Below are 66,184 nucleotides of genomic sequence, written 5' to 3'. Positions count from 1 at the left end.
AAAATATTATTATTATTATTATTATTATAGGAAGAAGCTCATTGTAACGAAATTAGAAAAGATACATTTGGTTATACGTATATTATAATGACTACGCGTGAATATCACGGTTATCGACTATTATCAATATTATTGTTATTATTATTGAGGTATGACTTAATCGTGGTGACATATCAACGAATACGAACGTACGCACAAGATTTTTAATACGGTTTTGAATACACGACGATGCGGTTTAACATGCCGAAATTTATCGTGGAATGGATTAGCATATGCAGGATTACTGAAGTTATAGAAAATATCTGGCGGTTATAATACCGAACGAAACAAAACGAGAATCCTTTCTAAAAGGATCGAATTTTTCTTTTACTTGTTTCTTTCGATAATTTCCAATTCAGCAGCAAACGTAAGTGATTTTGAAAAGATTTAATCAAAATGAACAATTTTCATTTCGTTTTTTTTTTTTTTTTCTTTCTTGATACGTGATTTTCAGTCGTGTTCATTCACGAGGTTTTGAAAACCAGGCAAAAATTTAGCGAATGCCATTTAAAAAGTATACAAATCTTAGTTTGACTACGTCAAATTTTTAAGTTTTGTTGGTTGAAGACAGAGTGAAAAAAAAACTGCACAATTAATTTACCCGTGTTCTTTATCATGCCTTCTAATTCTCTGATCACAAATGTTCTCAATTCGAAGCGCGAATACGAAAACAGCATCGAAGCGGTGTAAAATCCTTCAAGGAATTTTGTGCGTATTCGTTTTAGTTATTATCCATTAATTAATGTTGAAATTCCATCGAACTTCTACGTCCACGATAAGCTGATTACTCGTTATCGTTATTATCATTCAATGTTTTTTTTTTTTTTTCTTTTACGTTCGTCATGTCTCTTTTTTTCTCCCAAGTAAACTTGAGCGAATACTGTTCAGTCTTGATTTGATTAAACGGTTTGAAACGTCTAACATACGCGTGAAAAAGTCGAAACTATCGACGGGCTTTATCGTTTGATTGGTTTTATTATCGCATTTATTTCCATTTATCACAATCGACGTGAGAATGCGATTTATGCTTTGTTATATAACGGATTAAATCTAAACGAGGGATTGATTTCAGTCGCTTTTTCACCCACCATTTTCCCCCCTCCTCCCCGCCCCTCTTTCATAAATTATGTATTTTTCTAATAATTTAGTGTTTGTAAAAAAGTAAGAAAAATTAAAAAAACTATAAAAAAAATGAGAGTAAGCAGGAAAACTTATCCGTATATATACACGTACATACATATACATTGTAAGTATATAAGAATGCGTATGTATGCGTACGTACATATATGTATGTATATGTATATCTCGAACAACGTTGCACGGAGATCTATCTGAACCTCTGTATAATTATATCTATGACAATATACATATAGATATATACGTATACAATATATTTAATTTTAGGAAATCGATGTAATATCAGTTACCAAATAAATCGCATCTAACGGTTAGGTAGATATATAAATATTATAAAATCACACTTTTTTATTATTCAGTTGATCAATTTAACGAAATTCGATCGGCCCTCTTTACGTGTTTATATGTACATACGGTACATGTAATTATAGGAGAAGAAGAAATGAGCGTGAAAAAAGGAGAACGGAGCCTTTTATGCTTATGTCAGGTACGTACGAAAATTAATTTCCAGCGTAATAATACATATGCGTTAAATAAAATACCCGACAGGCGAGTATAATTGTATGTGCTTACGCGAAAAAACTAGGCTGAGGAATTTTCGTTCCAAGAAATATGTCAGAAGCAAAATTCACTCCGCCTCTGCGTACTCTCGGAATTTCTGTATAGGGGAATATATTCCTCTGATATTCATTTTTCCTACTTTCATCAAATTCAGAGTCACAATTTATAGCTGCGCATTATGTACAGTGTATATATATATATACGTCTATGCATACATGGGTACTTTTTTCATTCAATACACGCTGTTCAAAAGGCAAGAAACTTTTCCAGCTTTCTAAACATCGATGCCGACTGATCTTTGCACAGATGGTATATATATGTGTATTGGTATGTAACCTTGTGTATAACATATATTCGCGAAAGGTCCGAGATATATCGTTGCTTCAATTTATTCTTCCAGGCAATATATCTCACGGTTCGGTTCCCTATTTTCGGCACGCGAAAAGGATCCGAATCGCGTAAACACTCCACTCGAATCGATGCACTCATGCTAATAGAATAGTAAACCTCTCCACGCCGCGTGTCTTACACCTCCGTTTTCAGTTTAAGGATGCGTTTCGAACGTAGAGTCCGGTCCGAAAAGTTATCCGGTCAACAACCTTGCGATAATGAAACTTCAATGGTACAATCCGAAGGTTTCGATTTAGTCTTAAACCTGACTCAAAATGAATTCTAAAATTGCGAAGTTCGATTAATGTAACGCAAAAACGGATCACGTTATCGAATATTTTTACTTGAGACTGAAAAGCTATTTGATCAAAAATCCGAGGAAAATGAAATTTCAAAGGTACAGTCCGAAGTCTTGGACTCGGTTTTAAACCTGACCTAAAATGAATTCTAAAATCGCGAAGTTCGATTAATATAACGCAAAAAAGGATCACATTATCAAATCCTTTTATTTTGTATCAACGAAGCGCGTTGCTTTCCCGATTTTTGTTAATCATCGGATTCATTTCACCGCGTTCCTAAACGATTTATACCAGTTGTTTTCGGTGAAACTCCCCGCTTGGCACCAGCAAATAGAAAACCGATCTTGTATTCGGTATTCTTACATATATTCAAAATGTATGTTCGGTCGTTTATCTGCAGGTATTGACCGAAGATATTCACCGAACACGGTTAGACAAATCTGCATGATCAGATTTTTTACGAATTTCTGACGAAGGCGTTAGTTTACTATCCTCGATCGATCCTGAATCTGAAAATTTTGCCTTTTTGATGATACGAGAAGCATATAGACTGAAGTTGTAATCCGTAGATGGGATTCATTTACGATAAATTCAATTCAATATCCCATTTTTGAATATCATTCCTTTCGACCCGTTAAAAAACGGCTAAAAACAAATTAAAAACCAAGATAATAAAAGAAAAAAAATGAAAAATCCCAAGTTACAGAATCAGCGATTTCGAGCTGTGATAGAGAAAAGTCTGAGTCGCGGTCGTGTCACGTACGACACGTTTCTGGCTCGCGGCTCATGGACGTCACGTATTTAGCGATAAAAGCTTCTTTAGGGATAGTTATACCGCCATTTTACGACCCGTGTATCCGTATACCGTACACCAGGCGGACGTATACGCGTCGGTGAATGATGACAGGTAACGTTAAAAGCGATTTTACGGCTTTTTTATAAGACAGACTGAATTCAAACCGCCCACCCATCTCTTTTGTTGGGTAGAGATTTAATAGCGTTCAAGTTTCGCGGGCGTAAAGTGAATTCATTGGCCGGGAGAGGGCCCGCTCATCATTTTCAATTTCACGTTCTTTCGAAATTTACTTTTTTCGCATTTAGACTTCCCGCTCCTTCTTTATTTCGCACAATATCAAACGACACGCGTGGCAACTATAATAATAATAATAATAATGATAATAATAATAATAATAATAATAATAATAATATTGATATCGATACCGGAGCGGAGAAAAGTCGATGAGAGAGAGCGAGTGGAGTTTCGGTAAAAAAAAAGTTTTCGACTTTGTCATTTTTATCGGCGGTCTGATCCCGGCATCGTGATTGGCTCGCGAAACTTTTCTGATCTGTCTTTCGCAAGAGTTTGGATCTGCAAGCTTACCGAACGTAAATCACCACCACGTTCTAGACACACCCGTTATAGAACTTTCTTACTTTCGTTCGTACCGTCTCCGCTACGCTATTTTTACTTCTTTTATTCTTCTATAGATGCCGCGCTATTCTGTACAGAACTCTTTTACCTATGTACAAATATATGACGCGTCATACCCGTTATCGGATTTTCTTCCGCGCTACAGTTTGTCTGGCTCGACGACATTATGATAAATCGTTGACGATTATCCGCAATCGAAGTTATAGATGATGTCACGTTCTTTTTTTTTTTGCACTCACTCAATTCATTCGAATTTCTGTCTTGTTCCCTCTTTGCACTGTAAAAAAAACGCTTTCACATTATGGTCGTAGAATTTTTCTATTACTTGACTTGTAGATTGGAAATTCATTCGCATTTTTGGGAGTGTGATTTTAGAAAATAACAAATACTTACACGTTTCCCCGTTCGATTAAAATTGTATGAAGAAATCAACATGGCCGCCGTTTGACACACTTGGTAATTTATTTCGTCTCTAAGATTTTTTTCACCCCTCGATAATTATCGAACGATATTCTAGATTGAAGATAATGACGGCAAGAATAGTTTGCCCGTTATTTAAACTAATCTGCAATTTTCCGTTCTGCGCAAAAGCTGCGATAAAAACGTTCGAAATCTGTAAAGCTTTTAAAATGTCGGGCATATTTTCACGTAAAAATTTGGAACGCGATGAACAGTTAGCAAACGAGCTTTCTTGAATTGAGAACGTTTATCACCCGTAGTAATGAATAAAACCGGAATTTCGGGGTATGTATTTACGCATACGACCCTGTGGCGAATTTCCACAGTCCATTGGAAGGAATATTAATAGTTGAGGGTCGCCACGCGGGCACATTGCGGAAGTAAATTCGGGGTGAAATATAAGTGAGGAAATGACGTGTCCTCTTTCACAATTACGCCCGAGAAATATATCCGTCGGTAGGAACCTTGCCCCTCAACCCCCGCGGCAGGCTAACCCCGTTTCTCGGTGTTCTCTCGGCGCCGGGATGCCGGAATGGCACCGCGAGGGTTGCGGGAAGCTTAATCATGAAGTAGCGTCTACTCGCTCGTGAGGAGCTGCTCTACGGGCAGATTTATTAAATTAAAATTAGCGCCAGCAGCAGCGCCGCCCTGACGCGAAAGCTCAAGAACCTCTGGAGGAAAGGAAAGGGAGGCACCGGGATCGGGAGCGATTACGTGACGCGGTAAATAAGACAGAGACACGTGCCCGGCCGAAGAGGGTGCAACGAAATCCCGAGGATATAAAAAATTCTTACCCTTCGATGCACTATTTTCATTTTTATATTTCGTAAGAGCCTTGCCATTTCTTTTTCTCCCTTTTTACTGTTCGTTTTCTCAGTAAATTACGCCACGTATCGTTAATCAACGATTTTCAACGTACTAAATTTTGTACAGTGATTGTAATTTCCTCGGGGCACAATTGTTATGATTCTATTATTTTTGTTGCAGTCTAATTTATTCTTTTTCCGGAACAACCGTTGTATATTTTCCTGAATAGAGCCGTCAAATATCTCAAAACTGTCCAGAATTTCCTACAAATAGTGGATACGCCATGTATCCACCCTTGAAATCGAACGCGAGCTGCATTCATACCGTGTAGTAGAAGGTTCGTATGTAAAATCAAGCACTAATTGAAATTTCGAACGAAAATTCAGTGCTATCTGCACACTCCCGTGATCGATACAGCGTACAGCATAAAATGAATGGCAATGAGAAGCGAAAATGATGATTTATACTCATATTTTATATGAATTGTAAGATACGGAAAGCAATAATAATAAATAAAACTTTGGTAAAAGTAAGAAAATATTCTATTCTTCGACACTGATTAGCCGATACAATAATTAATTGAATACTTGAAAGAGAAGTGTGTCTCGATTATAAGAAAAGTTCAACTTACTCAAGTAATTAATTAGCCCGCTTACGAATAAGTAATTTTCCGTGCATACTGCGTACAAACATTGTACAATTTCTCGTCCATCCGGTAAAATATAAAAATCCAGATTGACGTCGCTTTTGCAACACGTGTATCTCCCAAATAACATCGAATCCACTGATGCGCAGATAAAAACAAAGAGAGAAGATCATGTTCCCTGACATCCTTTTATATCGTAAGGACGAGAAAGGAAGGACTGGAAGAATTTCTATTCCCCAGAATCCCGAATCTCTGACGTGGTTGGGGTGTTGCGAATGAACGAGCCGAAGAAGCAAATTGCTATTCGCTCTTGCGTGCAAGATACGCGCGTATCAATTGCTCCTGCAGGTTGTATACAATGTACAAGGTACGTTATAGAGCATGCAGGTGAATCGATTCACTCGGTATTCAATAGGTGGCTTCGTGTCGCCTCCGAAACCCGGCAGAGAACCTTCGCATCGAACCCAAACCCCTTCCTCCGACCACGCAGAGTAAAGCAGAGACGGTCGGCGGGTCGGGTTTCTATACATCCTCTGAATTGCCCACGCACCTAGATCCTACCTGAACCGTTAGACACCCGCAATCGGGCAACATCAGACATTAGACGATAAGCGGCTCACGACCGGCCGAGTCGTAGTCGTCATCGTGATCCAATCCCCTCGTTATTACTGTTATTATTACCGTAGTTATTATTACTGTATGTATAGTCATCGGACTCGCGATAGGATTCTGTGCTTTACCCAGAAACGCACCCCGTGGAGTTGAAGCTTGTCGAGAGATGGAAATGCGTGTTTGCGAACCCTGTACACAGGGTACACTGTACGTGTCTATGTATTGTATTGTAAGTGATCCGGTCCGTGGTTGAGAATTTACGGATCAGGGTATTATTATCTGCTGAATGATCCTCCGGTAGGATGATGATTAACGCCCGCGCGAGTCTTCCAGGAAATGAGAGGTTTTTACCTAAAATTAGAGCTTCCGGATTGTTATCAGAAATAATTTGGACTGTGGGTGTACAATTTTAGACGCGATCAGGAAATAAAGTGATTCCAAATTTGTGTTTTGTAATATATCTACACGTGAGAATTTTATAATGTATAATTGCGTATGAAGAACAAGAACAATGAGATGATGAAATAATTTTAGCTATCGGTGAGTTGAGAGTATATAATTTTTAATAATTTGATTACGATTTAGTCATAGATTGACAATTAGTATTCATTAAATGTACGTGTTCGAAGCTTCATGATGATTTTCTGAAGAAGGAATTAATCACTCATTGCAGCTTCCAATTGTTGAGACGATTTTATTGAAAACCTGATGCGCGGCTGGTTCACAATAGAATTAGGGAAAAAATATCGATTTTCGCTTCACCAGCTCATTCAGCTTTACATATCTGGAACCGTCGATGTCAAGAGCCAATCAAGGAAAGGAATTAAGAAGCGTTCATGCGCTCGGTTACACCGTGCTATCAAGTTATACAGACAACCGCTTCGAATTCTTACCGCAACGCTGTGTTGTTCTATTTTCAAAACAAAGTATTTCTGGGAGGGGGGAGCCGAATTTGTCAGAGAGTAAATTCTCTGTCAACATCGGAAACTTGTCAGTATGTCGAGAGCGGCCGACGAGTTCGTTAGGCTCCGTGTGAATAATCGTGCTTGTTGGGAAAATCGGTAACTGACTAACTGGTTCTACTCGAATTACCTAGGCTTTTATAGGCCTTTTTTTTCCATTTTACATGGAGAAAATAAAATGCAGATTTCACTCGAAACTGCAGGAAAAGAGTGACGCATCAGGTTTTTTCATAAAATTTACTTTGTAATACGCAGAATTTAATTTAGAAACAGTGAAAAGCAGTATTAGTGTGTGTGAAATCTGATACATTTATCTTTAAAGTTATAGTCGACACGGGTATTTTTTACCAAGAACCTTGAGGTGTCCTTTTTTCTTGCAATTTTGAGTAAAATCTACCATTTTCCTTGGCTCTGTGTTGAATCAATTTTTATGTCAACCCTCCACCCCGCCACGAAAATGTCCTGCAAGCGTCAAATAACTGTCTAACGAAACGATGATCTTCGAGATTTCTCGCATTTGCGTAAAAATGAGCTTAAGCAAGCATTCGCTAACGAATAATCATTTTGAGAGTATCAAGTTGTCGGTATGAATATGAATTTTTTCTTTCTCATTGTTATCGCGAAAGCTAGAAACTGCTAAATCCGGAAACCCATTGAGCCTACAATTACAAACTCTGCGATATTCGTGCAGTAAGAATTTTTACTTCGACGGTAAAAATTTCTGCTGCCTCTGTATCAAGGCAAAAATTTTCTGGGCACTTGAACTATTTTTTTCCGTCGATCGTATCCTTGTTTGACTTGAGAATAACTTGAACATGAACGTTAGAAGCGTCTGTAACGTATCAGCGAATTAAAATTGCGACAGACGGTTAACGATAAGTGCTACGGTAGTGAGTTGGTGCTTATTTAAACGATTTTAACGACGGCAGTCGCGGAAGGTGTAAAATTGAAAAGTGACGATGACTGCTGGTTTCTGTTTTAACCTATCCCGGCACGCGCTCTATTCCGACACTTTTAATGCCTCAGCTGTTGCGGCCGTAAAAATATACGGACCTTTTCCGCGAGCATCTACACGTACCTGCACAACCGGCGTTTTCAAAATGTCCCTTCGCCCTCAACCGAGTCCAATGCGGTGCTTAAAGTTACGACGTAGTGGTGCACCGTTGATGGAGTTCATGGACTTTTAAGGGCGCTAGGTGAACATCCGCAAATCTCTACACGCCTGCTTTCCATTGATCCTTGCACTCTTACTCTACCGGCATTTCGGTTCTTCACCGTCAATGAAAGGTAAGACTAATCGTAAAGATTCGTGGATAAGATACGTAACGTTTATGCATATGGGCATTTTTTCCCTTGAATTTATTTTTTATTTTTTCCAAGCTTGATAGGAATATTGAAAATGAGAACCGCTGGTTAGCCTTTCCATGCTTCTGGATAGCTTGTAACCAAGTTTCATTTGCTCTTAGAGACCAATTAATTATTATCACAGTTTTCGATCTAGCTTAATCGATCGAAATATTAGGCAACGTTAACGAAATTATTGTTCGAAATGATTATTCAAACTTGTACAATCATTTTTGCCAAAGCGACAATCACTTTTGCAGAGTTAAAATCTGCTGTAGACGAAAATTAGACCCTAAATCAACAAATTTTTCGTTTTATCTATTTAGTGAAAATCACGAAATTTGGCAAGCCTTTGTTCGTTGCAAATATGAAAATAATCAGATTAAAACGCGTCTGAATGATTTGGAGGTATAACTTCTAGACAATGACGAATACTTATTGAAACCAGGTTACATTTTTGTCTTATAATTATTGTAGAGAATCTTTCGCATCTGGATAAAAATGGTGCTGTCTTCTAATCTCTTGAAATCGTTTTAAATATTCGTAACAAAAGGAGCACTTTGAAATTTGGAATTCTTTGCTTCGTACGAGTAATCGAATGGATCTCGTGAATTCTAAGCATATTGGTTGTACACAATTTCCAAAAATATTCCGCGCGATTAAAAATTGCACAACTCTTTTTCATCAATGCAAGTAATATGGATAGAAATCTTTGACTGAAAATATATAATTATTTTAACTAAGCGATGAAAATAAATTGGTGAAATTATCGATCATATCACAATTATCTGCACGACAACGCGGTACGTACTTTTAATTGGTGTCAATTTTTTTGACGAATTGTGAAATACGACGAACGTTTTAATAAATAATTGTTTGAATGAACATGTAATTTTCGCGTGACGCTTGCGAGCGTGTCAACTAAAGTCCTTGAACTTGACGGACACGACTTGTCCACAAGTTCCTTTTCTTTTTATTCATCTTCATCTCCCCTCCACCTTTTATCATTTTCGCGGACAGTTCAGGATATGGAAGACCTTTAGAGAGCCGTCGGAGCGAATAATCTTGCGGAAATCGGTTCTTATAGAAAAAAAACTTCACCTTGACGCGTTTATGATCCGATATCACTGAATTCACATCCCGCTCATGTATTTGCAAGTTTTCAGATACGCAAACACGCCGTGTGTTGCAATACACAAATATGCTACACACGTGTGATACGCGGAATATGGAATATAAATTCCACCCTGCGATGTGTATTTTTTGATATGGAAAACACGTCGTTAGAAATTCTTTACAACTTTCGTATCGCTTGGACAGGTCATTTACATGCTTCCTTCGAGATATTACGCGGTAGACTTATACAGCTCGGCTCAAAACTCACTTCGTCATTCTCGCCTTAGTTGTTTAACAAACTGTCCAGCATAACAAAAATACTCGCACCGTGGCTTTTCAATTTAATTCCGCGTGCGATGATTGTGTTTAGAAACTTTGCAAGATTCGAATTTAATTTTCCCCATAAGTGTTACTAAATGACTTGAAATTGAATATCAATTGAAATAAAAAATGAACGTTCACGGAATTAATCGGTATATCCCGTAAGAATATCCCGAATAAAAAATTCAATTACAGAGTTGTTTGATGCAATTTCGGGATTGAAAAATTTTCACCAAGCGGTTCGTCACTCTCTCAATCAACTGAGTTGTGAAAAAACGAATGAAAAACACCGCATTCAACGTCATCTCGTGTACGGAAATTAAAAAATGATTAAAACAAGATTGAAAAAATCGGACTGCGGTTGATTATACTGAAGCACAGCTTTTCAAGCTTTGTTTTATTACTGGCATTTTATTTCGACGATATTCTGTTCAAACCATACACACGCCCCATGCACCTTTATATAAGCTGTGTAACTGGCATTTTTCGACCGCATTCATTCAGTCCAGTAAGCACACGACTGTGTATTCATTGAACGTGTATTGCGGTCTATCTAAGCGGTTAACTTGGTAATATATACGCGAGTAATTTTTATCATATCAAATTTTACGGTCGGTGAAACGGTATTGAAGACTCCCTTTCATCTCTCTTTTGAGACGTTATACTCGGTTTCTGGAGAAACCCACGTTTTCAGAACTGCATCTCCAGTCGCGCGTCTCATGTCGTTCACTTTGAAGGCATGAATAATTTCCGCATGTTATATCATCCGTGACGAGAATTATTATACCTGCGTTGGCGGAACGTTGCGTTTGTTTTTTCATTGCATTTTCATTCGTACAATTCGAACGACCGTCGCCGGTACAAGAAAAAATCTGCATGTAATTTCCGATCAAATTATCATAGGTATGTATAGTAAAAACGGACAGAATTTCTTTCAAGTTAAAATAAAAAAAAAATCGGGAATATCTTATTGTCTCATTATTTTATCTGGAAACAGTTTAATTTGCAACGATCTGTATATAAATAAATTATTCGCTTCCACCTTCAGAAGCAGCATTCAAACATTCAGAAAATACATACAGTCAAATTTTCTTAGTAAGAATGTTAGGAATATTGTTGATTTATTCGTTTTTAATCGAGTTTGCCCGAGAATTGTTGGAAATACCTATGATATTGGAAAAATTCAATTGTTTTATAATATGCAAAAATAATTCACTTTTCTCGATATAGTAAACACATTTTATTCAATTATACCTCGAGGAAAAATTCGCCAGGTAGAAAAAAAAAACTTCGAAGCTTTATCAGTCCGTGGTTTTTTGCCTCCTCATATTAATTACGATTAAATTACACAAGGAAAAAAGCTTGAAGGATGTGCAAACGTTTGAGAATTCTTTACCTCCTATTTTTTTTCACTTGGAAAGGGAGAAAGAGAGGGAGGCAGGAAATATGAACCAGCACCAGAAGCAAATTCATTTCTCGCGCTTTATTCAGTTTCTCATTATAATATCATTATGACATTTATATGCATATAGGTATGTGTGTATATATATATATATATATGCATATGTTTATGTATGTGTACATGTATGCATATATGTGTATATGTATCTGTATATGTATTCGCTTACGCTATATACTTGAGCGTGTATCTATTTACAGCTTATGACATTAATACTCAAATATATTTATATATATGCTTTTAAAATTGGACTGCGGCCTTAAATTCTAATCATACGTACGATTTGTGTCGACGCGTAAATAACTATCAGAATATGTATTCATGCTTTGATATGCCACGTTATTTATAGCATATAATATAAGTCTTAAATTATTAATTTATGATGAAATTTATGAGTATAAATTGAATATATATTTACGAATGCATATACAAAATATTTATTTATCGAATCTACGCTCTTGATGAACTTATTCGTTTGTCTATTTACTATATCTAAATGTATAGAATAATAAATGCTCAGTTATAATAATACACGGATGATATTATGGGATGCAATAATAATTCGGTGCGCATCCAACAATATATTATTATGATGACAGAATTTTTATACTCTGTATTGTAGGTATGCAATATTGGCACTATAATGACGTGAGGATTGGAAAGATGGCAAAATACTGTTTGTCGAATATACAGTGATTATCTATGGACAGGATGATCCGTCGTTTGCAAAAATTTAACGCGCATGCGCTACAATTCGAAAGCAATTATTTGTCAGGGCGACCAACCGTTATGAATTTAGACAGTTCGCCGCGGTGAACGTACATAACCTGAAAAATTTTAACAGCTGTCGGTGTTGCACCAATGAAATATAATAATACTGGAAAGCTTACTGCATGACTCGGTATAAGGTTGGCTTTCCGGAAAAGGAAATAGCTCGGAGGTGAACGGTAAGAATTTTTGAGGTTACGGGAAATGACGGTTGGTCGCCCTGATAAACAACTGCTCTCGTATCGTGGCGCATACACATTGAACTATAGCAGACGACGGAACATTCTGTTGATAGATAATCACTCTATACAACGGATGTACTTATATACTATGCATACTTTTCATTCGTGTAAAACATAGTCAACCTATAATATATGATCGATATAAGATATCGATATCATACATGGACATGTATTTATTACGTAGATGCGGGTACACGATGCGTACATGAAAATAACAATAATTGAATATAAAATATATCGAATCTCATTCGCTTTTCAATTCTATAAAACCATCCTGTAATACTAATTAAACTGTCTTAAATATAAACCTATGCGGTTATTACTTTCTTATCAATTATATTACGTGTATAAATTATGGAAGACGGAATATTTTTGAGCGAATTTTATGATCTAGGACGACCAACGATGCAAGTGGGCGGTATAAATAGTTTATACGAGTAAGAAAGTTGGTGAATTTTGGGAATTTATATCTCGACTAGAAAATATTCAATTACTTGGGGTTTGTTACATTAAAGGGTACGTAGATCGAGCTTCATTTATATATTTCTACTATTTCGATCATTTTTCTCTTGATTAAGTAAAATAAAGTAGTAAATTTCAAACGACAAATCGAATTTCAACTTTGCGTTTGAGAAAGAAATCGTAATCGATTCGTGGCAAAGAGCGCATACTGTCGGTGAATACTGTCTCTGAATTTCGGTTACATGATCTACTTGAGCCGTTTTGGAAATATCGTATGAAGCGAAATATCTCGCTGAGCGAAATGGTTGACGTTCTTCTCAATACCAATGCATAGTTAAATACATAGTTTGGAATAAAACAATTTCAAATCGAATCAAATGATTGCTTTTCGAAATAGTAATTCCCGAAACTCATCCACTTCTTCAGCCAATCTACTCGTACATGCCCCTTTAATGATCCCAAGCCTGCAACCTATTCCTATTCGTCGCGCTGCGCGACGTGCTAACCCTAATAAGGTGAACGTAACTTGCGAAATTTACTACGTAGATGGTATACGAGCTTGCAGAATATAAGCAAGTGGTTTTGGGGTTCGAAGCGAGTAACTCGCCGCATGCAGTAACCGTATTGTCCTTACACTGTGCGGAATGTCGGGGGTCGCAGGGTGCAGCTGATGCGGAAGAGTCGATAACTAATTACGGGAAATTCATTAAGCCTCGCGGTGGCGAAAGAAGAATATCGAATTCTTGAATGCATTTAAAGCGCGTTTTAATATCACCCAAGTCAGATTCAATTCCGCTAATGGAATCGGGCGGTGCATGTATGCAGAAACGTCGTGCGGTGCTCGTGGGATATGTCAAGTCAACTTTTTATCATCCGTTCTGCTATTTTTCACATTGAGGAAGTATGGTCCACGCTTAATTGCGATTCTTCGAATTTTATTTTCCGGAGTGATCAACGACGATGAATAACGATACGCGACCGAAAATTAAAAATCGTTTATTACGTATCAGGCTAGTAACGATATTTCTTATTTCATTTTTTTTTTTTCTTTTTTTGGTGTGTTCCCCAGAGATCGTGGCTCGTTTTGACGAGAGTAATTTTTTTAATTGAAAATGTTTGGTCTCGATTTTTTTTCTTTTTTGATCACTGGTTCTCTTTTCCTTCCAAATGTCGAACCTGTACCACACCGAGAGAAATTTTTAGTTCCGGTTACCCCACAGTCCTTAACTATTTACATTTTTTACCACAATCAAAAAATATAGTTCTAGGTAGAAAATGTAAATTAGTTTTCTAACTCTTACCATAAAGTCTAGTATCTGTTATTATTCTTTCTCATTACGATCACTGTTACTATATTTTCTTGTAACTGTTGCGAAAATTTAATGTTAAAGCCTCATTTAACTAAAAAGTAGCGTAAACCGAACAAACTGATTTTGCGTTGCCATTACCAAAAAAGGATCGACGATAGCGCAAAATGGTTAGGCGTACCTCGTTTTTCGTAATCCCAACAATATTGAAATAGTTTTTTTTTTACCGATACCTGTTTTCTGAATTTTTCTACTTACTGTAACAAATGACATTTTTCTCAGTGCAAGACTCACGCAATAACGTGTATATAATGTATCTAATGGAGAAATTTTCCGTTGACAATGATCGAGTTTTGTTAATTAGGTTGTAGTATAAGATTACGAATGAAGTGGAAAAAAAAAACAGTACGAAAATTAACACACAGGTCGGATAAGGTGATAATTTGAATCACGTAATCAATTGTCTGATAAAGATGTGAAGCCGATTTTTTATTTTTTTTTTTTTCAATTTTCGCACCGAGTTCTTACCAAGCAAAATTGAAACACAATTCGTGCCTGAGCTTGTGAAACAATCCTCGCAGTATTTTCGGTAAAAATCTAGGATCTGAAGGCGAACGAAGAGTCTCGATGCCGCCGTTGAACGTGCCGATAGTTCAGTGTGTAATATCGAGAATATAAGCGAGAATCAAGACACTTGCGCGCACGTGATCAGAGTGCGGAAAGATTTCGCTACCATTTCTCGGAACTTTTACGTTGGCGTATCACACCATCAACATATTGGAAGAATATTGGAAACTATACATTGAAATAAAAATCGTTATCACAAAGATCACAATACCGTTCCGCTTTTACATCGATGTGAGTTTATTTTCATTGTACGTTTAAGTTTTCTGAATTTTAATTTCCAGAGCATTTATTTACGCACAAAATGAGCTACAATTCGTGGCAATTGTTGAAAAACAACAAAAAAAAAGACATGTGTGGTATTGAAAAAATGTCATTGTCATGATATAATTAATATTTACGCTTTTGTAAACGAAATTAGGTTGTACAAAATTTTTTCTCTCATTCTGAGAAAGTATTACCACAACTGAATTTGACTTGATTGATCTTGATCCTTGTAATTTTTGAATCCTTATTGAATCACACTCCTTGTGTGGACACATTTTCCGTCACATTTTTTTATTTTCTCCTCACCGCAAGATGTACATGTTATCCGAAGTGGAAACAAAACTACATTTTGAATGTAGAAACGGATCATTTATAGGAATCATACAGATTTCGGTAATTCTGCGCTTGGTATCCTGCGATGATCGCTTTTTCCAAAGACGTAGAGGGAATTGCCTTTCGCGTCGGTATTACAAACGTCAGCGAAGCGCGGTCCCTGAGTAGGTATGCATTACGGAAACTTTTGCACGCAGAGTGGCGTGCACGGATGTATGATCTTGTCATAAATAATGATACAGAACTGCATGCAGTGCCGCGTTGGTAACGAACTGAGTAATGTACTTGAACTGGGAATACGACGATTGCATCGCGCTGCAGGGGCAATTAATACGATAGAATCGAGTGTTCGAAACTTTGCAGATTCCGCGGAGCGGCCCCGGAACGGGGTGGAGCTGAGTGATCGCGGTAAATTAACTCCCAGTGACTCTATAGGCGGTTCCTGAACCCGCGACCCACCCTCACTCCGAACTTTGAACAAACAATTGCCGGCTGAACGTACATGCACCACCGAGTTTTCCTACACTCATCGTACAACAACGTAGTCTGGACGGCGTTAACGTCGAACAAAATATCTACTCGCCAACTCACAATAATGGCTTATTCATCATACGTTCACGTTGTAGGGCTTCAACTCCATGAACTGGTACGGAACGTGCAGCGTCGAACCGTTGTGCTCAACCAGGAGATGCCCTCTTCTCGACGAAGCTCCGACCACGATCACCGTCTCACCCTTGTACAGCGTAATCTCGCCGTCTCCTCCTTCTGCTATGTGGAAACATAAAACGCTCGGGTTATGAAAAGCTTCGTGGGATCGTTGGACGAACAGGGGAAAAATAGACGACTGTGATTATTTTCCTAAAGGGTAAACTTTTTCGAGACAATGTTGGAATTCATCGTTTAGAGTCGGAACTTTAATGCCCAAAGGATTTAGGTACTCCTTTGATTATCAGTCAACCCTCGAAATGAGGCTTTAAGCTTTCTGTTCACCGACCCCTACCTGGAAACGGCGACTTCATCACCCTCGACTGTGGATAGCCCAACTTTGTATTTCCGGTGACGGTGTAAGACCTCGACGGAGGTACTGGTGGTGGCCGTTCCTGCGAAATGATGAAACGTTAATTTCAGGACGATTTAACATGACTTGATTCCGGACTTGACGGTGGTATATATTTAAACTAAGTTTGCGATGATCACTCAATTCTGACCAGAGAATTTGCCTGCTACTTTGCGAAACTATTCCTAATGCTTACAATACGTAATGAAGATGTTCAGCTTGCAGAATTTGTTCTTAATCAATTCGACCAACAAGTTTCGTTACCACAATCATACTGAATAAAAAGTGACACACGCTAGTTTCCATGAATCTTAAATAATGTATTTTCCAGCCAAGTCAAGAGGAGTGGCGACACTGTCAGAACGACTTACGAGGTCAAGGCCAAAGAGGGTGCAGGTCTGCTGAATCATCTTTTGATCGGCACACTTTTCCGTTGGATCTGGAGGTGGGGTACCAGCGATCGGTTGAGGCCTGGGACGAGCGCCGTTACTGTTCGCGTTTCCAGTTCCGGCGGACACTCCTCTCTGGCCAACTGAAAGATTCTGTTGCTGTTTTTGAACGACGCTTGAGCCGATGCCGATGACCGATCTGAGAATTGGCAATCTCCTCCGGATTCGCCATCCTCGCCAGATGGCCTGAGGAGCAGAAGGACAGTTATGATCCATTTTGCTCGAGGTGAGACCTTGCTTCCTCACTGTTCTTCCTTACCTGTATGGCAGTGGCAGCCTGCCGCCGAGTGTCGGCGCGCATGGCTTCGAGCTGCTGGCGAATACCTTCACTCAGAAATATGTGACGTTTGCCCAGAGCCCAGCTGGTACTCGCGGAGAACTTGCTCTTCATCTGCTGAGCGTTCTGGAGTATGAGTCTCGTGTCTTCGGCGGCCTGCTCTTCGGCCCTTCGCAGCTGCTTGAACGGCGCCAAGAGTCTGTACCGGGTGTTGAATGCCTTGAAACGCATTCGGTGTGGATACCCTGTGGGATAACGGACGATTTGGTAAGTTTGTGTTCTATGGGGATGAAATATGGCTTAGCTTTGCGAAGAACAAACCTCCGGCCATTAAATTGACGGTTTCGAGAACCTGAAGTGACCTGATCTGCCGCATTGCGACTCCTCGATCCAAATGGTCCGGTGTTTCGGAACTATTGCTGCGGATGCATCTGACGAAATGAGGCCTAGCGTGTACCAGTGTTCTCAGAAGGTTATCCAGCCGCGTGTGGAAGTCTTGGGTAAGGGTGGATATAGGCTCGTCTCCGTTAAGCCTGTCAGAGAACTGAACATTTTCTGAATCTGCCTGAGGTAAGACAGAGTGAAATTTGAATCTGCGCGAAGCAGTATTTGATAGGAAAACTCACAGGTCCGTGTGTGACGTTGGTGATATCCGGAAGCTTACTCCTCGGGGAACCGTGTCGTTGGCATAGAGGGCTTTCAATTCGCTACCGAAGAGGTGCGTCGCGAATCCAAAGCTGCAGGTGTGCTTGTAGAATACGGCGACAAGATCGTCGGGCACCACGTCCTTGTTCGTGTCTGGAAGTATTCGATGAGTCAGTGGTTATGAAGGGTGGGAGAAAGGGATTTCGGAAGGACGACGGGAGGGCCGGGGCGGGGGGGGGGGGGGGGGGGGGGGGGGGCAGAATACGCACCGAGAAAGTCGGAGGCGTCGTAAGCAACCCTCCCAGCGAAGTGCTGAATACCAAATGACCTGCAGTCGACCATCCTGGACTCGAAAAGCCTGGGGTTCTGTTTGTGCTGAACCTTAACCTTGGACACGTAGCTCTCAGCTGTTCCTCTTATCGAGCATTCGACGTCGAGCATACTCAATAGACCCGTGCGCTGCATCAACGTGGACGAATTAGGTATCGGGTCAGCTTTAAGGAGAGCTGGGGAGTTTCGGGTTCGAGTTCAAATTTTCGACTATCGAGTATCTATAACCACGCTGCGAGACGCGCGTGATTAACGTCCTCACGGATCTTTGAATGGTAGTACCTTATATATAGATACGCAGAGAGAGGCTAAATCAAACGATTCTTACCAGTGATGAGATGAGATCGATGCAAGGCACGTTGTCAACGTAATCTACCTCCACGTCGCAGTGTATCCCCTCGTCCCTGCAGCTCTCGATCGAACTTTTGAATATGTGGGTGTTATAAAAATGCTGCATCGTTTCCGCGCACAGATTTATACATAGATGCTCAAGCTGGCTCGGCTTTGGGTCTTCGAACCCGAACATGTCTAGGATACCGATAAAACCGTCCGTCGCATGTCTTACCGCGTTGTTTAACGCCGCCATACTTCTCGAGCCGGTTCCACCTAAGGTGAAAAAAATCAAATGAAATAGTAATGGAAGATAGTAAAAATCGCGGCAGAAAATACGAAAGACGAATCAACCACACGCACACACCTGCTGAACTGCCGATGGTGGAGGCGTGCTGACTGGTTACCTCGGCCTGATTGTGAACGGACTCATTGGAGTCCGAAGAGAGGGTGCCGAGGGTGGATCCCAATCTCTTGAGGCTGTTCGCCCTTCTGACGATGGTCGCCACTGTCCGACAGTACAAAGCCTTGGCGAGGGAGTCTCTGGTCATGTTGGACTGCGAGAAATGGTGAGTTTGGGTAACGCTGGAATATGTCGGAGTGGAGGGGTGTCGGAGCATTTTTTACCGCACAATACACTCACCATATTTGCATCGCAGACAGATTTCACCAGCTGTCCTCTGGCGTTGTGCGTTCTGGAAGTCAAACCCCTCAGCAAAGCTGGCGGCGGAACTCCCAGCAAAGCCGCCACTGCGTTTAGCTCGCTCTCCCCGACCACGCTGACCTCGACACCAGGTCCGTCCGTGAACCCGACGTTGCCGAGTATCAAGACTGCGGCCAGGACCCTGACCACGTCCAGAAATGGTATTCCAAGGACTCCTGAAGATTTTGATCAAAGTGTCGGTAAGGACATATTTCAATACACTTGTCGAATCATTCCAATAGTTGTTAGCCAGAGTAGCTGAGATAGTTTTCTACTCACCCAAGCAAGCTTTCCACGAATGGAACCTGACCGCATCCTCAGTCTCTTCCTGCCTCGTGTCACCGTGTTGCAGGTACCTTAAATTATTGAGGTTGTAACCCTCGAGGTTCAGCTTTGCTGGAAAGGGAATCGACCATGTCATTGCCACTTTCGTATGACGACTTTTATTCAATTTCAGTTAAGATGACGACAGTGAATCGTGGAGATTCATTTTTCATACCATACCTCTCTCTTCGTGGGTTAGTCCAGCGAGCATCTGGTAGAATATGTGATAGTTCTTCTCGTCCGGTAGCGGCCTTATCACCCTGGTTTGATCTAGGAAGTAGCAGTGGATTTTCGTCCGGTACAAGGCGCCGTCCGTCACTTGAACTTCGATGAAGTGGCCCTTAAAAATTGCACACAAAATATACCGGCGAACTTGTAGTTGCACTGTTAATTCTGTATTTTTTTGCCATCAAATTTCACACTCTTACTCACTATTCTTGAGCTCTCGGAATTCGTTGCCGTCTTTGCTGATCCGAGTGACCTCAGGACTGTAAAGGCTGCTGCCAAGTGCTTGAACGCATCTGTTTCTGGCCCGCCACCAGCTACGTCAAAAAGCTGTCTCAGGAGGAGCATCGATGCGTAGGTTTTGCCCGAGCCACTCGTTCCTGCAATCACGAATTACCAGCCACCCGATCGTTGCATGGTCATCACACAGTGCAAACGCTGTTTGTTTTTGCTCCTCTTTTTAACGATTCTGGTAACTGTTTTCTCTTTCTCTTTCTCTCCTTTGTTATGTTTTTCACTTGTGAAGTTTTCTAGTTCTACTTACCAGACAGAATTATTGCCTGCGGATAACCCGTCTCTGATTGCTGCCTAACAGCCTCTTGAACAACCCTGTTGAGCTGCGGTGCCAGAGGTATAGTTCTGGTGCTCGTCAACGTCAACGGATTTCCGACGTCATGGTATGGGTTAATCGACACGAGGATGGGGCCCACATTTGTCTGAAATTTTTCGGTGAGTAAATATTACATATTTGTGCTGTGAAAACGTGGAGAGATTCCATCCAGTACATCATTTATTCTCAAAACAATTATCGAATGGTATGTGCTGTTTGCACGCGATCTTAATGAAGTTTAACAACTTTGTATATTCTCACGAAAATTGCTCAGCGTTTATCGTTACGTTTAATTCAGTCAAATCATGAAAATAAAGATGACATCAAGATTCATCATGGTTATTGGAAAATGACAATTCTATACCTCAGAGTCTTTAGACTAGCGGTACTGGCGATGTTTCGATAGTTTACCAAATTCGATTGGTTTATGTTATACAGCTTTCCTCTCATGCTTTCGGAGTTATCGAGTATTATGTATTTTTTTGCTGCGTGCACCGTCAGGAAATTTACTATAAATAAACGACTCTAGTTTAAATTCCAAGTATTTTGATATAGCATAATCAAATCTCCAAATCCAGTACATCGGCATTCACAGTCTAGCATTCAGGAATTTCAGTTTCCAATGTCCCCAAGAGACACCAAAGTGTACTTCAACTTCGGAATCGTTAAACGAATTATATCAAATTTGAAAACTTGTCTACTCGAATGACTGAATGATTCCATTTTGAGTATTAATATGCATCGTCGATTACTTTAGCTTCGTGAGTAAATATGATCATCTTAATGTTAATATACATTTCGAAAGTATAGCTTAGACAAGTGAAAAGTGGCCATAAGGAGAAGTTAGGTTCGCCCTGTTTGCGTGGTTTGAGGTTCATTTACCGCGTTCACTCGGCCATTAAAGATTGAAGTGAGTATAAAATAAAGCGAGTCGAGGTGGACGGCGCTCTCGTAGCCGGTTGGCGGCGGCTTTGTGATGTCCCGCGTCTCTCTCGCAGGGGTATATCTCCACGTCGTGGCTAGTGTACAGAGAAAGCGAGCGAACGAGAGAAAAGGAGAGAGGTGGAGAGAGAGAGAGAGAGAGAGAGAAAGAGAGTGAGAAAAAAGTAAAATAAACAAGGACGAAAAAAGAGGGGGGAACGATAAAAAGAGAGCGAAAGAATGGAGGAAAGAAAGAAGGAAGGAAGGAAGGGACCAGAACTGATCCCACGTCTTGCGCAGCCCTAGCCTTCGGGAAACATTTGCCTGACACGCGGTAAATAGATTACACGCACCTGCGTATTCCCCATCATTATTGCCGTCCTTATTATTATTGTTGTTATTATTTATCGTTATTCGGTATTCGGTTTTCCCACTAGATGCACGCTCCGGTTACATGCAGTGAAAACATGAAGACATGAAACAAGTCAGGGAACCATGAAAGTATTTATAATTAGACGGTACCGAACGACTCTTTTCACAATATCAGACACAAGGCACTTTCAAACGCCGGTGAAAAATAGACGTAAACATCGTTGGAAGGTATATCAAGAATTTCTCTCTTTTTAACACATGCAAAAACTGTCCCCGACACGCCCCATCCAACGGAATGTCGGTGTACTTCGGTTAAACCGTAAGGAATTACGTCCGAGTAATCGTGTAACGTATCTGTAATCTATGTACCATTCCGGTAATGGAAAGATATATACGCTCATGCAGGTTTGGCGTCTAGCATGCTATATAGCAGGAGCGAGGGGAGTTTGCATTAACATAAACAAGCTGTCCAGTCAGCTCGCGATGCAACTGCGGACCAGCTGTAACTGTTGATTTGGAATTAAGATTAATGTTTAACGGTGTATGGAGAATGGGGATGCTAGATGGAAAGCTCGCGGTCACGCGGTGAACCGTCTACCTGACTTTGCCTACCATGTGCCACCGAATTGTAAGGAATGTCTTCAGAGGACGTTGCGCTGTTTCGTCCCGATTAGATTACGCACTGATTGCCAAACACTGGTTGTAGATAATGACGTTACTGGTCGTTACACTTATTCGCGGGATTTCTGACGGAGAAGCTAACCGAGCACATTACTTTATCATTCCGAACTCTTTCCAAATAATTAAACTCTTGAAATACCTTGTTAATGGCCAGGCAAGAGTCACCGTTTCACCGAAAGCCTCGCAATAGGATGAATGCTCGATGAACGTCTAGCCTCGTAATTTACTCGGTGAAGATTTGTCCTCGGCCGAGACTTAGACGACATGAAACCATGGGAATATATTCATCGTGGACAAAGGTCTTGCTTGAGGGTGGGTTGATTATTTGAGCAAGAACAGATTACAACCGATAGTCGAAATTCGGATGTACACTGAGATCCTGGAGGGGTTGACATTGGAATGGGAGGGCACTTTGGGGAGTGGATGTGTAGGGACGGTAGAACTCAGCCGAGTAGGAGCTGTTTGCTCGCTGTTATAAGGGCGGATAGCGCAATCGAATATCAGCCGTGATGTAGCTGTTGTCGGTGTTTCCTTGCATGTGGACGAGAGAGACCGCCTGGAACACGTTGATTTTGTCTGTTTGCATTCCTACGGAGAGGCATGGAACTGCCTCGGGCGCCACTAACCTGAGTCTCCACCGTTCACCGAGAACTGAGCGAGCAGATATATATATATATATACCCGGTCTCAACATGTACCCTCGGATTTATCATCAGCGTACCGTGTATACCTGGTAAACACCAAATCGTCCCATCTTGTTTCCAAAATATCGAATATTCGCGCACACTCCATGAACAGGGCAATGATCTCCTTTCGCCACGTTTAACTTGTCCGCAATTGCCGGTCGAACTGTCGAATCACGAAACGCAAAGTACGAACAAACCGTTACTGTCAGTCCAGCACCCCGTTACCAATGATCAATGTTTCATGCGATATCCGACTCCTCATCGACGGGAGTACCGATGAGAAAAAAATCTGGGAAATTGTAGACCGCGATATTGAAACAGTGGTAATTAGCAGGAAGTTCGAAGCGGGACCATCACCTCGAAGATGGTCATCAGCGACCGTTGGTCGACCTTGGCCGAGGGAAAAATTGTTAGTGTCAAATTTTGTCGGGGTAAGACTCACGTGATACTGTTCGGCGCAGAACCTCGCTTGAAGACACTTTAGTACCGCGTCTTCCGTCAGCGGTCCTGAAAGGTGAATCAGGTCGTCTAGGGTCGTGCAGGAGTTCGTCGATACGGAGGTCGGCGTCGTCAGCGTCTTGACGAGGCACCTGTGGTGCAACGACGTCTTGACGTTCCTCGCATCCGAGATTATACTTGCTATCGGAGGCGGCGGCAGGGAGCCCAGCGCCGTCACGCAGGACACTATCCCATCGTCCAGGACCAGGTGACGTTTCTTCGGTGAGTCAGGATCTGTGGGGACAAATAGATTAGCACGTTTTACTTCTCGCTCTGGCATCCCTCGTCATCCTCCACTACTATCCTGCCTATCAGCTGAGCCCTGTCTCTCCCGCAAGAAAAATCGGCCAAACTTACCGCGAGGGCTGATAACCTTATCGAGGTATGCTCGACTACTCGGTGACTAAGGGTCCGGGGCTGACGGCTCTTCGACGATAGTACGCATTTCACTGACAGGTAATCGAGGCCGAGTCAATCGCGCGGCAACTCTCACCGACACCCTCCGAGATCAAATTCAATAAACAAAGTCTTCTCGATAACTGTGAGGGTTCCGACAACGTCGATTTGCCGGGGGCCATGGCTGTTGGTACTCCAATTCGTTTTTTTTTTTTTCTCTACTTATTTCTGTCCACCCTTGCGACTTACGAGAGAGAGAAAGAGAGGGAGAAAGAGCCAAATTATCAGCCCCTCTATGATTTCTCTTACAACTAACGAAGCCCAATTATCAATGATTACACAGCAATTACGTAAATTATTTTATTATTAACAATTATATGATCTGTGAAAAGTGCACCGCTTCAGCCGATTTCTATCAATTATTATCAGCTCAGTTTTTTTCTGTTTCAAATCAATTTACCTGCAATTTTTCTGGAATTATGCAAAATCGCAGTAAGTCATGATCAATCCATTTATGGATTTATCGAAGGTATAATAAGGTTTTTGAAAACTCCTTCCAGCCAATCATCAGAGAATCTATCCAAAAATGAAATAAGCCCAGATGTATGAAAATTATAATCAAGCAATACGATTCAGTCATTATGAATGTAAAGAAAAAGAAAATAACTTATGTACGTTTGTAATTTTTTTTATTTCTTCAAAAAACCTTGAGATCTTGCATATAGTCTCAATCTTTGAAACAATACTTCATGGATTTCACGTTCTTATTAATATAACTTCTATCTCACAATTGAACTCGTTAAATGCCTAAATTTTTCACGATACATTTTTATCGAATAACGCGTGCTCGAGGGATTTAATTACAGAATCGATGGAATCGCGAAGCGTGTTAATTCCAGTACCCGCTTACCGTCAAAGCGAATTATCCAGAGCCCATAGCTGTGGAAAAGAATTTATCCCCGGAATGTAAATTGTAAAGCAATCGGTAATAAAATAAATCTTCACAAACCGGAAATGACATTATTCGCTGCGGAGTTCCGACCGAGGGTGTTGTTATTGTTAGCGCTGTTATTGTTGTTGTTGGTGCTGCTGTTGTTGTTGTTATTATTATTCGCCGAATGAGCGTTGCGGGGGTGCGCTATGTTCGTCCCGGTCAGAGGGTAGCTTGTCCCGTGGGATGCGGCCGTCGGTGGCGGGGGCAAAGTCGTCCTCGGAGGAACCGCCGGGGCCCCGTGTCCTTTTTCAGAACTTTTGCCCGAGTTTTGGGGCTGCCCAACGTGGAGTCGGTTTCTGAGGGTTACAAGCTCGGTGCTTAAACTCCTCAGACGCTGCTGCAGGTGCACCGCCTCGTTCGACGAAGACGCATCTGAAACAGATTTGTTCCTTTATTGCAATTCGATTTATTTCTTGTTCATTCTAAAAATGTCTCATTTCCGAATTTACATAGGCGGAAAGTTCATATGCTTGTGAAGGTATAAAATATCAGCAAAAAAGCTTGAAACAAAAAATCACTCGACACCGTTGTCAGTAAATTATTCAAGGACAATATGGTGGAATTCTATTTTATATACACTCGAAAAAATAGAAATAAATCGTATAAAGTAGATGCAAGCATTGCAGAATATTTAGCATCGTGTATGAATTGTCATACTGCGAATTGACAGTCAAAATCATTGGAAGTTTTTCTATGAAAGTTCATTAGACTTAAAACTTGATCAATATTTCGCAATAAAAATTTCCTAGCAAATCTGTTTACAATTTTGTCTCGTAAATTGAGTTTCGTACATTTAAAAAAAGACCCACAAACCTTCGCTTTGAAATATTTCAAATGTTTCAAATCGCAACTCCAAATGAGACTCAACCCTTCGAGTAGACACATATTTTTTTCGATCAGCGAGTAAACTCTGGGTCTGTGAGACCCTGTGATTTTTTCACGGTCTACCGTTTCAGAACTAATCATTCCCGTAGTTCAAACGCCTCTGCAGATGTGTTAAATCACCGAAAACAATTCGTAAGAAAAATGTTTTTTTGGGAAAAAAAGGAAATTTGGTGAAAAAATTGTAATTTTTAAAATTTTTCATACATTGGGCGAGAATTTAAAAAAAATTTGGCTACAATGGTCGTAAAATCGAAAGTTGAGGACAGGGTTCGACAGACCTGGTGTGTACTCAAGGGTTGAATTTATGAATCTCGGTGATGAATAAGAAGTAATAAAAAAAAAAACTGCCAGAAAAAGTCTGTAAAAGACGACACTACACTTTTCTTTTTGATATATACTTATACTACTGTAATGAAAATATTCAAATTACAGCTGTTCGCAATCGGTACGTCTGGCTTGAACACAACAATTTTTGACAGCAGGGTTGGGCCGCGTGAAGTAATAGCAACACCCTCGCGATATGCGTAATATGTACAGACACAGCCAGGCACTACTTGTCATTATACACTGTGTGATTACTTTAGCGGGGCAATTTAGCGTGCCCGTCATGATGTACGGGGGTGGAAGGGGAGGTCACGTTTAGCGGTAGACATAGGCTCAGTCACCCCCTCTCTCTCTCTCTCTCTATCTCCCTCTCTCTCCCTCTCTCGCTTTCCGGTACGCCGAGAGAAATTTAGAAGATTATAGTCAGCCCCCAGTTGAAATACCCCCGGTCTTTAATGCCTTAGAGTGTAAAATTAACGCAGTTGGTCTCGGAGAGAGACACGCTCTCTTGCTAATAAACACCGAGCTGTTACCCATCTCGCGAAAGAGGCCCTACCTACGTTCAAAGTGTACCCAGGTAGGAAAATACTCGTGTAATCTCCCCCTATAGAACAATTTTCTATACAGGGAACGACAAAACCCAAACCTTTCGGAATTAGCCTAAGAGGCGCAAGTCTTCAGGGTGTATGGGACGTACAGTTAGCTTAAAAATCTGTCGAAACAAATATTTACAAACTGTCACTGGGGCCAATCGATAGTAAATTTCAAAATAACTGTAAAGTCCTCGTCACACAAGAAACAAATTTGAAATATTGAATGTTTAGGATAAGCATGTCATTGCACTAACTGTTTCGAAGAAATAACGTTACATTGTATTATTTACTGCTGAAGAGTAAATTGTAATGATTTAACATGTAGATTTTTTTTTACCAACCGATGAGTTCAAGAAAAAATATCACTTTTTGTTAGACAATCTGTACTGTATTTATATGCGAATGAGGTAAGCTATCAATTTTTTCTACAAGAAAATGATCGAATATTTTAATTTTTCTGACATTGCTAATAACAGGGTGATGACAGATGAAGTTAAGCGTTTAACCATTTTTTTTACAAATCACAGGTAATTTTTAAGCATGATTCAGCTTTACGACACGGCTTAATTACACTTGTTCAGTCACATTGTTCAGTCATGTGTTTCTTTCAACACGTTTTTGAGCTAACCGGACGCCCTATACATCCTCGAGAGCAGGAAGAAACGAAATTTCCAATTTTCCAAAGCTGTTGACATATGAATCTTTCGCATTGAATCGGTATAACATAGGTATGCGAAAAGCACAGGAATTGTGAGGAAATAAATTCGAGCGTGGCTTAATTATCGATTTCGTAGAACATTTTTAAGACTACTCGACCCTTATGAAAAATGATGCGAAACAATTGCAAGTAGTTGTTGAATAATCGCAACTTTCTTTGCGACAGCTTCAAGTTCTTGAGCCTAATGCGCCGTCTTTAACAATATGTGATAGGTGCCGATTTCACTTTATAATATAATTTTTTCGGAAAATTGTATCACTTTATGGTAACTGAGTATCTGCTGTGAGATTTGCAAGTCCCCCCCCCCCCCCCCTCTTCTGCTAAAAAAAATAAAAAGACTGTTGTTTTGAAAGAAATTTTTTACCAAATTTAATAAAATTATCTAACTGACGGCAAGTAATTTATTTAACGGGTTCGTGTCGAAACAAAATCTTTTTGCATCAAACAAATCCAGAAGTATTTTTTGCTTCGCGTATTAATTGAACTGAATTCATCAAGGCTACGCTTAGACTTCTCTGTGAATGGCTATAGGGTTTATTGAAAACGTATTTCCAGAAGGACGAATCTCTTTGATAAGCTGGACGTCCTTCGGTCGTTTTTTTGAGCTCCTTTTCAGGGTGTCGCCCAGTCAGCGGAAGGTCGGAAATGACAACTCCGATTACCCAGGCAGATCGCGGTTGGGATGTAAGAACCTTGATCCAGTGCTGCTTGCGGCTTGGGTCGAGAAGAGGCCAGGATCTATTTTATGCCGCCGAGGCGTAAGAAGCATCGGACAGGTATCGGCGTTCAGGAGGCAGGCAGGTCCTACTGCCCAAGAAGTGAGGCAAGCAGGTACCCTTGCCGCACGAAGGGGACCTGCTCGAAGGCCCAGAGCCAGGAACAGGTTTTTTAAAAAGGCCGCTAGAGTTGATGCGGGATAACTTTGACCATCGCGGACCATTTTCAGCCGCAAAACAAAAAAAAAAACATCCACGTCTCGGCCAAAATTAATTCCGGGAATCGTTTAACCATCGGCATAAAGAGAACCGAAATCGTCATCAATTGTTCAACTATGCGGTGAGAAATGTTTTCACACCAATTTCCAAATTTTGGAAAACGTGATGGAACATATTTTGACATTTTTTGAACCTGTTTTCGAAAATTAATGTGTACACTGTGTAGAAATCGTTTTTTTTTTTCATAGCGTTGAAATCAACCCGGAATTCATTACTTTTTGATTATTTGCAGAAGTTGGGTTCATCTGACGGAACAATTGTGACAAGATGGACATTTTTGGTTTCTGCTGAAAGCTATTTCGACTCAAATTATGGTCTGAGTACAACGCGTCCTAGATACGCGCGGGTTATTATTCGTTGAAAGGATAATGACGCCGGTACCTGGAGTCACCTGTTCGAAAGAGGACTGAGCATCACTCGAGGGCCAAGCTTTGTGACGGTTCTTTCATAATTTTAAAATCAACCGTCGGCCTATTCGGTGATCCCCAGATCGTATTGTTGTGGAGATTAGCTTCGGCTTTGCTCGAAGAGTTGGCTCAATGAATTACCACGGCGCTCTGAACTAAGCAAAACAAAAAAAGAAACGGAAAGAAAAGAAAAAAGACCACCGTCGTTCTAGTAGAAAGCCAATTGTGTAATGCTGTTTTTTCTCTCTTCTTCTTCCACTTCGTACGATGGCTCTCTTCACCCTGCGCAGTATATTTTTTCTACGTTTCTTTCCATTCAGAAGTTCGAATTTTAAACCTAAAGAATTGCGCGACATTTAGAACCAGGTGAATCGTCCGACAGAGGCGTTGCTGCGCTGGCAGCGTGACGTCATTCGACTGCGGCGAATCAGGGACCGTTGATATATTAGAAGCGTAGAAGCATCAGGCGCTGTACGGTAAAGCAGGCAAGAGTTGAAATTGAAATGCAAAAGTGATTAATAGCAAGAATCTTTTGAATTGAACTTATCAACAATTGGATGGGACGACAAAAATCGGTATGTCTGAAATTTTTACCTCTTGTAGCGTGTACTAAGTTTGAAAATTTCACCAAGTTCAAACTTTCTCGGACTCACCGCTCGCAAGAAACGCCACATCAAAGTTTATCATTTCACCTGATTGAAGTTTAGTCGCGAATTATCTTCGTATCTTTATCAGCTTTATTCAGCTTTATCAGCATCTGTTTATAATATTCCCATTTTGAGATTCAACGGAATATTTTTATTTCTTCAAATTCACAAAATAATTCACGCCTCGATGGGAAATAAAATATTATAAACAGACCTTCATCCATTGAACGTAGCTGACGTTAGATCTTGTGGCCAACCCGCTCTGAAAATTTGAGTTTTTTACTGAAAAAATCTGAGATTTCTTTTGAAAAACTCAAATGTAAGACAAATTTTGGTGGCGCGTGAAAGAAGCGGGTTTTTGCCAAAAAACGTGTTTTCGAGACCGATTTCGAAAATTTGTGCAGAAATGAATGACATGTTCGATAACGTGAGCATTTTTTCACACAAGATACTTGTTTTTTCATGTTTTTCTTATGCCGATAACGATAAGAAAACAATTCGCGACTTAAACCTTATTTAACTCGTAACGATAAATTTTGATGCGGCGTTTCTCGCAAACGTTGAGTTCGAGCAGGTTTGAACTTGGTGAACTTTTCAATCTTGATACACACTACAAGTGGTAAAGTTTTAGACAGATCGATCTTTTGACGTCCTATTTATTTGTTGATAATTGGTGGACTGGCCCGTATATATTCTATGGACAAATTCATTCCTCTTAAAATTCTTCAGCGTGTTACAGCGCCCTGATTATGCATCTCGTATTTATAACACTGTCGGTTTATGTGCATTGAGAAACTGTTCTGTTACAAAGCGTGGGCTCGAGCCGTTTGCGCGATGTATAATCATGCGATAAGCCCCGTACCAGCAAACTTCTTTACGGTCTTAAGGTCAGGCTGATACATCGAGCTCACGATCCTGGCCGTTCGGAAATACTATAATGATTAGAGCCGATAGTATAATGCGCATATAAAACCAGATATCGTATCTATCGAATAGCTTATTACGTACGGAAACGGCATACCTATGCCAGAACTTTTTCCAATCAGCAGTTTAATTCCGACTCGATATACTCTATCGGGTTAAAAATCAAATCTATTGAAAATTACTACCAGGATAAAACTTGGCAGATCTTTACCAGAAAAGCGCGATCTCATTCCGGGATTGTAATTGTATTTTATGGGCGATATTAACGCCGCTGCGGACGGTAATGTTTATATTTTCAAACTCTGAATGAAATTACCCAACAATTTAACTGTTTTTATTATATCGTTACGATTTTGATCAAATGCGGATTCAATTCTCCATTCGACATACGTCAAAGAACTTGGAAAATTTTATTTCGTTACGGTTATTAGGAAATTATATTGAAATGAGTTTCGTTACGATAACATTTATCTCGCAGAAAATATAGTACGAATGACTATTTGGTGTGACTATAATTCTCGATAAAATATTTTTAGTGATGACAGAATTAGGTCTGTTTATCTGCCCACAATTTTTCGGTTGATTGACATCTTAATATAACTTTGTTGCATTATCAATGCCAAATCATGTCAACAGTTACAAGGAAATGTAATATGATTTATCATATCCAAATGCATAGTAACGTATACTAAACTTTACGGTTACAGCTGTAAATATGATGATCACTTTGTACCCATAACATTATTTTTTGGCTATAGTAAATTATGGGTTTCTAATCATGTTTACTAGAGTCCCCAACTATTTTAGTTTTTTAACTTACTGGAAAATGGGTTTTTTAACCGTAACTGGAAAATCTGATATAAGTTGTTATTTTTTTATTTTTTTTTGGATAAAGTCACCGGTACGCACAAGTAACACTATCCAAAAGAAAAAAAAAATTTAACTTATCACCATTGAACTACAAAAGAGATAAAAAAAAATTTAGTAAACCAAAGAAACAAATAAAGTCTTGATAACAATAACCACATCAAATGTTTCCTCGCAGTTAATTTTCTCAGTTTGAATTCCAACAATATTGAAAACGGTATTGCAACGAACGCGAATCTCATTATACAATTTTCCGATAACCATGACAAATAAAGTTTTTCTCAGTGAACACTTATTAAGTCCGGTTCAACGGACGATCTATGAACATTCGTTGTTGATCGGGCGTTGACGTGGAACATTTTTGATCTAAAATCAAACTTCCCATATTACAGTCACGACCGCATTTGCGGTATTTGCGTTTAATCCTGCGGTGCACAAACGCTTCAGCGGGGGTTCCGCAGCCCTTCTTCTTTTGCGGCGGTGATCGGTGTATGGGTTCGTATCGCGTATCCCGGTGCTGCGCAGTCGAATGGACCTCGGCGCTGCAGGGATGCTGGGAAGGAAGGCTGATCTGGTCGCCGCGCCGCCTCCGCTCTGCACGTGAGTGTAACGACACGGGATCCGGAGTCCTAGTATACGGACACACGCTCTCCTCTCCTCTCCTCTACTCTTCTCTCTTCGTCTCTCCTCTCTACTCTGAGAAGAGCATAAAGAAGATCCCCGCAGGATTAACCTGCATCTGATTAGACCCCGAGGTCGGCTCCGCTCGCCAGCAACATTCAGGTCTTTGTACCGGCGGGTACGGTTAGTCCAGAGGCTGGCTCTACACACTTATATACCTCTGCATCACCGGACGAAAATAATGCTCCACAGCCAGTCTCTGATCGCCCGTGTGTAACTTGATATATTACGCTAAGGATCGTGTATGTAGCTATATACCTCCATAAAGGTACATACGTGTGTTCGCGGGATAAGCAGTGTACACCCAGCGCTGCCCCTTGCTTCAATTGTTTTTCACTTTTTTTCATTTTTACTCTTTTTATTCCTCGGCGAGGATCATTTTTTACGTCGAACTGGTCTGGGATCATTTTCCATAGAGGGAACCAGCTTCGGAATGGAACATCGCTAGACCGGTACGGAAGATTATTCGCATGCATTGGAAACCAAGATATACGGATCAACGGTTGTTATAAGCGTTTATTTCGCAAGCAACGAAGTGCCTTTGGGATACTCTGCAAGAACAAACTCAAAGTTGTATTGAAAACTGTGTTTTAATATTGGCCATTTCAAAGTACACGGACGTTAAGTTATCATTTCAATACCTGGACAGTAAAGTAGGTAAACTTTCACGGCGTAGTCAAAAAGCTTGCGAAATTTGTTTCATATTTTCGTAACTCAAAATACAAAAATACAAACGAAATTATGATTCAAAGTAAAAGGAGAGAACAGTTTGTGTCGAGGGTCTCAAGTATGACAGTGACGTTAAGATATCGAGAGAAATTGAATCTCTCGTTTTAAGATTATAACGATGACATCCGGTTACAGAATCTTGAGTGAAAATTGTGCTAATCAAGCATGATGCGGGATGCGAGATCAATTCTGGCAACTGCTAAATTTCAACAATCACGGTAAATTATATCCGACCGAGAGTGAAAACGATGATGATTTGAATTTCTATCGGTATAAGACAGTGCGAAACAGATGAGGATACACAAGTGCATCTGCACCGTGTATAGACGATTATAATGAAACGAGAGGCGGTGGGTTAAGGTATATTACGGAGGTCTACGACCACCTACGCGGTCTAGTAGAAAGCGTAGGTGACTTTTATACACCGCATATCGAGTGGTGTTGGTGCCTGTCGGTGGTCGCCGGGTGAAATGCACGTTGAAGTAACAGACACAGCTGAGGTAAATGTGCACCCAGGATACGGCGCTGTATCCTTACCTATCAGCATCTCGTACAGTGTATAAGATGCTGCTGCTGTAAGTCGTGGTTTTATTTTCACGTATAACGGGTCTTACCATACAGATAGAAACGACAATAGGATTTCTATCAATGTAATGCACACATACACACACAGTGGAAGTACTTAGCGTAAGCGCGATTCGCGGTGGAAGTTGAGAATTAGTTATGCGCAAGAATCTTGGGGTATAGTCGTCTTTTCTTTTCACATCAGATTTAATCATATCGTGATGAACGAGGTACCCGTAATGATCAGGTGTTTTTTTGACCACGCTGTTTCGACGCGCGAGATGATTTTACGACGACGTATATACAATACCTTGGAGCTTCTTCTCCGTCTCCCAGAACTTCTGGAGCTCCGTGAAATACTTGTCCAATATGAAAACCTTCGAGAGCCCTAAGGTCGCCATATCGGAGCAGTGCACTCCGCCCGACCGTTGACAAGGTGTCGATGTTCTCTTTCGGGTGACACGGGCTTTCAAAACACTCTCCTATTATCAGCTTCCGTACTGCCGGCACATTCTCCACCGCACTCGCACATGACGATCGACGAACGACTGATGAACCGATTACGCGAACACACTGCGGCTTCAACGGAGCCAATGCCAACGCTAGTTTTCACCTTTCCACGAAAGCCTCAACCGGTCGCAGAACCGATTTACATCCTCATACCGTCCAAGGATGCTGGTAGCCAGTTTGATCCGTCAACCGCTTTGTTCGTGACTGACACTCGAATCAAGGTGAGAGCACTGTAGATTGCGAGACAAAATTCTTATCACTCGAAATCAGCCGGCACCTTAACGAAACCGGTTCAACTCGCGACCGCGAATGGTACGTTGTAGATTTGCCGAACCAGTACCAGCGAAAGGGAAAATGACCCTGAGACGAGGAGGGTTAAATCGAAAGCGGAAAACTCTGAGACTCTGCTTATACACCTAGCACCAAGTTTGAGCGACCGCGCTCAACTGCCGGGCTTCATTGTTGCCCGCTCTGCGAAGAGCTGGGAGCCCTGCTAGTGCCCTATCTCTTCCACGCCTTGTTCGTCATAACTTTGTTGTGAGGCGCACCTGAGCCTCGGGCCGGTTCCACCTCTTCCTTACGACAGCAGGAGTTAGCGGGAACAGGTCTTAACCGCGTCGCTGTGTGTGACCGAGAGCCGGTCCTACCCTGGGGGCAGTGGCATGGATGGTGGTGGGAGGAGGGGGGACCAAGAGAAAGAGGGAGAGGTCTCTCACCGAAGCGGTCCACTCGCCATCGAGATGCTGCACCGGGTATACTATAGTTTCAGGACCCTGGAAATCGGCCGTTTCATCGTCAGATTCTGTGATGATCGGTTGAGAATATCCCCCTCTTCCCTCCTGTCCTTCGCGCAGTAAAGGACACCCCTCCGATGGCAGCAAGTGTGTAATTAATTATTGCTTCTTATACGTGGTTCTAATTATATAATCCAACTTTGCGGTATCGACACACACGTGTTTTCGTGGATCTCATACACGCGTCGTACGAGCAACGGTGGCCACATTTTATGACCCGCATGCGGGATTTACTTTGTCATTTTTTTTTTTTTGTTTCATCCTCTCTTTATTTTATTCTTGTTTCTATACTTCGGTACAGTCGCGATTGTGAGCTTGACGCGATAATAAAATACCGATGGACTTGTTTATCTTCTTACTTTAGACAGTGCAAGGATTATTCTTCTCTGACCACGCGTCGATGTCTCTTATCACAGGGACGACGTGATCAGTTTTCTTTGCTGTTGGGACAGTTACGCTATTTTTGGTAAGACTGTTTAGCATCAAAAATTTGACTTTTTGGATAAACGAATACTCAGTTTACTTGGGCATTCGACGTGTACAATCATTCAGACATTGAACGCTCGTTCAAGTTTGTAATTGAAAATTGGAGATGAATCAGAAGCCAATTTATCAATACGTTAGTCTAATTGTTTATGTGTTTCAAGTTGATGAGTTTATTTGATTACCACAATTGTTAGAGTATCTGGAAAACGATTGATTCTCTCACGTCTTGTTCTACGTCAAAGTAAACTCAAATTTGACAATGCGTGTTGTTTTTCACGGATGAGACTTCTTACCAACATCCGAATGAGTAACTTGACCCAAACGCAGTGCATGTAACATTACAGTTGAAATCCTAGATTCTATACATGAAAAATAATTTTTCACACAAAATATCATCGTGGTTTGAAAGAATGATATTTTGTTCTGGCATGTCTATTTTGAGAATTCTACAACCGAGGTCTTCCCAGCCCAGCCATTCCTTAATTTCCTTCCGAGAACCGTAATTTTAAACTCTAGCCTCACAGGGCGAGCCGGGTGATTATGAACGGGTTGAGGGCACGGGCTTTGCAGGGAGGAATAAACGGGGGATCAAATGAAGTTGATATTCGTGGACCACAGATATAAAAGCGTGGTTGACGACCCCGCATCGCAGCGTGTGTATAAGTCTCCTTGCGGGCTGGATCAGCCGCCAAGGACAAGCGGAGAGCCGAGTTGAACGGTGCGAGATCGCGGGTGCCCTCCTCTACCTTATACCGTCTACGGTTAATGGAAAATGAGAGAGACCGAGAGAGCGTGTTTTGTTTACGACGCGGAGGGACGCCGCCACCGCCATCTTGGATTCCTCGCGAGGCCTTACATCAAAATTATAAGGCGGGACGCGCGCCTCGGGACACGACATGCTGGACCCCCGGTTATACTCGTCCCTCGACGAATTTTACGCCCCCTGCACCAGCTCCTCGTGGGACCCGCTCACCTGCGCGTTAGCGCGATGCTAGAATCCGCGCGAGCTTGGCCTGAGCGCCGACTAACCGGTGAGGAATTTCGATCCGGCCGATCTGTATCTGAACGACGGTTGAATGGGACGCGCGGATGGTAAACGAGAAAAACGGGTGAACCAGGAGGGAATGCGCGACCCGCGATGACGAGTTTGAAAACAAAAGATGAATAAGAAATGGGTAAGCAAATGGAGAAAAAGAATTCTTTTATGGGACTGGCTCGATCCATTATATCGTTAGACACGTTATCCAGTCGGAATCTAATTCTATCCTGCAGCCTAACGACGTCGCCGCTCGTTCCGAAACAGGTTCTTGTCTCGTGTTCGCGGCTCTTCGACTCCTGACACCAGGACCCTCGCAGAGGCTAGGGTTCACCTCGCTTAACGTCGGTAAGGCAGAACCTCGATCTCGAAAGCCGATCTATACTCTCCCCGTCGATCCAGTACCATCTGAGTACTTGCTATGTATCGACGAACAGCAGAACTCCGAAATCTGGTCGGTACAAGCGATCCTGTATCTCATAGATCGGTACCAATTCGTTATCATTGGAGTAGTTGATCGATCACTTGAAAGACGATCGGCAACAAGATAATCGATGTGAAAACTTGATTGTAGCTATAAGATAAAGTGACTTAGATTTTTTTTGCAGGAGTACACGATATACTCAACGTTTTATGTAGTCAATCAATTTGAGTAACAAAACGGGGACGAGTATTGAACAATTGCAACAAACATTTGACGTAGTCCGCACGTTACTTTTGTACGGCGACCAAGGAGATATGATGATTCTCGTGATGAGAAGGAGTATGGATAAGGAGAGGAGGGTACCTACGTCAGTCGGAGCTAACAAGGTCTCTTTGAAAAAGTTAAAGACTGAGTGAGATAAAATGGAAGAGTTTGCTTCTGCGCGGTGCTTTGGCGGAGTTAGCGGTGCAGAGGGGTCCTGGACCCCTCGAGGCGCATCAGAAATGTGGGCCTTGCTGGGCAAAAACGCATTGGCGTGGTGTGTCACCGAGTGACGGATGGTCGAGGGAAACGGCAGGCCAGGCCGCACGGCCGTAAGCCGAAACCCGGGATTCTCGATTCGGGAACCAACTCTACTTTTTGCTGTACTCCTTCTGGCTGCTTTGTAACTTCCCGTAACCAGTCGATGCCACTAACGGAATTGGAGGCAAATCGTTCAGGAAGCGGGCTGGCCCGAATCGCTTTAACGAGGAGATTTCCCAGGGGAGAAAAACTACCACTTGACAAGAAAAAGGCTCACTGTTAATTTGCATTTTTCCGATCAATTCCTCCGCCAATCAAATCTCCGTATTCTTTCACAGAATTAGACGGCTGCTGCAAGACTGGCTAACGTTACGAAGAGGTCGAAACAACTCAGTCAGGATGGCTTCCAAGAAGTCATACCCATTTAATAAAAAGCTGCCTACAAGAGCTCAATTTTTTGATGATTGTCTTCACTGTGAAGCAGAATCGTCAGACTCTCTCACTAATCAACTTCTTGAATCCTTTATTAAAACAGATACCAGCTGCGAAACTGACGAAGAGCTGATCATGGAGAGGACAAAACAATCCAGCCAGCAGAGTTCCCAAGAGATCATACCCACTCATTGTCAGTGAAATGATGAAATTTTAGGTGATCGCTCCAAGAGTTTCTTCGCTGAGAAGAAGAAACAAGAACAACCGTCTGACCGAGGAAGGAATGGACGACGAATTGATCCTCCGGATTCCGATTGTACAAAAAATCGTGGATGTGACTGACCCTGGAGCAGGAACCTCGGATTCTAATTACGAGAGTCGTGCATAATCCTGATCGGGTTGTTGGGATCTGATTAGAGTTGCAAAATCAGAAGGGCGAGTCCCGGCCTGAGGAGAGTTCTTAGGAAGCTTCTGGATAGTTTGGCGTGCATGCAGGCCATAACCCAGGATTTAAGATAACTGACAAGAAGAGCCAATTGGTAACCTGCGGATTCCAATTACGAGGTGGACAGTGACAACCGGGCAAAGCAAACGACGACTACCGATCGGTCCCTTGACTCGACTCGGTGACATGGATCCAGCAGCAGAAGTTGCAGCCAACTGTCAATTGAGAAAAGCGCAGTGGACTGAGGCAATTGATGGAGAGGAGAGCCACCAGCTTTATGTCCCGCTGCAGAACAGCGAATCTGACCATCCGAAGAGCGGCTAAATGATTGTTAAGAAGGCTGCATACAGCTGCACTGCCGAAGCGCGGTGTTGAAGTCGATCACGTTTCTCTCCCGCCGACTGTTTCCACCTCCTCCTTTATACATCCTTCTATCAGATTATCGACCATGGACTACGCCTGTTAACCCGGCGCTCGTAACGAAGCGAACGTTTTCTCCGGTTCCTTTTTTTCCCCCATGCACGCCGGTCGGGTTTATTTTTCGATTAATCCAAGAGCCGTCGAACCAGCCCAAGCCTTTGACTTGCTACCCGGAATTTCTCGCTCTCTGAATAGAACGAAAGACTGCTGCACGCGGCTTAGAGTGCCACCGATGATGATGGATGCGAGGTCGAACCTCCACTGTGCAGGTCGCATCTCCCAGACACTGTGCGAATCGCCTCAAGAACCAACCGAGCGTGCACAGTAGGCATTGTTCTTGGTCCCGAGGAACGAGGATAACAAACCAAGATCAGAGACAATCGTAACGAGGTGTGCCATCCACCGCTTCACCGTGGACCCAATCCAAATTCCGGTTCAGACATCGGTGCGGCGGTAGTCGCGTCTCTGGATCCGCACTTCTGATCCAGGCATTTTCTGCTCCTCCCGATTCGAATCCACTTGCCTTATACCCGTTCTCCACTTTCGCCTGTCTCGCTGTTATCATGCGTTATTCAAGAATACCTGGACGACACAAGTCCGTGAAAAACCCGTCAATGCTCACTCGATGGCCGCAAAGTTGTCAGTAGCTCGCGGTGTTGTCTTCCAGGTCAGGGCACAGACAGTCGGACACCTGAGACCGGTTGGAAAACGATATTGAGATATCGTGGGAACCTTTGAAATCTCGTCTGGGCTCATGATATTTAAAGACATTACTGGAAATCTTGTTATGAAGTTTCAAATTACTTGATAAAGCGCGGGTGAGAAATAAGAAAATAGTAATTTGGCGTCGAAACTTTACTCGAAGAGCTGACTGGTGTTTGGAAAAATGCGGTGTGCACTTTTGTATACTATAATTTGGCTTCAATTTAACACTGTATTTGTATTCCTACACTACGGTAGTTCGTTTTGGTAAATTTTTTAACGTGTACGTCGTTCGAAATGCAGAAAATCTCGTGACAAGATTGAATATGGGTTTTGGTTCCCCGAAGTAGGAAGTAGGTTGCTCTGCATCGTTATACCTACGTCATATGCGGGGATAAAAAATGTTGTCCGATCACAATGTGGGACGTCGTGTGTCACAAATTCGTCGCGGTAGAGGTTTTTCACCCAGCATCGGCATGAACTTTCACGAGAATTGAAAAGAGTAAGAATCAGAAGAAAAAGGGATCCTTCCTATGAAAGATGAGTGCTCAGATTGTGGTTACCACAAAAATCTGTACAGGAATGCTAACGCCGCATCAGCTAGTCAGGGCATTGACTTTTTACATAAAATCACACGATAACAATAAAATTTCTCCGTCTCGCATGCTTCACTCTCACACGGATCGAATTTCACAAGATTACCTTTACGTGCATTACGAAATGAAGCTGGAATTCGACGTCTTAATTATATCAAGTGTAACAAAAATTGAAAAGAATGAATAAAGGAAATACATGAGAATATTTAGAAGAAATTAGGAAAGTTAATAACAAAACGATTGTTATATTTACCAGAAAACACGAACACAGCCTTTCAAAGTGCCGACTGTTATGGAAGGGCCGGGAGGAGAAATACGAAGAAATCCTACCGCCGTGAAGAAAAAGCAGCTATAAGGTGCGCGAAGATAAGCTAATGCCTCTCGCCGCATTTCAACTTAGCATTAGTGCGCCGGTTTGTTACCATACACCACACCGGCTTTGGCTTAAGTGTTAGGAAGAAAACCGCCTTATCTCAGAACCGATACGTCGAATACGACCCAAGTAATTACCGAAAGTATTCCCTTCCCTGCCCCCGTCGTTTTGAGGAAGAGGGAAATTCGGGGGACGGTGGTTAATATATTTACCCAACTCGCAAAGTATTTAACGTTTTTGCTACGCAAAAAACTCTCCTCATTGTGGATATTCAGGGGAGTTAAGGTAGTTTGATCTGGCAAATGATTTTCCGATTGTATTTGGGCTCCGTAATATTCCCGAGTCGATAATTGGACCAGTGAAGAAAAAAGCTCCGATGCTTCCGCTTCTTATCTCGTTGGTTGTTTAAGAAGTTTCGCATTTTCTTTAACAATTTATCTGACGTACAGTCTGGTTCAAAAGATTCGTCAAATTTTGTTGGAATATCGTATCATCTTCTTGATAAGAAAAAACATGGTAAATTGCGAATTTCAACTACTAAAACATAATGATTTCGACAACTTGAAGGAAATCATATTATTGCATGATTATCAACCTGCAGAAGGTTTACTAATTATCCAATTTCGTGAATTCGTTGCTATTCTTTTTTTTTGTTCCAAATGAATCCCGTACGAGTTGGCAGATTATCATGACTATGAAGTGTTCGTTAATTAACACAGGGGAAATTATTTATTAAACCGTGTGATAATCAAATTAATATGTATTTTTTGCATCGACTGATTGTGAGAAGCGAAAGCAAAAGTTTCAGTGACGGTGTATACCAAATTGAGTTGGAAACAATATGAGCAATAAATGAATAATTTGTCAAACAAGACACACGTTTGACGATTCAGAATCGTAGAATAATATTTAGTTGATTTTCAAATTTAGTGATAGTGGATTGTTTCCAGTCATGGTTTGTGATTTTGTCATTTTCTTTTCTGCCTCAGGGAAATATCGTTTCGGTTTTAACTAAACTAAATCAGTTTTAGTTTCACTGGTAAAACTCTCACGAGATCATTTTCTCCGTTCGACACTTTTTCGTCTCAGCTGCATGTTTAAAACATACTTTAAATAAAGTAAAGAAGCTTGGTGGGATAAAAGAAAAAAAAAAAAACAATCGGTATATTTTCCTTTGCCGGTTTACTTTTAAAGCTTGAAGAAGTTTATACCCTTAAAATTTTGTTTTTTCGTGTAGAACTCTGCTTCAACTTTCCAGACACAGAGGGAAAAAAAATTATCTAAGAAAAAGTGAAATAAAGAGAGCAAAGATAAACTGAGGTTTTTCTATAATATGTATATATGTACAAGGTTTTTGCGAATAAGTTGCTTCGAAGTTTAACGAACGTTAAAGGGAAAGCGGAAGCTTTTTGCAAAAAAAGATGAATACATTTTTCTCGCACGCAGACGACGAGAGAGAGAGAGAGAGAGAGAGATACAGGAAAAACAGAACTGAATTGCAGAAATTATACCGGCAAACGAGCATACACAACAAAGCCCACATAACCCGGCGGTTTGTATTGTAGATTTGGCGGGGAATATACGCAAAGCGCGGCGGCGAATTCGCAATTCAAAAATTATATTTTCCGTTCGATGAATAATTTAATATATCCCCGTTTGTTATGCAAATACATATAGTCCTCCAGTTTGCGTGGTGGTTTGTAATTTGAAAACGTGCGAGCGGTACGCTACCATATTGCATGATTGATCGTCCTTCGGTTACCCGAAATCATTTTTCCTACACCCCTCAGACTCTACAGTTATACCGAGCTATTTACGTGGCACGTGTCGTTTCATTCTCCCATTCATTGTGCTGACGTTGTTTCTAGAAAAAAAAAGAAATTTTGCGACTAATACGTATTCTAACCAATTTCAAATCCAAAGTTACCGATCATTTTAATTTTATTTTTGTACTAGGTTGGATTTTCATTTTCTTGATATTTTTTTATCACAGCAGTTGGAGAACAGATTCGATCGAGTATTTAAAAAATGTATTCCTCAATTGCATGTTTCTGTGGTTGAATTTCAATTAGCAATACGCGATTGCGTGATACAAATTCGGCTATGAAGAATGAATGGGACACCTAGAAGATGGGTATTCGGATATTTCAATGAAAAATTCGAGACCACGATGATCAGTGAAGTAATAATTAGCGAGACCGAATAAGATTAATACCTTGAACAGCCTTTAAGACGAGCTGTTTGTACAAGTTAACTAATCAGCTGAGAAAAACCATCTAAATCGGACATACGATGTACGTTTAAACTGTTTATCCCGACGTTTTTCGAGAAGACAAAACGTCTTCTCCAGAGTTTTTAGTCATTAATTAGTAAACGAGATGAATGGTAACATTGACACAATCAGTATCAGGGTCAAATTCTCTCGACGACGTTTTCCGTATTTCCTTAATTAACCGTTTTTCAAATACCTACCAAACCTCCGGCCATTCGGTGGCGTACGAAAAACGTTGACGCAATAAGAGAGAAACGGTCGCGCAGAAGAGTGTGAAAATAAAGACCAATCATTCGCGAATAAATGCATGTGCACGCATATACATGTAATTACACCCGTGTACACGAACATGTCTATATACCTACGTATCCGCAGAGTTTCGACAGGTTTGAGCGTGGAGAGCGAGGAGAGGGAGAAAGAGAGAGAGAGAGAGAGAGAGAGAGACAGGAGGCAGAGATACCCTTCACAAATTCGCAGTATGCAAATGTATGTAAAGCGGTTGGATACCGTGTTATCCACGGCAGGGAACATAGGGGTTCGGGGGAAGAGGGTCCAAGAATAGTGCCGAAGGTTTGTTCGTAAACAGGGCGCGCAGTATTTCAGCGCTGGTTATACAAGGTATAAAATTATCATAGTAGATACCTAATTGTTAATTACACTGGCATTGTTAGCGCGGAGAACAATCGCGAGGAGAAGAAGGGCGGGGAGTAGCAGAGTAATTGCTACATATACACAGCTTCAAACTCTGCAATTTTCTTACTCATTCTTCGAGACTGATTAGAGAATTAGATAATACCGGGACTGATTGCATAATTCTACTTCGCTGGCTTGGCGCCCCGGGATGAATTGCTGGATGAAGAAGTGAGAGGAGGAAAGAGGGACGGGGAAGGTGTCGAAGAAAATCAAAATATTAGATAAAAAAAAAATACAGGCGTACGAAATTTTGCGAATAACTTGAAATAAACTGAATTCACGTTGGAATCGCAGACGTAACGTAAACGATTCAAAGATTTGGCTTAGAAGGCTGTACTGTACATTAAAAGAAGTAGTCGAACGAAATTGAAAAAAAAAAATAAAAAATTGGTAGGAAAAAATCGAACGACAATGGCACCATTCTTAAATTAACAATGACCAAATTTCTCATATGATTGAACCTGCGGTTCTATTTTTTCTCTCTAGTGGTAAGAGATTCTTTAAATCAAGTACAACTTGAGTTCAACTTTCCGTACCTTGATTTTATTATTTCTCTGTATGACTGATTTTTCCTATGAACCAAGCCACTTGTGTATCCTGTAATTTCAGTTATAACTAATTATGAGAAAACCGGCTAGCAACACGACATATTCGAAAAGTAATGTAACCATTCCACAACATTTTTTAAACAATGTTACAGAATTAAATTATGTGATCCAAAGCATTGTTTTGAATGTACAGAAAACTCAGAAAGAAGTTTACTATTTGAAGAGGTTGGTTGGTCAAATATTCGTTCTTTTACATAATTTTGTCGCGAAACATTCCTGCACTGACAAGGAGTAAGCCGCGAAGATTTCTATGGAAATAGATGAATATAACATACTGAGATTATTAACAAAGGCTTATCTAACGCAACGATTTGATTTGAGTCACTTAAAAATTGTTAAAAATCGGGCAGATTCGTTCAATTTTACTCGACGATGACTGATGTTATTCAGAAAGCCATTTACTACAAAGCCAAATAAACAGATTTTCAATTTTTTATTCCTCACTGGTCAATAAAATATCGTCAGTTCTGAATCATAATTAATACCGGTGCAATGCTATAAAATTAAACATCCAACGATGTGGAGATGATAATAAAAAAAATGTTTCAGCGAACTTATAGAAAATATTCTTCTGATTAAAATGAACCACCCTGAACTAAATCAATCGAATCTACTAATTTTCAACGATCATTCTAAAGCAATTTAAATCGAATCAACCCTATAACCAAGATTTAGTTATTCATCTCTTTCTTTTTCGCTTGAGCGTATTTAAAAAAAAAAAATGTTCTCCGCTAACGGGCATATTAATTCATCGAACAGTCAATGTACGTACGAGTACCTGCCCCATAATATAATTAATAAAAGGTATTGCAAATTGATCAACCAACATCCTCAAACCGAGGGCTCAAAGCGTTGAAAAATGCATAATTGGCCTTCGAGGAAAAGAATGTATATGTATATAGATTCCGTTCTTGAATATATTCCCCTTTTTTATTTATTTCCGTTTTTGCCCCTACCATCTTTTATAAATTTTATTTAATTTTTTGTTTTTTTAACAAAAAAGTTTTTATTTTTTCTGCACGAACCATCCCTCGTTCCGCTAGCGAACGACACGCTCACCGCACACGTCCTTACGCCGCATGGAGAAAGAGAGAGAGAAAGAGAGAGAGAGAGAGAGCGAGGGTGAGAGGGGAGGAGAGGGGGACGACGGCGCGGCTGCAAGGTGTACATACGTGCAAAAGTGATTTATGCGTTCACGCGTGTTTCGACGAATGTTTTTCACCTGGTGAACTGCTGCCATGCGCCGATGCAGTTGGCAGCTCGTTCTGACCACCTTTTTACTCCCGCACTCTACAGACGCTACGGAGTACTAATGAGTAATGGGCTCATTGTCAGGCCTCTCACCAGGCTCTGCGACCGCTTCACACTTCCCTCCACAAATATTATTCAATCGAATAAGAAAGAATCGATTAACAGTAGTTAGCTGGTAGGAACGGTGATTAAATTGTACGGATGAAAAAAAATTTCTACAAAATCATTGCCGAGTATAACTTTCAAGAGTTGTGCTTTAACTCAAAAACGAACTTTCTTGATATCACAAAATTACGTTGCAATATACTTTTAAAATATCTACCTAAGGTAAAAGCTGATCAACAGAAATTTTTTGAACTAATTTTCTCCATCTTCGTGTTTCATGGATTAAACCGGTATATTTACTTTAATTAACGAACAAATTTCATTTATACTCGGGAAATTTTTCTCCATTATATTACCAAAACTTCGTAATGATATTGAAACAACGAATCAACAGAAATTTTACAAAGAGTTTTTGATAATCTTTAACAGGAGCAAATCAATATGAATTTTGTGCCTGACAAACTAATTTTATTTCTACACAAACAAAATTTACCTTTCTCGAATCAATTTTTTTATCCATTCGTGTAACTTGAATAAATATTTCTTCTTAAAGTGGCGAACATTGGAAAAAATGTACGCGTACCTAGTTATTTCAACAATTTGTACGTAAAGCTTGGGTTTTTGTGTGTTCGTACATGAAACGTTTTATGGAATGGCGTTCAACCCCCGTTGCACAGCTGACGTAATTTGTCTTCATCTTCAGGTTATGGTTCATTCCGCCTCCATGAAGGCTCGAGTTGTTAGCGCGTGATTAGATTTTCTTCGGTTTAAAACGCGTAATTCACGCAACAACGTCAGCTGTTTTGAAATATCGGTGAAAATCCTGCACGATTATTCGTTGCGAATGATTCAAGGATCGTTCATAAAACGGTAGGTTAATATGTTCGAAACTGTTTCCAACAAAAGTAAAGAATATCTTTCAAACCCGGAGTTCGATATTTGAAACAATTGAAAAAAAAGCTTGAAAAAAATGCAATCGCCAATTTTATGTACGCGTGTAGTATTTATATATATATATTTTTTTCTCATTGAAGAATCAAGTTCAGCGGTAAAAATCTCCAGAATGTAATTATCGGACTCTGTCCGAAGCATCGAGGATTAAATAAACATCGTTCTGATTTCGTATGCGTGTTACAATATCGCGGAAAGATACATGTTCTAGGAATTGGCTAGAAGAAGCACAAATGTCAGGTTGAAAAGACGGCCGCTTACAGAAGTGCGGAATAGCAATAGTGGATAAAAGTAACGAAGCGTCGAGATAAAAAGGTGAAGAAGGAACTGAAAGGTTTTCGAGACGGCAAAAAGGAGAGATCGCATCACCCTTTTCAGCCCCGTCTCTTATTTCTATCGCAATCTTCCATCCTTACGCCCGCATCAGATCCGTTACCGGCAACCGAATACTTTTCATAAAGGTAATTCGTTATTTCCGTAATTACGAGGCATGCAACCTGCATGGCAGGACGTCATGCTGCCGCTATTATCGTGTCTATCGTCGTTAATTAAGTTTCTGTTGATTTATTGTACGACGCTCGGTCTCTTTTACAAAAAGCTCTTCCTAGTCTCCCGATCAGCCGCCGCAATGATGCACCGCTCTGATTATTCCGTCCAGAGATCCGGCAACGATCCGCCTATAAATACGTAGTTATATCGCTCGCTCGCTGTGAACTTTGCTATCGATTTTTCTGTCTGCAATTCAAGCATAGGTACGTGTCCACGCAACTGCGAATAAAAAAAAGAGAATTTATCTCATCGTTTTATTGTCGCATAACTTACTCGCAGTATATTCTACATTCATTGTACTGCTAAGAAACGGACAGGGAGGAAAATGTGTAAAAAGATCCTACTTGAATGTTGTAATTACTTTGTAATTGGAAGAAAATTGATAGCAGTTACACTGGAGCTATGGAAAAAAAAAGATGACAAGTTTATGTACTTCCACGAAGGAAAACTGCGACGGTCTGTATTTGTTGGAATATTCCTTGAAGAGAAATTGATTGTTAGGGGTTTATCGGTAGAGGTGATAAAAAAGTTTCAATTGGAGTACGGAGTATAAAGGTAAAAATAAAATTGAACAATTTTTTGCAGCGTCTCGTTAATACGTTAAAAACCATGTTCTTACCTTACCTTCGTGGAGAAATATTTTATTTACTGTACAGTTATACTACGGCAGTTACAGTACAATGAGTATTGTTACAAAAACGTTTTTAACGTTATTGAAATGACCACGAAAATGTGTTGGAAATAATATTTTCACTCGATTATAGTTGTTAACATTTTATCGTAACTGCAGCACTTTACTAATATTTTCGTAGTTAAATTTAATTATTGCAATAGTTGGAGGAAAATATAGCAAATAAAAAGTCGTTTCGGTTTTATCCCCAGAATCTATGATTTCCGGTTACAGTGGAAAATAAAACATGACGGGATTGCGTAGCACTGATAGACAAAATTACAATTAATTAATAGCAAATTACATTCGTAATACGCAATTGAGAGAACAATAAAATACAGATTGAATTTATGAATTGGAAGTATCGACATAAAGCGCAGATTGCATTTTGTATTTTGTAATTGAGATGAAATAAGATACAAATTAGATCGCGTTCTGTAATTACAAAAAAAAATAAATACAAATCAAACGCAATTTGCAATGTAAATGTAATCAATTCCAAATCGCATAACGACTAAACACTTTTCTCAGCGTTTTCAGCGCCGCGTTATAGAGAAAATCAATATCGTAAATCCGCGCGTGTCAGTATTTGAAAAAAGCATAAAAAAAAAAGTAAAAACAAGACAAAAGCATTAAAATCCCGGTTCAACTCACCGGAGGTGTGTTTGGAGGACGCGGTCGATCTCTGGAGCAGCCAGGATTGGAGGGCGAGTCGCTCTCTGTGCCGGCAGAAGAATTCGGGCCGGATGTTGTGGCGCTTGAGGAAGTCGTCGCACCGCTTCAGATCCGCGAGAGCTCTCGCGGCGTCGACGACGTCGTCGTTATCCTCGAGGGAATCGGCGTTCCCATTGCTGGCCGAGGAGCTTCGCCTCGAAGCTGAACGCTCCTCGTAAGTCTCGTCCGGCAGAAGCATCATCCCCGAGTTGATGATCCCGTTGAAACCGACCCTCGAACGATCGACTTGGTGCCCCGCAGTTGACGCCTGCAGCATGTCATGCAGGAGCACAAAGTGTTTCAGCATCGCATCGCTTCGCGTTATTCCATTGCGGGCGCCTCGGTCGCGTCCAAAGCACATATCGCGTCCGGTGAAGTGTGCCGCTACACCCAGGTGATCGTGCAATCTCCCGATGGATGACCCAGCCTCCCAACTTCCGGGTCTTTTGATCCGCCGGACGTCCTAAGGAGCAGCGTCATTGTTGTACTGGAGATAAAATTTTTATGGGTTTTTTTGCAGGATTTTGGAAATTTATATTACACTGAGAGAAATTTTTCGTTCCGGTTACCCGATCGGTTCTTAACTATTTTTACTTTTTACCACAATCGAAAAATATAGTTCTAGGTAGAAAATGAAAATTAGTTTTCCAGCTGTTACCGGAAAGTCTGGTATCCGTTACTATTCTTTCTCGTTACGATCACCGTTACTATATTTTCTTGTAACTGATGCGAAAATTTAACGCTTTTGCAACAATAAATTGACGTCAAAGCCTTGTTTAACTAAAGAAGTAGAGTAAACTGAACAAACTGATTTTCGTTGCGATTACCAAAAAAGTACCTCGTTTTCCGCAATTCCAACAATATTCAAACAGTTTTTTCAACGATTCCTGTTTTACTGAACTTTTCTAGTTACTGTAACAAATGAGATTTTTCTCAGTGTAGGAATCTAGAGTGATTCTATTCTCGATCGAAAGAAATTTTGTAGTGTTTTTTTTTTTTTCAAACTGTTATGTTGGTTCAATGGATTTTTATGGGGATGTTGTGGGATTGTATGGGAATTTCATGGAATTTTTGAATTGCCATGAGCTTCCGATTACTTCCGGGTGAAAAATGTGTTACATAAGGTGACCGAGATTAATACCCCGTGTAAAAATAATCTATACAAAAGTAACCCGTCATAAATAACCCCAAAAAAATAACCCATAACAATAGTAAACATAATCCGTAGCAAAAAAATTAACGTTAAATTAAATGAAATTAAATTAAATTTGAAATGTGATATAAACAATCAGTACAAATAATAATTATCAATAATATTTGATGTTCATGGCCTTTTATTTAGGATTGTAGAATGGATTATTTTTGTCGTGGATTAATTAATTTGATCCTGAGTTGTTTTTATCACGGGTTATTTTACTTTAAGTTTCTTTAGTTCGGGTCATTATTTCTTAGGTATTTGGTCCTAGTACCAATCTATAATATGCTCCTAAAGCCCTAAGCTCCTAAGTTTCTCTCAATGGTCTGTTGTTCAAATGCTCGAGTTGAAAAAAGTTTGGCCTAACCTGTACGTTCATCGGGATGGAAATACGACGGTATAAGTTATTGCCTTCTCTGGGCACAATATTCCAGGAACTACGTATATGCGGAGCTAAAACTAGTACACATTAATTAACAATAACATGGTACGTGGGAGACGCAGCGATTTTTCGTTAAAACATATTTCGCAACAAGGTCGACGGGATCGGCTTACTGTTACCAGACACGCAAACCGGAGTAATTAATAGTCTCAGTAGCCAATAACGTTCATTGTTGCCGATGCGTGCTGAGAGAAAGCAGAAAAAAAAAATGATGTTACGTTCTGCACTATAAAAACGATGTCTGTGAAAATTTGGTTTGATTTTGGTAATTTTTACTAGCAATCGAGAAGATTTCGTTTTCCGATAAATTGAATTTCTATGGGGTTTTTTTGAATTTTCATGGGGTTTTAAGAATTCTTATGGAATTCTTATGGGAATTTTATGGGGTTTCGAAAATTTTTATAGGTATGTGACTTCTGCAATGCGTGACATCCTTGTAGTATCGAAATTTAAAAATCGGAATTTTACAATGGCAATGTGAAACAAATAAGAAAAGTTTTTATATCGTTCTTGCTAATCCAAGGATAATATCCGGCTCTGCGCTTTTGCACAGGGATCGTAATGAGAGCGCGGACGTGAGTCGAGTTAGACAAAAGGATATATCTTTTGAATGAGCTGCTGGGAAGCGAGGGACGCCACCCACGGTGAATTACAATTGGTGATATCCTTGCTGACCGCGTACGTTAGCGTTGGTAGTGCATCACGACTCTGTTCAAGTAAGAAACGGTAGCTCGATCACGAGTCGAGAGTACAGCTATGCGATATCTGCACGTCTCAGCTGCTGCACGAAGTCGCCAAGAAATATCTCTTCGTGTTTGGACGATTTTTTAACGAGTCTAATTCCGGACACAATTATACTATGCGCGAGTATGCGAGTAAAGAAATTCGTAAACGCAGCCTTTAACTATGTTCTCAACCTCTGAGTTGACAGATAAATTTATGATGCGTACGAATTTCGCGTGAATGAAAAACAAGTCGTGAGATTAAAGTTCGTGAAAAGTTAAAAAAAAATTATCGCGAATAACCAAATCAGATATTTTCTACAAGTTGTTCAAACGCGGAACATCCGTTTATTTTGTATGTTCGGAAATTTATAGAAAGAAGAATTGGCAAATTTGGATAGAGACGAATGTCAGAAATTATACTGAAATACGAAAAGTATGGAAAAATTCAACTATGTGTGTCTGCTCTGTATTTTTTTGCCAGTAAAAAATAGAAAAAATCTCTAAGCAAAATTTTTTTTATCTAGCGTGCACAAAAGTTTTTCGCCAGTATCAAAAAACGCGCACTTCGCACAACCGGCGTGAAGCTGGGACGCCGTTTCAGTCCCTTGAGGCGGATCCTCTTCTTCTTGGCTTGGTAATGAATATCATTCAACCAATGGAACACCTACTTCCTACATTTTAAGAAATTGGAAAATATACGAGGTTAGGCGGCGTGGCGTCTCGGATGAATGAATGCAGTTTATCGACCGTGAAAGCGTCTAACTGCACCGCACCGGATTACGTGTTTTTGCAAAGTACGGTTTGTTAGTTGAAAATAAACATTTACATTGCATTAACCGTCCAACTACGACAAATACCGTTGACACGGTTATTCTGCAATTTCTTATAACTAATTTCCACTGACCGTTTCTAAAATTATTTTTGATCAGAGCCCATTTCTGTTGAAAATTTGCGATGAATCGATCAATCGTAGACTTTAATAAATTGTTTACCGAATCGATTCGAATTTTTTCGACCTTAATTTTAACACGTCAATTCTTCGTTGCCTATTTCAGAGTTGTCTAAACAAATACCGTGCGTTTGTCTCGTAAGAATTCTAGTCTACTTATCGATTTTTATTCTACACACCTGATATTGAAAACTTTCCGTTCTGGTAACTATTCAGAATGTTACGAGATAATTTCAGATATAAATTTTTGATCAGACCTTGGGCAAAATCATGTACGGTTGATTAAAAATTGTTATTGCCACAAATTGCTGACTGCAAGTCACCGATAAGAATGCCAGAAATTCGTGTTTCATTTGCGGGCGCGAGTCAACGATTAACAGCTGCGAATATCGGCGAATCCTAAGCATTGCAAAGCCGTGTTTTGCCGATTTCCACGCGCTCCAATATCGCAGGTGTGCATGGAACACAACGGATGTAAACCTCGTGTAGAAAATGTGCAACATTTCGAGTAACACTTAGGCGCCCTCTCGGTTCCCATGCATGTTATGGATTACACTATTCTTTACCTCGTACGTTCACGAGTACGAAGCCAGCCTGTGATTAGGCCCGGGGCCTTAAACGCCCACAACCCGAACCCCCGAGCGGCCAGGCTCGAAACAGTCTTCCTGAGCGCGGTTCGTTCGTGAGAAGAAATTGGCTGAGAAATCAGATGGAATCGCAGCCAAGAAAGCGCTGCTGCTGCTGCTGCTGCACGACGTAATTTTTTTTTTTTTTTTCAGCTATAACTGTCCAAAAATTTACCATCGTTTCGGTTATTACATTTCTCCGCACGTTGCTCTACGAATTTCGAGACTGATCCGTATGGAAAGATGAAAAAAAATTCTAAAATTCCAAGTCGCGGATATAAGCTCTACAATTTCTTTTGTTTTCTCTCTTCGGTTTTAGAAATTTTTTTTAACACTAGTCATCTCCTCGGTGTTTAACGAACATTTATGCATGAAAAATTCAACAACCTTGTGTATAAAAAAAGCGAACAAGTTCCAACGAAATTTGAGGCGGGGATTTTTTTTCATAGCAAGGAAAAAATAACAGAGGATATAATGGTTCACAATAAAGTATGAAATAGGGGTCTGACTGGTAATAGTGGGTGTAGCAGAGGGGGCCCTCGAGATTATCACGATGTGCTGATGTTCGAAGCTATTACTTATCTCCGAGGCACTCGAGCCCCACCTCCACACCCACCGTCGCCTCAACGCCACCGTCACGGCTTGATTCTTATAGATGAGCCATCAACCCCGATTTGTCCGTTTACGTCCGAACGGTTCGTCTCGCCTCATTCAAACCACGACAGTTTTAGATTAAAATCAATATCGGCTATCGGAGCCGATTTTGTCGCGGTGAAGAGTTCTGGATCAAAGATGCCGATATCGTTTGATCAGAATTGCGTATAAGAAACTGAAAATTATGGAACTGGGATTTTTAGCGGTGAAGCTAAAGTCGATACTTCGTAGAGCGGAATTCATAAGTAGTCAAAATTTTGGGTAATTTTGGAAAAATTTCCATAGAATTATGGGGCCGGAGAAATTTGCTATGTTTAGTCGAAGTATAATTATCAGGATCGTGAAGTACTGCAATCACCCTGACAAAAACTGTCGATAACCGAACTCCATCGTTGGTCGAAATTTGGAAACAAATATTTTTTACCTCGTTGATGAATATTGTCTGGCTTAAGCTAAGAGAAAAAATCACCGCAAACATACCAGCAAATGTCTTCGATCTTGAGGAGTGAAAAGTCGGAGAAGAAAAAAAAATGATTAAACTTCCAAAAAATTGAGATAAAATACTCGAATAAATCACACCGAGTGTAATGAGCATCGTGAAATGATTGAAAAAATATCAATAATTAAAGGAACTTGAGTTAAGGTTATGAAACTTTACGAGGAAACGAGAAAAAGCTTCTTTAACAACGGAACGATAAATTTTGAATTGTACCTAGTCCCAAATAAACTGATTCATAAATTCACGAAATTTTACCGTCAACTTGTTATTATAAAAACTAATATTTTTGATTTCTTCGTTTTCTTACAGACAATTTTGGGATCATTTTCAACGAAGCGGAAAGAAACTCTTCAAATTCATCCCTACAAGCTCGAATCGCATCGTTGAATCGTTTGTTCCGTTAGGACTTTTGGAACGTTGAGCGATACTTGGGAGCATCCGAAGTTGGAGAGCAGGAAGCGAGGCTGGAGTGACGGAAAAAGTGACGGCACGCGAGCGAGAGATATAAATATTCACCGTTCCATTCTCACCCAGCTATAGCTCCGAGTTTTCGTTGCAGTGGTCCTTTTGCAGGATTGCACGGGGTGAGCTCGGTGCTTCGGACGGGATTTACATTTGTTCCGGGAGACTCGTGCAGAGTGTCCTGATACGTCCTAGACGAAGTGGCAAGTAACACTCCTCTATCCGCAGTCCGGACGAGGAAGAAAACGCGTAAACACGAACAACCGCAAAAAAGCTTAATTAAAATACCAGGAATGAAGGAATCGTGTTGCAGCCGTTAATAATTCCGCTACTGAGATTTCTCACTTGCAGCTGATGGAATTGTGTATCCGTTGGTTTCAATTTAAATTCACCCTCGACAAATATCCCAGGCAAACTTTATTTCAATCGAATTGTCAATTCTGTTGCTGTTTTTGTGACGTATAAGTTCGTAATCAAATTTTTTTTTTTCCTTTTTTTTTTTTTTGTTTTTTTTTTCGAGCTTGTAAAGATAATTGCGAACGATTGTTAAACACGAAGATGACACAACGGATAGAATAAATCATCGATACGACGGTTGCATAAATCAAAAAATAGTAATTTATCCGTTCTCAGTTTTGGTTTCATCATTATGTTACATGTTACACATAATAAAACTTTACTTTATTACGAATAGTAGGTGCTTAAAATGAAACGTGTACTTTTTGCTTTTGAAAGAATTTATGTGTAAGAATCCTGAAGGGTGGTTTCGAACCGTAAATCAGTCACCGGGTTCCGGGTTGCAGTCAATGAAAACATGGAAAAGGGAAAAAGGAGGAAAAAATTGCTCCAGTTCCCGTTTTTCTCCTTTCACCGAAAAGCTTCGGAAAATCTGATACGCGCTTGTGCTTGAACGGCCTTTCTTTCAATACATCGCGATCGCGTGTCCTGCGGTGCAGCTTATAACCCTGACCTCTGATCCTTCAGGCCTGAACGCCGTGTGTAGCATATAATTACGGGTTCAGGCCAGACCGACGAGCAACAAGCCCGAATCTCTCTCCGCCTTCCATGCGAGGAAAACACCAAGAATCGCCCCCCTATAACGCCCCATCTTCCCATGAGTGGGTATTTTGGATACGGATTGTTGTGGATGTGAAGTTGCACATACGCGTTGGATTCGTTCCGACGTGAGTAAAAAAGTGTGTCAAATAATGAAAAATATTGTGGAATTTCTTTTAATTAACCAGGAGGATGAATGGAAAATTTACCCCTGTCATAGATATTCTAGTATACAGGTTTTAGCCTCTCGCTGAGTTAGCGACGTCTCAATTCAAGCGCTTACAAAACTGTATCGAATTAAACATGTGATGATTTTATGCAAGGTTTGTCATGCGAAGAAGAGATGAAAAAATAACGCATTCATCTATCACGCCGGCTTGTTGACTTTTTTTGTTCTCGCGTGTGCTTCTCGATACGAACGTTGTTGTTACGAGGAGCCGGAACACGTGAAATTCACTCACACCGAGATCTTAATTGATGGATAAGAAAGGAGTTTAGAAAAAAATCTAGACGCCAAGATTAATTCATCAATCAAATTTGGTTAAGCCATTCGTCGTCGACGAGTGGTAATCATATGTATTTCTTTCTCGGTAATTTTTTTCTTTTACAATTTTTTGTTCGTATTCAGTCTCGTTTCAATATTCTTGTATCATCGACTTCTAGAATTATTTCACAGGCTGTTGAAACTCAACTCCCATTTGAATATTATAGCTGCGCATTATATGATAGGTAATAAAATTATCACGACTAATTAAATTATCAAATACATTCGTATCCTGTACATACAGAAAAGGCAACAACAAAAAAAGTGAACAAAAATTTATAAAAAAAAGTGGGGATAATGAATTATACATGCAAATTTATTAGACACATGAAGTTTTTTTTTACGTTGGCAATAAATTTAATCGGTGATATCAGAAAATTTTTTCAAGATAAATATTAATTTTTCTCAGGTATTATGTTCGTTTCATTTCAATACGTATGTAATATTTATCTTCATGGTTGTCTGAATCGAAATCATTGATTTAAAATCTCTGCAAAATAGGTTCGTTGATTTTGATTCAAGTATAATACGTATAATATATATTACTCTGAAACGAAACATTTGTAATATATGATCTATACAAATTGAACATTGATTTGTTTCATTCATTTTGTCGTTTGATTTACCAAGTCAGTTCGAATAATTGAGTTTAGTTAAGTTAGTTGAAAAAATCGTGTTAATTAGAATGAGTGAAGTAAAAAAAAAAAAAAAAAAATTTGGAAAACATGCGTGAAAAAGATCGTTGACAAGCAGACGCCCGTATCGTTTGACCGTTACACTGAATTGGCTCTCGAATGATAGCCGAGAAGTTGTCCGTGTTCGGCACACGGATATTTGCATTCTACTAGGAACGATCTGAGATTGACGATTAGCCGGTATATAAAGTTAAGTCGGGCGCGTAGACCGTTTGCAAACCTACCTTTGCACACACACGCGCGCATTTTATGCATGGATATAATCCGCCTGCTTGCTCGCTTTTATCAAAGTTCTATCTACGCGAGGGGTCCAAGCGACTTGAGAGTAAAGTCTGGACACTGTGCAGCTAACAAGTATAAGTCAGGCTGCAGGTGCATATTCCTTCCCAGGCTGTGCACATCGTCTTTTAAAAGCGAGGCGCTTACCATTCATTAGATAGATTGCCGGAGAGTAATAAATAAATGAGAATTGCGACTGAGAGGTCGATCAACCTGAATTCGATTAAAAGAAACGGTTCATCTTTGACGTGAGGCAAAATAAAGAGAGCAGAGATAAAAATTTTGAAGACTGACGATTTCGACCGTTGACAATTTTTAACCAATTATTATGCTGCTGTGTAAAACGTATGTTTATTTTTCTTTCTTTAGCAAACGAGTCAATGGTACGGTTTATTTCACATTCAATGATTGCCTGAGAGATCTTCGTTAACATGACAATTGTACGTTTATGAATTTACGAGACAACCTTCCTTGAATTGGATTACAGAGAATTATAGTGAAGATTATTACGAAATAAGATTCGAAGTAGCGAAAATCATTCGAATTCACCGTCGAATTGTCGATTATTTCTGACAAGCGTGTTTAAACAGAACCAGATTGTTTGTTCGAAAAGACTTGAGTCGAGTATTGAGTCGATCATTCTTAAGACGATGCTACAGTCAATTCTTATCAACTGAGTAAAATGTCAGTTTTACTACTATCAAAGCCAACGTGCAATGTCGAAAAAAATTATGGAAAAACTTTTTATTTCATGTAAGAATAACTCGAGGAAATGCATCTCTGCAATAACTGGTAATTCAATTATTGCAATACATTTTTCGGCATCGTTGTTGCGTAAGAAAAAATTCATTTTGGACATTTGTATTCGGCTGCATTGCATGTAGAATTACGCCAACTGCGATATTTTCACATCAGCGATACGCACGTTTTGATAAAACACAAAATGAGTGTAATTTTACTCGGTCGGTAAAAACTGACTGTATCACCCTCTTAATTCAACGAACTACATTTGTATTCACTTTAAATGGATGAAAAGCTGAGTAATTAGAGTGTACCGTTGAAAATTCGACTCGTTTTAGATTGAACTTGACGAGATTGAAAGCATTCCAACTGAAACAAGGAATTAGGAAACTCGCTGCAACCGAAGCGGGCAGTTAAGCGGTCCTAACGTTAACACAGTCTCGGTAGCCGCAGCATCCATGCTGTGAGAGTATAACATTCAAGGTTAACATAGAGCGGATCACCGCCATTCCATTGTATTGTAATACAGTTTAAACGCGTAATAGGGCATGCTTACAAGCATTTTCTGCATACCGGGTGTCCCGCTGCGCTTGACCCGATGTTTAACGAACATCTCGAGAGAATGAATTTTTCCACCGAAGGGTTGCGAATTCGACGCGAAATTCCCGCAAGTCCAATTTTTCTCATTTCACGCAATTGATTTATTATTTATCTGTTTTTATTGCCGTCGGACAAACAGCTGATAATTATATACAGAAATCAGGATCGCAGGTTCGGATTCAGAATTTTTATTGTTATTTTTTATTTTATTTATTTTTTGTTCATTTTAAACGGCTGGCGCAGTGGGGTCGAGAAAACGAGAAATTCAGAAGAGAGCATTCTCCTGTCTCTCCCGCTGTATTCATTTCACCTCGTTAACCGCATGAAAAATACATAAGTCGTATTAACATTTTTTTATATTCACTTTTTTCGAGGCACCGATCGAGGGTGTGCACGTATAAACTAGGTGAATAATCGTTTGCGAGTATATATGTGGTCCGTAAGGTACGTGATTGTAATAAAGTCGATTTATTTTACTCTCAGGTAAAGTGACACGTAAATGATTTATGCCTCAAAAGAATTTCACACGAATATTCGATGATTTACCACAAGAGAATAACGAGAATTTTCATGCCGAGATATCCAAATATTTCACATACGTGTATGGTTTGAAAAAAATTAAAATTAATTGGTTAAATTAACAGACTGGAGTATTAATTCGATCAATAGTTATTATCTTATGTCAGGGATAAATGGAATTACGGCATTAGCTTATACTCAATCAATTATCCTGGTAAGAAAAAAATAATTATTCATGTACGTAACGATCTGATAGTGAAAATATGTGAAAGTTGTAGTTCGTAAAAATTCGCTAATTTCTGTTGAACATATTTTTCGGTAATACGTTGGTTAGGAAAAGTTTCATCGATGAGGTGACGAACGCGTAATAATTTCAACAAGTTTTCCTTCCCAGCATAATAAAAACAAGGAAATAAAGAGAAAAGCAAATAAATATTTAATTATATTTAACTATTATGATATATATATATATATGATATCTAAAATTGAGAGGACCTAATATCTTCGTCATATCATTCAGTTGAGGTTTAAGAAGGAGGCGAGCGAGTTTCGGCGCCCGCTGATTTTTAAATTATTAAAAAACGAGGACGAGGAGCGGAGTGTAAAACAACCGTCCGTTATTCCTAAACGATTGCGCACGGATTACGTGCTCTTCTGAACCGCGTTGTTAGAGGCGGAGGCGGGCAGGAATTATGCATGCCCACCTTACCTCAAAGCTCAGAATTTGAATACGAATGCCCCGCAGACTTGAAAAGAGGTTAAAATGAATTGTACCAATGGCTTTGGTTTCTCTTCTTTTCTTCTCATATCTCGGCTTAACCCTGTTCACGGCTAGCACAACGCCTGCATCAACTTTTACCATTATTTTCTACAATGTTATACTAACTGCACCTGCGTCGTGACGTGAAATTTTTCATTTTCGACGTTATACGTCCGTGTAAACTTCACCAGAAGGTGGGCCCAAATTTTCTCAACCTTTTTTAACGAGCAGATATCGACAATAACGTAGCAAAGTTGAATTCTCAGCGGGAAAATTTATTCGTTCGAATAAACGTCGATGAAAACAAGGTTCAAAATTTTTTTTTATCATGCGAAAAAATGTGTACTTCAATGAAACCGGTTGTTATCTAAATTTTTGATAATTAACCAACGATACAATTTCCACCATGCAACTTTTGGTTTTCGAAACGCCGAAAGAAATAATATTTCGGCTTCGGGCAGCCTAAGCAGCTCCCTTGAAACTAGATTTATGAACGACACGAAGAGACAGATTTATGTACGGTGATCTATTGGTACATGGAATTTGTTACGGTCTCTGTGTAAGAATATCTCTCAAACATGATCTCAGGAACGGTTTACTCTCTTCTTTTTTTTCCATCTCCGTCGATGATCGCGGAGCGCTCAACAAACAAGCTGGCTAACAAAAAATACACACCCGAATTCTATTCGTGGACCAATTAGAACGACAAGGTATACTCGAAACCCAAAGATTTTCATCTGGAAACAGGTAGTTCTTATTTTCTTAGGCGGAAGTTGGTTGGCCAAATATCGATAACTTATATTAATTTTCGTTGCGAAATAGTCCTGCTTTAAATATTTATCGAATTATTATATTCGTAATTTAATAATAATGATTTCTTGGAGAATACAAGAAAAAAAAAGTACTGAAAAAAATTATGTACAGACGCTTATAGATATCCACGTTTCATTTGAAAACACTTCAAAATTGTTCAAAATCTGTTTTACAACGTTACACAAATATTGTTTATAATCGACAAAAGGCAATATTCAATGGACTGCTAAATATGAAATAAAATCTGCTTCGGTGACTTTCTAAAAAATAGTCTTCAGAATAAAATAAGCCATTTTATATACAAACATAAAGTGAAATCGAACAAATCTAAGTAATTGGAAGTGATTTGAAATCAGGCAGTGACATCTGAGATTTTGTTTATTATGTTATTGCAGAGATCTTCGTAGCTTACGAATATAATAATTTAATAAATACCCAATGTATGACTATCCTGGAATGAAAGTAATAAGAAGTATCAATGTTTTTGGCGAACCAATCTCCTCGAGAACTTTCGGAAGCTAATCGTTCGCAAGACGATCGAATTCAAAACTTGACTTACCGCAATGGAAAAAGTTGATTCAGTGTTTTCAAATACTTTTCGCTTCGAAGCGAGATTATTAGTATTGTTTGTGTTTATTCTTTTTACAATTCTACGATAACTAATTCCGTTATACCAGGTACCTTAAGTCAATATCCGTTGTTCGAGAAATGTCGAGTCCATATGGCCGGTGACATCTTCTGACGCGAATAGATTGAAGGTTCCTTTTGTATCGACCGAGCAGCACGTGCGAGCTTATTTCGCGGGGGTTGAAATTGGCTGAAACCCCCTGATGAGGCAAAGACGAGCACCTGCGCAGCCGTTATCAATAATCATCATTAACCTCGACGACAGTGGGCGTATTTATACCGTGAACATGATCGTTTCATCTCTGAGCCGATGATCGAAGATAGCGGGGGATTAATAACTCAATTCTCATATGTATCTCATCTCGTAGATGGATATATAGCTCGGTAGAAGGGTGAACGGTTGTTATACGCATAGATTAATATTAAGCAGGGATCGACAGGATTTTTTTCAGTCTATTCGAGTATACGTGCATCTGTATATTATATATAACAAACGCGTGGGTCGGTGACTAATTAAAATTAAACCCAGCCGGCGAGACAATTAATTAGAAGCAAAAGATTGGGCGTTTCGGTTGCACTCGATACATACGCGATGATCGATCTTGTATCGCACGAGGTTACCGGAAGTATCGTGTAAAAATAGTTTAGGTCCACAAAAAAGCGTCGGATATGACTTCTGTGTTGAAGTTCCATCGTTCCATCGATCTTCAATTAGACCAATTCCCGCTGAGCTTACGATTCGTGAAATATCTAGTTTCTGGTTCAGCGTATGGCCGCCAAATGTCACTCAGCTCTCAACTTACTCACTAAAAGAGGAATTAGTCTCTCAAATCGCTCTGAATTGTGAGTAACTATGATCTGACGTCAAATATCACGAATCATTCTCACGTATCACAGTGAAATGAATTTGTACGAGAAGCACAAATATTTTCATTTTATTCTGTCCAATTTTACAATACCAGAGACTCTTGCAATTGACAAAAAAATTATTCGGTATCAAAATCAACTATAATTTAACGACACGCAGATACGCAGCTTTAGAAGAAAAAAAAAAAATAACAAATTATCTGACAATGCAATCGTTCTGTGAAGCTATTAATGACTTCTAATATCCAAGTTTCTACATTCGTTTGAATAAACTGTATTTGACTGTGTTTTTTTCATTTTTTTTCTCTCTCTTTTAGTTTGAACAAGGAATCGGTTAGGACTTGGTTTAGCAAAGGTGAGCTTTCTAATGAAGATGATGATAGTATGAAATACACCCTGGGCAGCGTAGACTTGTTGAGGTTTGCACGAACTGGCGATAGTCGAGCATTGTAATGGACCAATTGAAGGTATAATTTTCGAATGAACCGTTTAATTGAATCGCGAGATGAAGTTCACCGCGGTGGCAATGCGAGCCGGATACATAAAAAGGAGAGTTTGAACCCGCTGTCCGAACCGCAGAATCGCGTAACGTTGTATGCCGTATTAGACATACTCCATATATGTAGAGGCAACGCGTAAGTAGCAGCATTGCATTACACCGTTACACATACGTTTATTGGTAAAGTCATTTGCAATTAACTTTCAGAGCGCGAAATCCCTCGGACAATTATCACGCCGTCCTTCTGCAGCAGGCCTGGATTCTCGAACCATTGAACACAGCGCCGTGTGGATATTGTTATTTTCAATTATTTTTACAATCGATACCGCTTCACTGAGAGAAATTTCGGATCTTTATAGTCACTCAGAAATTACCGTGAAACAAGTGTCGTTACAATAACAGTCAAATATTGGTGCAATTACAAGAAAAATTGATATTTAACCGAACTAAACTGTTTAGTGTTATTATAATTGTCGATAACAGATTTTCTCATTACAGCTACAAAACTTGTCTCGATTTTATACTCTAAGCAATGTTTTTCAGTTATGGTGAAAAATGAAAACAATCATTTTACAACTTTATCGTGACTATAATTTAGGGAAATTTTTCCTATTGGAGATGAGAAAAAAATTAAAATGGCCAGTTTTATTGGCCAGATACTTCTTACTACAAATCATATATTAGAATATGTACGAAAGTTCTACAGTTGATGATAAGTTACGGCGGTTAGTGATATTGATCACAGATATTTTGTATCTTCAGTTGGTACGGATATTTCTAATTGCACCCTTACGAATAATACCAGCGGCATGAGGATTCGTTCCAAAGCGTTTCGTAACCATTCGAGCTTTGACGGGCTTGCCATATACTCTTTGGTAGGATTTCCGCTCTTCAAATGATACCGCGACTTGACCAGAACTGGTGCGAAACGAATCCTATACTATATTTCAATATTAATGTCTGATTTTGTTAATCGGTAATTATTCTCCAATAACTGGACAAGCAAAATTTACCGATCACGACAAAAGCTTTCAGTATCCTCATTTTGACGAACGACACTCACCTCGGACCGGGGTTAATCCTTAAAAAACGTCGTTTCCAACAAGCATCGCCAAGTTTTCGTAACAGTATCTCTCATCACACGTATAAACGGATCGATCATCACTCCACGTTTCTGTCACAGTCCACAAATCAGTATAACTCGGGAAAACAAACATTGATCACCGACGTCCGTGTAGTTCAGTCCGTTTACCGCGTAGTAATAAAGTCAACCAAAAACCTTGAGTAACTTTTTTTTCTCAAATATTCGGTGTCTAAAAAAAAATCCGGAAAAGACGATCCGACGGTCCGATTTTTGGTCGGTAAAGCGATCCTCCGGGAAATTCGTCGAGTCGTTCAGGGTGGGTGGAATCAAAGAGGGTCGAAGGGTGCGCGGATACTCGGAAGTCCTGACGGTCAGGTGACAGTGCGAAGCACGCTTCGAGGTTCCGGAGGAACGGCTGAGAGGACTTCTCGGTGAACGATGCGCCCGGCGCGGCTCGCGGTCCTCTCACTGAGAAGGCCGCGCTGCTGGGCCCGTCGCCTCGACGGGGCCCGAGAAAGAGGAGACCGGGATATCACGTGTCCGTCCTCTTTACGTTGTATGCACGTCGTTCCTACGCGAGTCGTCGTACCGCGTCCGTATTCCACTCCAGTCCGCGTGTCTCCGGCACCGATTTTCGCGACTTGATATCCGCCCCCCTTTACTCCACCGATGCGACATCCCGAAATCCTCAGGCTGCCGCCTGTCCTCCGCAATGCGGGCATGACAACCTTACCACCGATACCTTCGTGGCCTCTGTCACTGTCACGCGATACGACCTCCTGGAGGGGCTTTGGCTCCTCGACGAAGCAACGCGATACGACGCCGATCTTCAACCCCCTCGCGAAGCGAGACGCGGGGATGAACACATCGGGGATATAGTTGAGGAAATCAATCATTCGCTGCAACTGCAAGTTTTTCATGGTTTCGTGTCAAATCGTTATCGGTATAACAACGTTTCGAATGTCGTTTTCCGAAACTAGATTTTCTGGTTACTGCTACGGTGAATCTGTTTTTTTTTTTTTTTTTTAACTCACTGCATTTTACCAGTTACATAGGGTATCGTCGTCAAATTATCGCGATAATTGAAAGAAAATATAGTTCGAGTGATCTGCACGATCAAAACTGACGGTATCTATCACATACTAGATATTCTAGTTACGGTTGGAAAACGCATTTTAATACCGTATCTGGAATTGTATTTTTTGTAAATGTTAAAAAATGACAATGATGAGGGACTGCATGGTATTCAAAATTAGTAATTTATCTAAGTATGAATAACTGGGAAGATCACTCTGCTGTTTTTGCAAAGTATTTGCTACTTGAGTGAAGATATTGCTTTTATCAGCAAAAATTCTTGCTGAGATGTATATTGTCACTAAAACTTTATTGAACGGTGACATCAATATCTAAAGTACTTGCAACTCTCGATTGGGGTTATAAAGAATTTTCTTCTTGACACTTGGAATTTGTTTATTAAAATTTACTTTTGATTCTTCTTTTTGTGCATGGATAGAAATTACAGACGAAGAACACTTACAAGTCATATCCCTGTTCTCGAAAATTTTTGAGCCATTTGTTTTTTTTACCTGGTCTTTAATCAGCCGAATTCAATTCATTTTTTTTTTTTTTTTTTTTTTTTTTTTTTAGACACTCGCAATTTTTCCCTCCAGCTTCAAAAATCAGGGGACCTGAAGATACTTAACGGAAAATCAATCTCTTTCGAAAAGAATATCCTTTTCGTACAGACGTCTCACTCCTTGTTATTAGATTCGCTATTGTCAATTTCGATGTGCCGGGGAAATAGCTCAAGTTTTCTGTCCGATTGAAATGAAAATGTCTGATATCTTTCGTCGATGAAGTGAAAACCATAAACGGTTTTGAACTCACAAGGCCTGAGCCATAGACTTTTCAGAATTATCCGCGAATCGCCAACAACATAATTTAGCAGCTATGGGAGAGTAATGGTACTTCCTCCTGGTAACCCAGGATGTACGGAATATTATGATGAAATACCGGGAATTTCTGAGTTAGCATCTTCCCTAATGAACCGTTTAAAACGGAGAGTTGTAACCCTGCGCATAGTTGTTCAACTGAATAGTAAAACCAGTACGTGTATATGGAAGAAAGATCGGAAACAATTCGGAACGATTAGCGTTTACTGAACTGTTTCAAGCTCGGTACTCGCCTTAATTTTACAGCAAAACTGCATAGCCACCCTTTCCGTAATGAGTTATGACGTACGTCTTAAAAGTTACGTTGCTAATTGGAGTTGCGAGAAATTTTCGTCAATCGATGAAATCGCTTTTCAAGACGAGTTTTGGATAGGACTTGGCGCAATATTGCAGATAGTTCAGTATTCGTTGGACTTGTTGGAATTCCTCGCGTACCGGAGAATTCCAGGTTCCTAAATAAGGAGCGATGCTCGGAAACTTTATCGCATCGCTAGTATCGAACTTGAAATCTCACGTCGACTAATATTTGAAAATACAAATTATTGCATCATGACGAGACATTCTGCTTCCAGAGAGCCCTGAGTGCTGAGTGCTTTACATTCGGTGTGTTTCTGTATATGATCCGTGCCCGTTTTTACTGTTCACTGGCCTGTTAATAAAAACTTCGGATAAAAAAAATCTTCAAACTATTCGTTTCCACATCTGACATATTAATTCATTTGGAAGAGAACCTCTTGCTTCGCTTGAATGTGTCACGTTGAATTTCGGTTGCTCCCAATACGCGCCTAACGATCTTATAAAATATATCAGTCATACAAGTGTAACATGTAATCTTCGTTAACCTCGTGGAAATATTTCGTTTTTGGTTTGCTGTTTTGTTTTCTACTGAAAAATTTTCAAACTTATTGAACTGTAAATTTTACAGTGAATTGGAAACATTTCAACGCGACAGTTGACTTGTAACAACATATTTTTTGCAGTATTGAAAAAACTTCGAGTTTCTCAAATTTAATCGCTTACATTCATCATACAATTGATTTCTTAATGAACAAAAACCCGTGAATCAAACAAGTTCTATAAATGGTAACTTCAATATTTATGCTGTATAGCACGCTAAAATGACATCGAGTTATAGCAAAGACTGTACCACCGTTCTTCCTTTTGTAAAAATGCGCAGTTATGTTTAGTACCATGGGCTTGACTATTTCTATGTCTTTGATACACTGAGAAAAACTTCATTTGTTACAGTAACTAGAAAAATTGAGTAAAACAGGTATCGTTAAATAAACTGTTTGAATATTGTTGGGATTACGAAAAACGAGGTACGCGTGACCATTTTGCGCTATTGTCGATCCCTTTTTGGTAATTGCAACGCAAAATCAGTTTGCTCGGCTTACTCTACTTTTTTAGTTAAACAAGGCTTTAACGTCAATTTATTGTTGCACAAGCGTTAAATTTTCCCAACAGTTACAAGAAAATATAGTAACAGTGATCGTAACGAGAAAGAATAGTAACGGATACTAGACTTTCCGGTAACAGGTACAAAACTAATTTTCATTTTGTACCTAGAACTATATTTTTCGATTGTGGTAAAAATGAAGATAATTAAGGACTGAGCGGTAAC

At 40.1% G+C, this 66,184-nt stretch overlaps 1 protein-coding gene and 1 long non-coding RNA gene across 6 annotated transcripts; one reads left to right on the top strand and one right to left on the bottom strand.

The window, feature by feature from the left end:
- Positions 1–14,112: 14,112 nt before the first annotated feature.
- Positions 14,113–63,034, bottom strand: LOC124180513 (unconventional myosin-IXb). 4 transcript variants are annotated; one of them, XM_046566134.1, is made up of 18 exons: positions 62,588–63,034; positions 47,913–48,459; positions 25,101–25,457; positions 23,640–23,929; positions 20,472–20,643; positions 20,135–20,307; positions 19,883–20,042; positions 19,658–19,774; positions 19,319–19,554; positions 19,043–19,232; positions 18,674–18,951; positions 18,285–18,474; positions 17,997–18,168; positions 17,692–17,903; positions 17,353–17,615; positions 17,016–17,279; positions 16,588–16,687; positions 14,113–16,355 (listed from the first exon to the last, which is right to left on the bottom strand). In XM_046566134.1, exons 2-18 carry the CDS (start codon positions 48,331–48,333, stop codon positions 16,195–16,197), a joined length of 3,756 nt encoding a protein of 1,251 aa, XP_046422090.1. In that variant the 5' UTR covers positions 48,334–48,459; positions 62,588–63,034; the 3' UTR covers positions 14,113–16,194. The 4 variants fall into 4 exon arrangements, with proteins under 4 accessions (XP_046422090.1, XP_046422089.1, XP_046422091.1 ...); XM_046566133.1 differs by lacking the exon at positions 62,588–63,034 and adding an exon at positions 49,535–49,581 and having other exon boundaries at positions 47,913–48,435; XM_046566135.1 differs by lacking the exons at positions 47,913–48,459; positions 62,588–63,034 and adding an exon at positions 33,730–34,361.
- LOC124180538 lies at positions 19,121–54,192 on the top strand. Of its 2 annotated transcripts, none has more exons than XR_006870276.1 (5): positions 19,121–19,244; positions 19,335–19,578; positions 19,836–20,399; positions 20,475–20,656; positions 53,372–54,192. It is a non-coding gene; the product is annotated as an uncharacterized LOC124180538 (long non-coding RNA). The 2 variants fall into 2 exon arrangements; XR_006870277.1 differs by having other exon boundaries at positions 20,523–20,656; positions 53,372–54,191.
- Positions 63,035–66,184: the final 3,150 nt, after the last annotated feature.

Source organism: Neodiprion fabricii, chromosome 4 (assembly GCF_021155785.1).
Source record: "Neodiprion fabricii isolate iyNeoFabr1 chromosome 4, iyNeoFabr1.1, whole genome shotgun sequence".
Classification (NCBI taxonomy): Eukaryota; Metazoa; Arthropoda; class Insecta; order Hymenoptera; family Diprionidae; genus Neodiprion; species Neodiprion fabricii.
This window is presented reverse-complemented; position numbering and strand designations above follow the sequence as displayed.

Bases quoted from the DNA above. Each gene is read 5' to 3' on its own strand.
- LOC124180513 (XM_046566133.1), bottom strand. The intron at 17,904-17,996 runs GTGAGTTTTCCT...GTTCTCTGACAG, and splicing joins CCAACGTCACACACGGACCT to GCTTAACGGAGACGAGCCTA. The intron at 17,280-17,352 runs GTAAGGAAGAAC...TCTGCTCCTCAG, and splicing joins AGGCTGCCACTGCCATACAG to GCCATCTGGCGAGGATGGCG.